The 70,638-nt window shown below is 43.5% G+C and overlaps 3 protein-coding genes and 1 long non-coding RNA gene across 4 annotated transcripts; 1 reads left to right on the plus strand and 3 right to left on the minus strand.

Annotated features, from left to right (window-relative positions):
* Positions 1-4,092: 4,092 nt before the first annotated feature.
* LOC127907923 (mucin-5AC-like) lies at positions 4,093-9,907 on the minus strand. The gene is made up of 4 exons (XM_052464565.1): positions 7,586-9,907; positions 7,387-7,451; positions 7,079-7,224; positions 4,093-4,707 (listed from the first exon to the last, which is right to left on the minus strand). Exons 1-4 carry the CDS (start codon positions 8,585-8,587, stop codon positions 4,508-4,510), a joined length of 1,413 nt encoding a protein of 470 aa, XP_052320525.1. The 5' UTR covers positions 8,588-9,907; the 3' UTR covers positions 4,093-4,507.
* Positions 9,908-13,358: 3,451 nt separating this feature from the next.
* On the plus strand, positions 13,359-15,496 carry LOC127907924 (uncharacterized). Its single transcript, XR_008065554.1, has 3 exons — positions 13,359-13,420; positions 14,364-14,426; positions 15,245-15,496. It is a non-coding gene; the product is annotated as an uncharacterized LOC127907924 (long non-coding RNA).
* A 46-nt stretch (positions 15,497-15,542) lies between these two features.
* LOC118395527 (mucin-5AC-like) lies at positions 15,543-25,943 on the minus strand. Its single transcript, XM_052464339.1, has 5 exons — positions 25,882-25,943; positions 20,362-20,426; positions 17,386-17,531; positions 15,789-17,208; positions 15,543-15,708 (listed from the first exon to the last, which is right to left on the minus strand). Exons 4-5 carry the CDS (start codon positions 17,165-17,167, stop codon positions 15,543-15,545), a joined length of 1,545 nt encoding a protein of 514 aa, XP_052320299.1. The 5' UTR covers positions 17,168-17,208; positions 17,386-17,531; positions 20,362-20,426; positions 25,882-25,943.
* Positions 25,944-26,729: 786 nt separating this feature from the next.
* On the minus strand, positions 26,730-32,642 carry LOC127907883 (mucin-5AC-like). Its single transcript, XM_052464341.1, has 4 exons — positions 31,204-32,642; positions 28,348-28,412; positions 28,031-28,176; positions 26,730-27,853 (listed from the first exon to the last, which is right to left on the minus strand). The coding sequence occupies exons 1-4, from the start codon at positions 32,620-32,622 to the stop codon at positions 26,730-26,732; spliced, it is 2,754 nt and encodes a 917-aa protein (XP_052320301.1). The 5' UTR covers positions 32,623-32,642.
* Positions 32,643-70,638: the final 37,996 nt, after the last annotated feature.

A 70,638-nucleotide genomic window follows, 5' to 3' on the forward strand; every position in this document is an offset into this window, starting at 1 on the left:
ATCAATGATATTACAGTAATACATAATAAAATTAACAGTGAAAATGACTTATATTACAGATATGAAAATAAACATTAACCTCTGAATGGAACCAGTTGCTCATCCACTGTTACTTCAGGCCCAGGGTTGTAGAGGTATGGCAGACGCTCCACCCACTTCTCCCAGACCTCTTTTAAGGCATCCAGTTTGTCTCTCACATGTCTTGTAGGTCGTTTATTTTTACTTTTTTAATTCACCTTTATTTAACCAGGTAGGCTAGTTGAGAACAAGTTCTCATTTACAATTGCGATCTGGCCAAGATAAATCAAAGCAGTGTGACACAAACAACAACACAGAGTTACACATAGAATAAAGAAACAGACAGTCAACAATTCAGTAGAAAAAGTATATATAAAGTGTGTGCAAATGAGGTTGGATAAGAGAGGTAAGGCAATAAATAGGCCATGGTGGCAAAGTAATTACAATATAGCAATTAAACACTGGAATGGTAGATGTGCAGAAGATGATTGTGCAAGTAGAGATACTGGGGTGCAAAGGAGCAAAATAAATAACAATATAGGGAGGAGGTAGTTGGGGTGGCTATTTACAAATGGGCTATGTACAGGTGCAGTCATCTGTGAGCTGCTCTGACAGCTGGTGCTTGAAGCTAGTGAGGGAGATATGAGTCTCCAGCTTCAGTGATTTTTGCAGTTCGTTCCAGTCATTGGCAGCAGAGAACTGGAAGGAAAGGCGGCCGAAAGAGGAATTGGTTATGGGGAGGACCAGTGAAATATACCTGCTGAAGTGCGTGCTACGGGTGGGTGCTGCTATGGTGACCAGTGAGCTGAGATAAGATGGGGCTTTACCTAGCAAAGACTTATAGATGAGCCAGTGGGTTTGGTGACGAATATGAAGCGAGGGCCAGCCAATGAGAGCATTTAGGTGGCAGTGGTGGGTAGTATATGGGGCTTTTGTGAAAAAATGGATGGCACTGTGATAGACTGCATCCAATTTGCTAAGTAGAATTTTGGATGCTATTTTGTAATGACATCGCCGAAGTCAAGGATCGGTAGGATAGTCAGTTTTATGAGGGTATGTTTGGCAGCATGAGTGAAGGATGCTTTGTTGCAAAATAGGAAGCCAATTCTAGATTTAATTTTGGATTGGAGATACTTAATGTGAGTCTGGAAGGAGAGTTTGCAGTCTCACCAGACACCTATGTATTTGTAGTTGTCCACATATTCTAAATCAGAATCATCCAGAGTAGTGATGTTGGACGGGCGGGCAGGTGTGGGCAGCGATCGGTTGAAGAGCATGCATTTAGGTTTCCTTGCATTTAGGAGCAGTTGTAGGCCACTGAAGGAGAGTTGTATGGCATTGAAGCTCGTCTGGAGGTTATTTAACACCGTTTCCAAAGAAGGGCCATAAGTATACAGAATGGTGTCGTCTGCGTAGAGCTGGATCAGAGAATTTCCAGCAGCAAGAGCGACATCATTGATGTATGCAGAGAAAAGAGTTGGCCCGATGATTTAACCCTGTGGCACCCCCCATAGAGACTGCAAGAGGTCCGGACAACAGGCGCTCCGATTTGACACACTGAACTCTGTCTGAGAAGTAGTTGGAGAACCTGGCGAGGCAGTCATTTGAGAAACCAAGGCTGTTGAGTCTGCCGTTGGGTCTTGACTCACTGTTATCATATCGTGGCATTCTTGAGAAAGTGTGAAAGACTTTCAGTGGAATCATAGCACAGAAAATCGCACTTCCACACTCTGCATCCCTGAGTCTACATGTAGCCTCGCTTCGGGACCTATACACACCCACTAAGTGTAGCAGCCCTATGTAGGCATGCAGGTCAATCTCATCCATCCTGTTCCAGTTGTTTCCATATTTACAGAAACCCTCCAAATTTGTCATCCCCAGGATTATTTTTTCAATGGCTTTTGTGATGAACATGTAGAATGTTGAGGCTATGTCCTCAGCATGGGCAAATGCATTTATTGTGGGCCCTTGGGTCATCCTTATGACATTTTGTGCTGCCATCCTGCCCTGGTTGTCATATGGCGACAAGGACCATGTTATTGTGCTGTTCTTTGACAAAAAGTGATCTCTTTCAGCTTGGAGGATTTCCTCTTCATCTGAAGATGATTCCTCGTGCTCTGGGATGTATTCTTCCCGATCTTCTTCTCCAGATACCCCCTCCTCTTCTAAATCATTGTTCTCTTTTTCCTCATGGACATCTGAAAACAATCAGGCACTGAGACGTGCATTCATGGCTTCAGGAAAGAGAGAACTCTGGGGACTGTCATCTGCAGCACCTTTATAGCCTCTGACTGCATTCCCCATTAATAAACAATGCTTTCAAGAAATGTTTATTTTGTCTGAATTATGTTTTTTCTGAAATTGTTTTTTGTTGTCTGTGGAGGGGAGGGGAGATGCTGCACACGCACAAGAACGTTTTTGTTTTGCCTGAGTTCAATCAGTAGCACACAATCTCAATTTCTCCATTTCCAGCACGGGTGGAGCGCAGGCATAAGACAAACAGCACCCTCCCAGCGCCCCGGAGACACAGTACGCAGAGCCGGCGCAGGATACCCTGGGCCGAAACGGCGCACCGGAGACCAAACATGCTGGGCTGGCACAATCCGCCCTGGCTGTATGCCTACTCTTGCATGGCACTTGCGGGGGGCTGGCCTATAGCACTCCGGGATATGAGCGCTCACATGCGCTTCACCGCATAACACGGTGCCTGACCAGTACTACGCTGCTTCCGGTAAGCACGGGGAGTTGGCTCAGGTCTATCGCCTGACTCCGTCAATCTCCCCGTGTGTCGCCCCCCCAAAAATGCCTCTAGTGCTGCGCTGCCTTACCTCATATCTCCGCTTCCATTTCAGCTTTCGGGAGGCTATATTCCCCAGCCTGACTCCAGGGTCCCGTACCGTCTAGTATCTCCTCCCAAGTCCAGGAGTCCCGAACCCTCTGCTCCTCCTTACCACGCTGCTTGGTCCGTTGGTGGTGGGTAGTTCTGTAATGGTCTTCGTCTTCATCGGATGAGGAATAGGACGGATCAGACCAAAACGCAGCGTGGTAAGTGTCCATGATCATTTATTAACACGGAACACGAAAATACAAAATAACAAAGTGAATGTAAGAAATGAAGATCGAAACAGTCCTGAAAGGTGAAAACACAAAACAGGAAACAACTACCCACAAACACCAGGTGGGAAAAGGCTACCTAAGTATGGTTCTCAATGAGAGACAACGATAGACAACTGCCTCTGATTGGGAACCATACCAGGCCAAACGCAGAGAAACGAAAACATAGAAAAACAACAGAATGCCCACCCCAACTCACGCCCCGACCAAACCAAAATAGAGACATAAATAAGGAACTATGGTCAGGGCGTGACAGTGCGTGTGTGTGTCTTTGTGGTTATTGTGGTGTGTAAATTATTTTATAACCTGGGGTCAAAAATGACCCTAAGACAATCTTTGTACCCTGGTGGTGTTCAGCTTTCATGGAAATATGAACAAAGGCGATGCTTCACTTTTTCTAATGTTGGGGTCACTCTAGGAAAAGTCATAAAATGTCAAGTTGAAAAAAGATCCCTAATTTCTCTTCTTTTAAAAATAGTGGCTTTAAAGGGAAATGTATGACCCTTAAGACATCACAAGGGTGAAGCAGATTTGTACTCTTGGACTTATTTAGGCTTGCCATAACAACGGGGTTAAATACTTATTAACTTAAGACATTTCAGATGTTCTTTTTCTATTAATTTATAAAATGTCTAAAAACGTAATTTGTCTTTGACATTATGGGGTATTGTGTGTAAACCACTGACACAAAATCTTAATTGAATACAATTTAAATAGGCTGTAACATTTTCTTTCTGAAAAAATCAGGGGGTGTGAATACTTCCTGAAGGTAGTGTATGATATCTGTTATGAGATCTCACTTGCTGATACTTCCTCCAGACAATATTTTGTTTGTCAGGCATTTCGGAAATGTACAATTTAGTGATTTACCGACTGTTGAACATTGTCAAGTTCAGGGCACTCAATATCTCAGATGAGTACGGTCTGTATAATGTAGTATGTAGACTGCAACAACATTGATAAGATTCATTTGAGTTTATTTCAGTGTTATTACAATACATCTACTATCTAAAGGGTATTTGTTAATACATGTTTATTGGTATACGGTTTTATATGGCAACATTTATTCAAGGGTTTTCAAAGCCATTTCCAAAGATTACAACGTATGGCTGGAGTTGGGTTACAATAAGGAAAAATATAGATGACAGAATAGACAATAAGGTTTACATGCTTATTTCATAATTTAATTGGTTAATTTCATTTAAATGATATTACATTATTCATAAGCTATTGCAATATACTAAAACAAAATGTAAATATTAAATAGCAGAACATCACACAATTTCACAATGATACATGTTCTGGTATTGTGGCAGAATTAGCTTCATTACATTATCAGCTTAATGGGTTTAATTGAGTACTAGAGTTATTTTGTTCAGAAGAAATAGATCAGTATTGAAGCAAGTAATATAGTGACCATTTCTTGAGGTCTGTTTCTTGCCATAGCGCTGCTGGAGGTATTTGAACCCTCTGTAGTGTTTGTGGTTGCTGCTGGCGTGACTGTCGTGGTGGTTGCAGTAGTCGTAGCTGTAGTCGTAGCTGTAGTCGTAGCATTAGTTGTCGAGTTCCGGAGTTCTGTTAAAGAAGAATCAGATTTTGACCATTTAAAAGCCTCTGCAAAGCCTTCCCAAAGTCTATATTCTTGCAAAAAAATTCAAGATAAGCTGTAGACCACCTGAACAAAATAATGATTTATCCAAATCAGGGATGATCAACTGGTGTCCAGCAGCATCTCTTTAGTATATTATACAGTAGATACGGAAAGTATTCAGACCCCTTGACTTTTTCCCCATTTTGTTACGTTACAGGCTTATTCTAAAATTGATTTAACAGTTTTTTCCCTCATCAATCTACTCACAAAACTGCATGATGACAAAGCAAAAACAGGTTTTTAGACATTTAATGTAAAAAAAAAAAACTGAAATACCTTATTTCCATAAGTATTCAAACCCTTTGCTATGAGACATGAAATTAAGCTCAGGTGCATCCTGTTTCCATTGATCATCCTTGAGATGTTTCTACAACTTTTAGTCCACCTGTGATGAATTCAATTGATTGGACATATATAAGGTCCCACAGTTGACACTGCATGTCAAAGCAAAAACCAAGCCATGAGGTCGAAGGAATTATCTGTATAGTTCTGAGACAGGGATGTGTCTAGGCACAACTCTGGGGAAGGGTACCAAAACATTTCTGCAGCATTGAAGATCCCTAAGAACACAGTGGCCTCCATCATTCTGAAATGGAAGAAGTTTGGAGCAACAAGACTCTTCCTGGAGCTGGCTGCCCGGCCAAACTAAGTAATCAGGGGAAAAAGGGCCTTGGTCAGGGAGGAGACCAAGAACATGATGGTCACTCTGACAGAGCTCTATAGTTCCTCTGTGGAGATGGGAGAACCTTCAAGAAGGACAACCATCTCTGCAGCTTTCCACCAATCAGGCCTTTATGGTAGTGTGGCCAGAAGGAAGCCACTTCTCAGTAAAACAGCCCGCTTGGAGTTAGTCAAAAAGCACTTAAAGATTCTCAAACCATGAGAAACAAGATTATCTGGTTTGGCCATAATGTCAAACGTCTTGTCTGGAGGAAACCTGACACCATCCCTATGGTGAAGTATGGTGGTGGCAGCATCATGCTATGGGGATGTTTTTCAGCAGCAGCGGAAACTCTCCAAATGCAGGTGTGACAAGCTTGTAGAGCCATACCCCAGAACACACGAGGCTATAATTGCTGCCAAAGGTGCGTCAACTAATTATTGATTAAAGGGTCTGAAAACGTATGTAAATGTGATATTCAGTGTTTTACTTCTAAAACATTTGCAAAACTTTCTTCACCCGTTTTTGCTTTGTCATTATGAGGTATTGTGTGAAGATTGATCAGGTGGAAAACGTGATATAACCTCTATGGGATCGGTGTCCCTAAATTGGGACAGTTTTCGGTCAATTTGCAATAATGTGACTAGAATGTCATTGTAAACAAAAGCCAAATCCGGGACATCGACATGTCTAATATGGGCAGAAATATTAAATTGTTGTTCATTGAACTGCAGTGTCCCATTTACAGCATCTATTACAGCAAAAAATAACATGCTATTATTTTGAGGATAGTGCACAACAACAAAACACTTATCACAGAACATGGTTCGATACATTCACCTCTGAAGGTAAAAAATGTACTTACATTCATTAATCTTGCTCTGATTTGTCATCCTGAGTGTCCCAGAAATAAAATGTAGCACAATTTTGTTTGATAAAATCCCTGTTTATAATCAAATGTAGGAACTGGGTTCTACAGTTTGACCCCACTGCTGCATTTTTAGAATAAGGCTGTAGCTTAACAAAGTGTGGAAAATGTCAAGGGGTCTGAATACTTTCTGAATGCACTGTAGATATATACACAGTATATATATTTAGGGACTCAGTCAGGGTCTCAACTTACTGTTGAGCGTTAGAATAATAGAATATACAAGGTGTAAAACTTTAAAAAAAAAAAAGATCTGTCCCATGGCAAAATGTGTACATTTGCAGCAAACTTGCAATTGTAACAATTTTGTTACACCCAATGGCAAATGTGGGATGTGGGTATGAAGACCCACCAGCCACTGCAACCTCTCACGTTTTTTTTGTTGCACCCAACTCCATCAAAGTTCTCCATTCCTGATTCAAATAATCAGTGATGCAAACCAGAGAACCAGAATCATTTTTGCTCACATCTACGGGTAAAGATAGTCTTATAAGAGACTACTATGATTGAAATGGTTATGAAATGAAAAGATAGACCTTTAAATGAGGTACAGTGTTTCAAGTATGATCTAATTTGGTCACAACTGATGAAACCAGAGCTGGTAAATAAGCTTTGGGCATAAAAAAACACAGACGGGAATATTGATTCAAACAATCATCTGTACTGTACGAATTTTCATAAATATTGTGTTAAGATTCATCCTTACCAGCTTTGATACTGCCAGGAATAACATCTAAGAAAACTGTGGACGTGTTGATGGATGTCTTGAGGGAGTCCTCTACATTTGTAACGTTAGGGACCACAGACTGGCGTGTGAAGATCAAGTTGGTTGTCACACCCACAGACCCAGACCTAAAAATCAAAGAAGTAGAATGTATGTGAAATGGGATAAAAGTTATTATTTTTGGTTGTAGTAGTATTAGTATGATTAAATAATGGTAAACGTAAATAACACACTTGTTCTAGCTGCAAGTAAGTTGTAGAAATATGGACCAAAATGAAAACTGAACATACCAAAAACTGATGATGATGCATCTGAGGAAGATCACAGGATATACATTTTTGTATCCTCGAGTCAACTGTAGAAAGATATCAGAGGGCCGAATGATGAGTATTTTAAGGACAACAAATGTGTAGTAGTTACTAATAACTCTCAAGCAATATATTTTTGTATATGTCCATTTCAATATTTATATTAATGATAAACTTTTACCTCAGTTGTGACATTTAACGCCAAAGTAATGTAATCCAAGGAATTTGAATCTTTGTAGGCTTCCATAAACGTACGGTTCAACCGGAACTTTAGAATAAGTACACCTTCATTTGACGTTGGAGGGTTTGTGGATGCGGTGGTTGGGGAAACAGTTGTTGTTGTCTTAGCAGCTGTAGTTGACGTTGGTGCAGCTGTAGCTGTGGTAGTTACAGCAGCTGTGGTTGTTGTGGCTGAAACTATGGTTGTTGTGTGGTGGGTGTTGGTGGTCTTTGCAGCAACTGTGGTTGTCGATGGTGAAGCTGTGAGTGTAGTGGGAGCTGCTGTGGTTGATGTTGGCACTGCTGTGGTTGTTGTGGGAGCAGTTGTAGTTGTTGTAGGGGTGGCTGTTGTTGTCATAGCAGCAGCTGGGGATGTTGTTAGTGCAAATGTTGTGGTTGTGGATGCAGCTGTGGTAGCTGTGGATGCAGCTGTGGTGGTCGTTGGAGCACCTGTGGTTGTTGTGAGGTTAGCTGTAATTGTGGTAGGGCTAGTAGTGATGGTTGTTACATAAGCTTTTGTTGTTGCTGTTGTTGTTATGGCAGCTGTTGTTGTAGAGGGAGAAACTGTGGTTGTTGTGGGAGCTCCTGTTGTTGTGGGAGCCACTGTTGTTTTAACAGGAGCTGTAGTTGTCATCTGTGTAAATGTGGTTGTTGTTTGATCAGCTGTGTTTGTTATGGGAGTAGCTGTGTTTGTTGTGGGGACAGCTGTGGTTATTGTGAGAGCAGCTGTGGTTGTTATGGGAGTAGCTGTGTTTGTTGTGGGGACAGCTGTGGTTATTGTGAGAGCAGCTGTGGTTGTTTTGGGTGCAGCTGTTGTTGTGGGGATAGCGGTAGTTGTTGTGGAAACAGCTGTGGTTGTAAGGGAAGCTGTTGTGGTTGTGGGAGAAGCTGTGATTGTTGTGGGAGAAGCTGTAGTTGTTGTGGGTGCAGCTGTATTTGTTGTAGCCCCAGATGTAGACATCATTGGTGCTACTGTGATCGTTGTGGGACCAGCTGTAGTTGTTGTAAGGGACGTTGTTGTGGTTGTGGGACTTGCTGTAGTTGTGGAAGCAGATGTGTTTGTTTTGGGTGAATCTGTGATTGTTGTTGGAGCAGCTGTGGTAGTTGTGGTCAGGGCTGTGGTTGTTGTTTATGCAGTTGTTGTAAGTGAAGTTGTTGTGGGATTTGCAGTGGTTGTGAGAGCACCTGTGGTTGTTGTGGGAGAAACTGTGGTTGTTGTTTGTGCAGCTGTAGATGGTGTTGCTTTGGTTGTGATTTGTGAAGATGTGGTTGTTGCGAGAGCAGCTAAGTTTGTTGTGGGAGCAGCAGTGGTTGTCGTGGGTAGAGTTTTGGGTGTTGATGCCACAAATGTTGTTGTAGCAGCAGCTGGGATTGTTGTTGGAGTTGCTGTGGTTGTTGTGGATACAGCTTTTGTTGTCATAGCAGCTGTGGTTGTGGGAAACACTTCAGTTGGTGGATCTGCTGCTGTTGTGGGAACAATTGTGCTTATTGTGGGTGAATCTGCTGTTGTAGTTGGAGCAGATGTGGTTGAGGTGGGCAGGATATTGGTTGTTGTTGCTGTAGCTTTTGTTGTTGTAGCAACAGCAGTTGTTTTTGTGGGAGCAGCTGTTGTTGTTGTGGAAGATGAAGTGGTTGTTGTTGGTGCAATTGTAGTTTTTGTGGCCTCAGCTGTACTTGTTGAAGCCTCTGCTATAGATGTTATTGAAGATGCTGTGGTTGTGGAAGATGAAGTGGTTGTTGTTGGTGCAATTTTAGTTTTTGTGGCCTCAGCTGTACTTGTTGAAGCCTCTGCTATAGATGTTATTGGAGATGCTGTGGTTGTGGTTGGTGCAGATGTGGTTGTTGTGGGAGCAGCTGTGTTTGTAGTGGGAGCAGCTGTGGTTGTTGTGGGTGAGGTTTTGGATGTTGTTGCTGTAGCTATTGTTGTTGTTGTTGTATCGTCAGCTGTGGTTGATGAAGGCGAGGTTTTGGGTGTTGTTGCTGTAGCTGTTGTTATTGTTGTTGCAGCAGCTGTGGTTGTGGTTGTTGTGGCTGCATCTGTCGTGGTTGTAGCTACAACTGTACTTGTCGTAGCTGCTGCTGTAGATGTCATTAATGTTGCTGTGTTTTTTGGGGGGGAAGCTGTGCTGGTAGTAATGGAAGCTATTATGGTTGTGGGAGCTGCTGTAGGGGTGGGAGCAGATGTGGTTGTTGTGGGCAGTGGTTCAGTTGTTGTGGGAAGTTCTTCGGATGTTGTAGCAGTAGCTGTGGTTGTTGTGGGCAGGGGTTCAGTTGTTGTGGGAAGGTTTTTGGATGTTGTAGTAGGAGCTGTGATTGTTGTGGGCAGGGGTTCAGTTGTTGTGGGAAGGACTTCAGATGTTGTAGCGGGAGCTGTGGTTGTTGTGGGCAGGGGTTCAGTTGTTGTGGGAAGGTTTTCGGATGTTGTATCAGGAGCTGTGGTTGTTGTGGACAGGGGTTCAGTTGTTGTGGGAAGGTCTTTGGATGTTGTAGCAGGAGCTGTGGTTGTTGTGGGCAGGGGTTCAGTTGTTGAGGGAAGGTCTTCGGATGTTGTAGCAGGAGCTGTGATTGTTGTGGGCAGGGGTTCAGTTGTTGAGGGAAGGTCTTTGATGTTGTAGCAGGAGCTGTGATTGTTGTGGGCAGGGTTCAGTTGTTGAGGGAAGGTCTTCGGATGTTGTAGCAGGAGCTGTGATTGTTTTGGGCAGGGGTTCAGTTGTTGTGGGAAGGTCTTCGGATGTTGTAGCAGGAGCTGTGATTGTTGTGGGCAGGGGTTCAGTTGTTGTGGGAAGGTCTTCGGATGTTGTAGACGGAGTTGTGGTTGTTGTGGGCAGGGGTTCAGTTGTTGTGGGAACGCCGGATGTTGTAGCAGGAGCTGTGATTGTTGTGGGCAGGGGTTCAGTTGTTGTGGGAAGGTCTTCGGATGTTGTAGCAGGAGCTGTGGTTGTTGTGGGCAGGGGTTCAGTTGTTGTGGGAAGGTTTTCGGATGTTGTAGCAGGAGCTGTGGTTGTGGTGGGCAGGGGTTCAGTTGTTGTGGGAAGGTCTTCGGATGTTGGAGCAGGAGCTGTGGTTGTTGTGGGCAGGGGTTCAGTTGTTGTGGGAAGGTCTTCGGATGTTGTAGCAGGAGCTGTGATTGTTGTGGGCAGGGGTTCAGTTGTTGTGGGAAGGTCTTCGGATGTTGTAGCAGGAGCTGTGATTGTTGTGGGCAGGGGTTCAGTTGTTGTGGGATGGTCTTCGGATGTTGTAGCAGGAGCTGTGGTTGTTGTGGGCAGGGGTTCAGTTGTTGTGGGAAGTTCTTCGGATGTTGTAGCAGTAGCTGTGGTTGTTGTGGGCAGGGGTTCAGTTGTTGTGGGAAGGTTTTTGGATGGTGTAGTAGGAGCTGTGATTGTTGTGGGCAGGGGTTCAGTTGTTGTGGGAAGGACTTCAGATGTTGTAGCGGGAGCTGTGGTTGTTGTGGGCAGGGGTTCAGTTGTTGTGGGAAGGTTTTCGGATGTTGTATCAGGAGCTGTGGTTGTTGTGGACAGGGGTTCAGTTGTTGTGGGAAGGTCTTTGGATGTTGTAGCAGGAGCTGTGGTTGTTGTGGGCAGGGGTTCAGTTGTTGAGGGAAGGTCTTCGGATGTTGTAGCAGGAGCTGTGATTGTTGTGGGCAGGGGTTCAGTTGTTGAGGGAAGGTCTTTGGATGTTGTAGCAGGAGCTGTGATTGTTGTGGGCAGGGGTTCAGTTGTTGAGGGAAGGTCTTCGGATGTTGTAGCAGGAGCTGTGATTGTTGTGGGCAGGGGTTCAGTTGTTGTGGGAAGGTCTTCGGATGTTGTAGACGGAGCTGTGGTTGTTGTGGGCAGGGGTTCAGTTGTTGTGGGAAGGTTTTCGGATGTTGTAGCAGGAGCTGTGATTGTTGTGGGCAGGGGTTCAGTTGTTGTGGGAAGGTCTTCGGATGTTGTAGCAGGAGCTGTGGTTGTTGTGGGCAGGGGTTCAGTTGTTGTGGGAAGGTTTTCGGATGTTGTAGCAGGAGCTGTGGTTGTGGTGGGCAGGGGTTCAGTTGTTGTGGAAGGTCTTCGGATGTTGGAGCAGGAGCTGTGGTTGTTGTGGGCAGGGGTTCAGTTGTTGTGGGAAGGTCTCGGATGTTGTAGCAGGAGCTGTGATTGTTGTGGGCAGGGTCCAGTGTTGTGGGAAGGTCTTCGGATGTTGTAGCAGGAGCTGTGATTGTTGTGGGCAGGGGTTCAGTTGTTGTGGGATGGTCTTCGGATGTTGTAGCAGGAGCTGTGGTTGTTGTGGGCAGGGGTTCAGTTGTTGTGGGAAGTTCTTCGGATGTTGTAGCAGTAGCTGTGGTTGTTGTGGGCAGGGGTCAGTTGTTGTGGGAAGGTTTTTGGATGTTGTAGTAGGAGCTGTGATTGTTGTGGGCAGGGTTCAGTTGTTGTGGGAAGGACTTCAGATATTGTAGCGGAGCTGTGGTTGTTGTGGTCAGGGGTTCAGTTGTTGTGGGAAGGTTTTCGGATGTTGTATCAGGAGCTGTGGTTGTTGTGACAGGGTTCAGTTGTTGTGGGAAGGTCTTTGGATGTTGTAGCAGGAGCTGTGGTTGTTGTGGGCAGGGGTTCAGTTGTTGAGGGAAGGTCTTCGGATGTTGTAGCAGGAGCTGTGATTGTTGTGGGCAGGGGTTCAGTTGTTGAGGGAAGGTCTTTGGATGTTGTAGCAGGAGCTGTGATTGTTGTGGGCAGGGGTTCAGTTGTTGAGGGAAGGTCTTCGGATGTTGTAGCAGGAGCTGTGATTGTTGTGGGCAGGGGTTCAGTTGTTGTGGGAAGGTCTTCGGATGTTGTAGCAGGAGCTGTGATTGTTGTGGGCAGGGGTTCAGTTGTTGTGGGAAGGTCTTCGGATGTTGTAGACGGAGCTGTGGTTGTTGTGGGCAGGGGTTCAGTTGTTGTGGGAAGGTTTTCGGATGTTGTAGCAGGAGCTGTGATTGTTGTGGGCAGGGGTTCAGTTGTTGTGGGAAGGTCTTCGGATGTTGTAGCAGGAGCTGTGGTTGTTGTGGGCAGGGTTCAGTTGTTGTGGGAAGGTTTTCGGATGTTGTAGCAGGAGCTGTGGTTGTGGTGAGCAGGGTTCAGTTGTTGTGGGAAGGTCTTCGGATGTCGTAGCAGGAGCTGTGGTTGTTGTGGGCAGGGGTTCAGTTGTTGTGGGAAGGTCTTCGGATGTTGTAGCAGGAGCTGTGGTTGTTGTGGGCAGGGGTTCAGTTGTTGTGGGAAGGTCTTCGGATGTTGTAGCAGGAGCTGTGGTTGTTGTGGGCAGGGGTTCAGTTGTTGTGGGAAGGTCTTCGGATGTTGTAGCAGGAGCTGTGGTTGTTGTGGGCAGGGGTTCAGTTGTTGTGGGAAGGACTTCGGATGTTGTAGCAGGAGCTGTGGTTGTTGTGGGCAGGGGTTCAGTTGTTGTGGGAAGGTTTTCGGATGTTGTATCAGGAGCTGTGGTTGTTGTGGGCAGGGGTTCAGTTGTTGTGGGAAGGTTTTCGGATGTTGTAGCAGGAGCTGTGGTTGTTGTGGGCAGGGGTTCAGTTGTTGTGGGAAGGTCTTCGGATGTTGTAGCAGGAGCTGTGGTTGTTGTGGGCAGGGGTTCAGTTGTTGTGGGAAGGTTTTCGGATGTTGTAGCAGGAGCTGTGGTTGTGGTGGGCAGGGGTTCAGTTGTTGTGGGAAGGTCTTCGGATGTTGTAGCAGGAGCTGTGGTTGTCGTGGTGCAGGGGTTCAGTTGTTGTGGGAAGGTCTTCGGATGTTGTAGCAGGAGCTGTGGTTGTCGTGGGCAGGGGTTCAGTTGTTGTGGGAAGGTCTTCGGATGTTGTAGCAGGAGCTGTGGTTGTCGGGGCAGGGGTTCAGTTGTTGTGGGAAGGACTTCGGATGTTGTAGCAGGAGCTGTGATTGTTGTGGGCAGGGGTTCAGTTGTTGTGGGAAGGTTTTCGGATGTTGTAGCAGGAGCTGTGGTTGTTGTGGGCAGGGGTTCAGTTGTTGTGGGAAGGTTTTTGGATGTTGTAGAAGGAGCTGTGGTTGTGGTGGGCAGGGGTTCAGTTGTTGTGGGTAGGTCTCGGATGTTGTAGCAGGAGCTGTGGTTGTTGTGGGCAGGGGTTCAGTTGTTCTGAGAAGGTCTTCGGATGTTGTAGCAGGAGCTGTGGTTGTTGTGGGCAGGGGTTCAGTTGTTGTGGGAAGGTCTTCGGATGTTGTAGCTGGAGCTGTGGTTGTTGTGGGCATGGGTTCAGTTGTTGTGGGAAGATCTTCGGATGTTTTAGCAGGAGCTGTGATTGTTGTGGGCAGGGGTTCAGTTGTTGTGGGAAGGTTTTCGGATGTTGTAGCAGGAGCTGTGGTTGTGGTGGGCAGAGGTTCAGTTGTTGTGGGAAGGTCTTCGGATGTTGTAGCAGGAGCTGTGGTTGTCGTGGGCAGGGGTTCAGTTGTTGTGAGAAGGTCTTCGGATGTTGTAGCAGGAGCTGTGGTTGTCGTGGGCAGGGGTTCAGTTGTTGTGGGAAGGTCTTCGGATGTTGTAGCAGGAGCTGTGGTTGTCGTGGGCAGGGGTTCAGTTGTTGTGGGAAGGTCTTCGGATGTTGTAGAAGGAGCTGTGGTTGTCGTGGGCAGGGGTTCAGTTGTTGTGGGAAATTCTTCGGATGGTGTAGCAGGAGCTGTGATTGTCGTGGGCAGGGGTTCAGTTGTTGTGGGAAGGTTTTCGGATGTTGTAGCAGGAGCTGTGATTGTCGTGGGCAGGGGTTCAATTGTTGTGGGAAGGTCTTCGGATGTTGTAGCAGGAGCTGTGGTTGTCGTGTGCAGGGGTTCAGTTGTTGTGAGAAGGTCTTCGGATGTTGTAGCAGGAGCTGTGGTTGTCGTGGGCAGGGGTTCAGTTGTTGTGGGAAGGTCTTCGGATGTTGTAGCAGGAGCTGTGGTTGTCGTGGGCAGGGGTTCAGTTGTTGTGGGAAGGACTTCGGATGTTGTAGCAGGAGCTGTGGTTGTTGTGGGCAGGGGTTCAGTTGTTGTGGGAAGGTCTTCGGATGTTGTAGCAGGAGCTGTGGTTGTTGTGGGCAGGGGTTCAGTTGTTGTGGGAAGGTTTTGGATGTTGTAGCAGGAGCTGTGGTTGTGGTGGGCAGGGGTTCAGTTGTTGTGGGAAGGTCTTCGGATGTTGTAGCTGGAGCTGTGGTTGTTGTGGGCATGGGTTCAGTTGTTGTGGGAAGTTCTTCGGATGTTTTAGCAGGAGCTGTGATTGTTGTGGGCAGGGGTTCAGTTGTTGTGGGAAGGTTTTCGGATGTTGTAGCAGGAGCTGTGGTTGTTGTGGGCAGGGGTTCAGTTGTTGTGGGAAGGTCTTCGGATGTTGTAGCAGGAGCTGTGGTTGTCGTGGGCAGGGGTTCAGTTGTTGTGGGAAGGTCTTCGGATGTTGTAGCAGGAGCTGTGGTTGTCGTGGGCAGGGGTTCAGTTGTTGTGGGAAGGTCTTCGGATGTTGTAGCAGGAGCTGTGGTTGTTGTGGGCAGGGGTTCAGTTGTTGTGGGAAGGTCTTCGGATGTTGTAGCAGGAGCTGTGGTTGTCGTGGGCAGGGGTTCAGTTGTTGTGGGAAATTCTTCGGATGTTGTAGCAGGAGCTGTGATTGTCGTGGGCAGGGGTTCAGTTGTTGTGGGAAGGTCTTCGGATGTTGTAGCAGGAGCTGTGATTGTCGTGGGCAGGGGTTCAGTTGTTGTGGGAAGGTCTTCGGATGTTGTAGCAGGAGCTGTGATTGTCGTGGGCAGGGGTTCAGTTGTTGTGGGAAGGTTTTCGGATGTTGTATCAGGAGCTGTGGTTGTCGTGGACAAGGGTTCAGTTGTTGTGGGAAGGTCTTCGGATGTTGTAGCAGGAGCTGAGGTTGTTGTGGGCAGGGGTTCAGTTGTTGTGGGAAGGTTTTCGGATGTTGTAGCAGGAGCTGTGGTTGTTGTGGGCAGGGTTTCAGTTGTTGTGGGAAGGTCTTCGGATGTTGTAGAAGGAGCTGTGGTTGTTGTGGGCAGGGGTGCAGTTGTTGTGGGAAGGTCTTCGGATGTTGTAGAAGGAGCTGTGGTTGTTGTGGGCAGGGGTGCAGTTGTTGTGGGAAGGTCTTCGGATGTTGTAGCAGGAGCTGTGATTGTTGTGGGCAGGGGTCCAGTTGTTGTGGGAAGGTCTTCGGATGTTGTAGCAGGAGCTGTGATTGTTGTGGGCAGGGGTCCAGTTGTTGTGGGAAGGTCTTCGGATGTCGTAGCAGGAGCTGTGGTTGTTGTGGGCAGGGGTTCAGTTGTTGTGGGAAGGTCTTTGGGTGTTGTAGCAGGAGCTGTGGTTGTTGTGGGCAGGGGTTCAGTTGTTGTGGGAAGGTCTTCGGATGTTGTTGTATTTGTGGCTGCATCTGTAGTCGTTGTAGCTGCTGCTGTATATGTCATTAATGTCGCTGTGGTTGTTTTGGAGCAAGCTGTGCTTGTAGTAATGGAAGCTATTATGGTTGTGGCAGATGTGGTTGTTGTGGAAGAAGCTGTGGTTGTTGGTGCAACTGTGGTTGTTGTTTCCTCAGCTGTAGTTGTTGAAGCCTCCACTGTAGATGTTATTGGAGATGTTGTGGTTGTGGTTGGTGCAGATGTGGTTGTTGTGGGAGAAGCTGTGTTTGTAGTAGGAGTATCTGTAGTTGATGTGGGCAAGGCTGTGGGTGTTGTTACTGTCGCTGTGGTTGTTGTTGTTGTTGTATCATCAGCTGTGGTTGATGTGGGCAAGGTTTTGGGTGTTGTTGCTGTAGCTATGGTTGTTGATGTTTTGGCAGCTGTGGTTGGTGTGGGTTCATCTGTGGTGGTTGTAGCTACAGCTGCACTTGTCGTAGTTGCTGCTGTAGATGTCATTAATGTTGCTGTGTTTGTTTTGGGGGAAGCTGTGCTTGTAGTAATGGAAGCTATTATGGTTGTGGGAGCTGCTGTAGTGGTGGGAGCAGATGTGTTTTTTGTTGGATTCACTGTGGTTGTTGTGGGCAGTGGTTCAGTTGTTGTGGGAAGGTCTTCAGATGTTGTAGCTGGAGCTGCGGTTGTTGTGGGCAGCGATGTGGTTGTTGTGGGCAGGGATTCGGTTGTTGTGTGAATCACTTTGGTTGTTCTTGCAGAAGGTGAGGTTTTTGATGGAGAAATGGTTGTTTTTGTATCCAAAGCTGTTGTTGAAGTAGCAGCAACTGTGGTTGTCGTGGGGAAAGCTGTGGTTGTTGTTGGGTCAGCTGTGGTTGTTGTGGTTGTTGGAAATGCTGTAGTTGTTGTTATTAAATATGAGGTTGTTGTGGGTGCATCTGTGGTTGTTGTGGGAGCAGCTGGGGTTGTTGTGGGGGCAACTGTGGTTGTTGGAGCTGTGGCTATGGTTTTTGGAGCTACGGCTGTGGTTGTCATTGATGCAGATGTGGTTGTTTCGATTGCAGCTGTGATTGTTGTAGCCACAGCTGTACTTTCCAGAGCCACAGCTGTAGATGTCATTGGTGTGGCTGTAGTTGTTGTTGTTGTTGCCATGGATGGGGTTGTTGTAGAAGCCGCTGTGGTTGTTGTGTAGTAAGCTGTGGCAATTGTGGGATTAGCTGTCATTGTGTTGGTAGGCGTAGTAGCAGTCGTGCTTTGCTGGAGTTCTGTATAAAACATTGTTTTATTACGACCATTAAAATGCTCTGCAATATCTGCTACATGTGCTGAATTAAATTTGTTTGGTAACCGAACACCACAGTCCCAGACAACTCTGACAACTACTCTTTCTCCCCATAATGTGTTTGAATTGTAATATGTGGTGTGTTTAGATGAATCCTTACCAGCTTTGATACTGCCAGGAATAATATCGAAGAAGACTGTGAACGTGTTGATGGACGTCTTGAGGGAGTCCTCTACATTATTAACGTTAGGGACCACAGACTGGCTTGTGAAGATCAAGTTAGTTGTCACACCCACAGAACCAGACCTAAATACCAAAGAACAGAATTGATGTGAAATCCAATAAAATGTATTACTGTTGTTAGTAGGAGTAATAGCAAAATTAGTATTTTTAAAGAATACATGTGACTAATACACTTTGTCTATCTGGAAATAAGTAAGTTGCATGAATGTGGACCAAAAAGAAAGTCAACATACCAGAAACTGATGATGATGCATCTGAGGAAGATTACAGGATATATTCTTTTGAATCCTTGATTCAACTGTAGAAAAATGTCAGTGCACACAATAAGCATTAAAAGGACAGGAAAAATAGTAAATATAAATCACAATCAAGTTTTGTTATAAATGTCCATTTAAAGATTTGTGCTTATTTCAATTATCAACATTTACCTCAGATGTCAGATATGAAGCCAAATTAAGGTACTCATTGGACTGTGGACTTTTGTAGGCTTCCAAAAATGTACTATTCAGCCGGAAATGCAGAAAAAGTACACCTTCATTTGCTGTTGGAGGGTCAGTGGAATCACTGGTTGGGGCAACAGTAGTTGTTGGAGCAACAGGAGTTGTTGTTGTAGCAGAAGCTGGAGTTATCGTTGTTACAGCTGTGGTTATCATTGGTGAAGCTGTGGTTGTTGTGGGGGAAGCTGTAGTTGTTGTGGGAACAGCTGTGGATGTTGGGGAGACTGCTGTTGTTGTCTTGGCAGCATCTGTGTTTGATATGGGGGAAGCTGTGGTTGATGTGGGGCTGGCTGTGGTTGTCGGAGCTGCGGCTGTGGTTGTCGTTGTAGACGTGGTTGTTCGGGAGCATCTGTGGTTGTGGTTGTGGGGATGGCTTTGGTTGTTGTAGCTGTTGTTGTCGTAGCAGCAGCTATGGCTGTTGTGGGGGAAGCTGTGGTTGTTGTGGGAACAGCTGTGGATGTTGGGGGCGGCTGTTGTTGTCGTAGCAGCATCTGTGTTTGATGTGGGGAAGCTGTGGTTGACGTGGGGCTGGCTGTGGTTGTTGGAGCTGCGGCTGTGGTTGTCGTTGTAGACATGGTTGTTCCGGGAGCATCTGTGGTTGTGGGGCTGGCTGTGGTTGTCGGAGCTGCGGCTGTGGTTGTCGTTATAGACATGGTTGTTCGGGAGCATCTGTGGTTGTGGGGCTGGCTGTGGTTGTCGGAGCTGCGGCTGTGGTTGATGTGGGGGAAGCTGTGGTTGATATGGGGCTGGCTGTGGTTGTCGGAGCTGCGGCTGTGGTTGTCATTGTAGATGTGGTTGTTCCGGGAGCATCTGTGGTTGTGGGGATGGCTTTTTTTGTTGTAGATGCAGCTGTTGTTGTTGTGGGGGAAGCTGTGGTTGTTGTGGGAACAGCTGTTGTTGTTGTTTGAACGGCTGTTGTTGTTGTAGCCACAGTTTTAGTTGTCGTAGAAGAAGCAGCTGTGGTTGTTGTTGGAGCAGCTGTGGTTTTGTGGGGACGACTGTGGTTGTTGGTTGTTCGCATGGTTTAGGGTGTTGTTGCCCCTTCTGATGTTGATGTTTCAGCTTATGATGATCTGGGTGCCGCTGTGGTTTTTGAGGGTACAGCTCTTCTTCTTGTGTCTGCAGTGTGGTTGTTGTGGGGCAGCTGTCGTCGGTGTTGGTGCTGCTGTGATTTTTGTTGGAGAAAGTGTTGTTTTTGTAGCCAAAGCTGTAGTTGTCGTAGCAGCAGTTACTGTAGTTTTTGTGGTAGATGCTGTGGTTGTTGTGAGTACAGCTGCTGTTGTTGTAGGGGAAGCTGTGGTGGTTCTGGGAGCTGCTGTAGTTGTTGTCAACTTTTTGGGGATTGTTGTGGGTGCATCTGTGGTTGTTGAATCCGCAGCTGTTGTTGTAGTAGCAGCAACTGTGGTTGTCGTGGGGAAAGCTGTGGTTGTTGTTGAGGTGGCTGTGGTTGTTGAAGAGGAAGCTGTTGTGGCTGTTGGAATTGCTGTAGTAGTTGTTAGAAAATATGTGGTTGTTGTGGGTGCTTCTGTGGTTGTTGTGGGAGCAGCTGTGGTTGTTGTGAGTACAACTGTGGTTGTTGTGGCTGTGGTGGTCGGAGCTGTGGCTGTGGTTGTCGGAGCTGTGGCTGTGGTTGTCGGAGCTGTGGCTGTGGTTTTCGGAGCTACGGTTGTGGTTGTCATTGATGCAGATGTGGTTGTTTCGATTGCAGCTGTGATTGTTGTAGCCACAGCTGTACTTTTCAGAGCCACAGCTGTAGATGTGATTGGTGTGGCTGTAGTTGTTGTTGCCATGGATGGGGTTGCTGTAGAAGCCGCTGTGGTTGTTGTGTGGTAAACTGTGGCAATTGTGGGATTAGCTGTCGTTGTGTTGGTAGGCGTAGTAGCAGTCGTGCTTTGCTGGAGTTCTGTATAAAACATTGTTTTATTACGACCATTAAAATGCTCTGCAATATCTGCTAAATGTGCTGAATTAAATTTGTTTGGTAACCGAACACCACAGTCCCAGACAACTCGGACAACTACTCTTTCTCCCCATAATGTGTTTGAATTGTAATATGTGGTGTGTTTAGATGAATCCTTACCAGCTTTGATACTGCCAGGAATAATATCGAAGAAGACTGTGAACGTGTTAATGGACGTCTTGAGGGAGTCCTCTACATTATTAACGTTAGGGACCACAGACTGGCTTGTGAAGATCAAGTTAGTTGTCACACCCACAGAACCAGACCTAAATACCAAAGAACAGAATTGATGTGAAATCCAATAAAATGTATTACTGTTGTTAGTAGGAGTAATAGCAAAATTAGTATTTTTAAAGAATACATGTGACTAATACACTTTATCTATCTGCAAATAAGTAAGTTGCATAAATGTGGACCAAAAAGAAAGTCAACATACCAGAAACTGATGATGATGCATCTGAGGAAGATTACAGGATATATTCTTTTGAATCCTTGATTCAACTGTAGAAAAATGTCAGTGCACACAATAAGCATTAAAAGGACAGGAAAAATAGTAAATATAAATCACAATCAAGTTTTGTTATAAATGTCCATTTAAAGATTTGTGCTTATTTCAATTATCAACATTTACCTCAGATGTCAGATATGAAGCCAAATTAAGGTACTCATTGGACTGTGGACTTTTGTAGGCTTCCAAAAATGTACTATTCAGCCGGAAATGCAGAAAAAGTACACCTTCATTTGCTGTTGGAGGGTCAGTGGAATCACTGGTTGGGGCAACAGTAGTTGTTGGAGCAACAGGAGTTGTTGTTGTAGCAGAAGCTGGAGTTATCGTTGTTACAGCTATGGTTATCATTGGTGAAGCTGTGGTTGTTGTGGGGAAGCTGTAGTTGTTGTGGGAACAGCTGTGGATGTTGGGGAGACTGCTGTTGTTGTCTTGGCAGCATCTGTGTTTGATATGGGGAAGCTGTGGTTGATGTGGGGCTGGCTGTGGTTGTCGGAGCTGCGGCTGTGGTTGTCGTTGTAGACGTGGTTGTTCCGGGAGCATCTGTGGTTGTGGTTGTGGGGATGGCTTTGGTTGTTGTAGCTGTTGTTGTCGTAGCAGCAGCTATGGCTGTTGTGGGGAAGCTGTGGTTGTTGTGGGAACAGCTGTGAATGTTGGGGGCGGCTGTTGTTGTCGTAGCAGCATCTGTGTTTGATGTGGGGGAAGCTGTGGTTGACGTGGGGCTGGCTGTGGTTGTTGGAGCTGCGGCTGTGGTTGTCGTTGTAGACATGGTTGTTCCGGGAGCATCTGTGGTTGTGGGGCTGGCTGTGGTTGTCGGAGCTGCGGCTGTGGTTGTCGTTATAGACATGGTTGTTCCGGGAGCATCTGTGGTTGTGGGGCTGGCTGTGGTTGTCGGAGCTGCGGCTGTGGTTGATGTGGGGGAAGCTGTGGTTGATATGGGGCTGGCTGTGGTTGTCGGAGCTGCGGCTGTGGTTGTCATTGTAGATGTGGTTGTTCCGGGAGCATCTGTGGTTGTGGGGATGGCTTTTTTTGTTGTAGATGCAGCTGTTGTTGTTGTGGGGGAAGCTGTGGTTGTTGTGGGAACAGCTGTTGTTGTTGTTTGAACGGCTGTTGTTGTTGTAGCCACAGTTTTAGTTGTCGTAGAAGAAGCAGCTGTGGTTGTTGTTGGAGCAGCTGTGGTTTTTGTGGGGACGACTGTGGTTGTTGGTTGTTCGCATGGTTTAGGGTGTTGTTGCCCCTTCTGATGTTGATGTTTCAGCTTATGATGATCTGGGTGCCGCTGTGGTTTTTGAGGGTACAGCTCTTCTTCTTGTGTCTGCAGTGTGGTTGTTGTGGGAGCAGCTGTCGTCGGTGTTGGTGCTGCTGTGATTTTTGTTGGAGAAAGTGTTGTTTTTGTAGCCAAAGCTGTAGTTGTCGTAGCAGCAGTTACTGTAGTTTTTGTGGTAGATGCTGTGGTTGTTGTGAGTACAGCTGCTGTTGTTGTAGGGGAAGCTGTGGTGGTTCTGGGAGCTGCTGTAGTTGTTGTCAACTTTTTGGGGATTGTTGTGGGTGCATCTGTGGTTGTTGAATCCGCAGCTGTTGTTGTAGTAGCAGCAACTGTGGTTGTCGTGGGGAAAGCTGTGGTTGTTGTTGAGGTGGCTGTGGTTGTTGAAGAGGAAGCTGTTGTGGCTGTTGGAATTGCTGTAGTAGTTGTTAGAAAATATGTGGTTGTTGTGGGTGCTTCTGTGGTTGTTGTGGGAGCAGCTGTGGTTGTTGTGAGTACAACTGTGGTTGTTGTGGCTGTGGTGGTCGGAGCTGTGGCTGTGGTTGTCGGAGCTGTGGCTGTGGTTGTCGGAGCTGTGGCTGTGGTTTTCGGAGCTACGGTTGTGGTTGTCATTGATGCAGATGTGGTTGTTTCGATTGCAGCTGTGATTGTTGTAGCCACAGCTGTACTTTTCAGAGCCACAGCTGTAGATGTGATTGGTGTGGCTGTAGTTGTTGTTGCCATGGATGGGGTTGCTGTAGAAGCCGCTGTGGTTGTTGTGTGGTAAACTGTGGCAATTGTGGGATTAGCTGTCGTTGTGTTGGTAGGCGTAGTAGCAGTCGTGCTTTGCTGGAGTTCTGTATAAAACATTGTTTTATTACGACCATTAAAATGCTCTGCAATATCTGCTAAATGTGCTGAATTAAATTTGTTTGGTAACCGAACACCACAGTCCCAGACAACTCGGACAACTACTCTTTCTCCCCATAATGTGTTTGAATTGTAATATGTGGTGTGTTTAGATGAATCCTTACCAGCTTTGATACTGCCAGGAATAATATCGAAGAAGACTGTGAACGTGTTGATGGACGTCTTGAGGGAGTCCTCTACATTATTAACGTTAGGGACCACAGACTGGCTTGTGAAGATCAAGTTAGTTGTCACACCCACAGAACCAGACCTAAATACCAAAGAACAGAATTGATGTGAAATCCAATAAAATGTATTACTGTTGTTAGTAGGAGTAATAGCAAAATTAGTATTTTTAAAGAATACATGTGACTAATACACTTTATCTATCTGCAAATAAGTAAGTTGCATAAATGTGGACCAAAAAGAAAGTCAACATACCAGAAACTGATGATGATGCATCTGAGGAAGATTACAGGATATATTCTTTTGAATCCTTGATTCAACTGTAGAAAAATGTCAGTGCACACAATAAGCATTAAAAGGACAGGAAAAATAGTAAATATAAATCACAATCAAGTTTTGTTATAAATGTCCATTTAAAGATTTGTGCTTATTTCAATTATCAACATTTACCTCAGATGTCAGATATGAAGCCAAATTAAGGTACTCATTGGACTGTGGACTTTTGTAGGCTTCCAAAAATGTACTATTCAGCCGGAAATGCAGAAAAAGTACACCTTCATTTGCTGTTGGAGGGTCAGTGGAATCACTGGTTGGGGCAACAGTAGTTGTTGGAGCAACAGGAGTTGTTGTTGTAGCAGAAGCTGGAGTTATCGTTGTTACAGCTATGGTTATCATTGGTGAAGCTGTGGTTGTTGTGGGGAAGCTGTAGTTGTTGTGGGAACAGCTGTGGATGTTGGGGAGACTGCTGTTGTTGTCTTGGCAGCATCTGTGTTTGATATGGGGGAAGCTGTGGTTGATGTGGGGCTGGCTGTGGTTGTCGGAGCTGCGGCTGTGGTTGTCGTTGTAGACGTGGTTGTTCCGGGAGCATCTGTGGTTGTGGTTGTGGGGATGGCTTTGGTTGTTGTAGCTGTTGTTGTCGTAGCAGCAGCTATGGCTGTTGTGGGGGAAGCTGTGGTTGTTGTGGGAACAGCTGTGGATGTTGGGGGGGCGGCTGTTGTTGTCGTAGCAGCATCTGTGTTTGATGTGGGGGAAGCTGTGGTTGACGTGGGGCTGGCTGTGGTTGTTGGAGCTGCGGCTGTGGTTGTCGTTGTAGACATGGTTGTTCCGGGAGCATCTGTGGTTGTGGGGCTGGCTGTGGTTGTCGGAGCTGCGGCTGTGGTTGTCGTTATAGACATGGTTGTTCCGGGAGCATCTGTGGTTGTGGGGCTGGCTGTGGTTGTCGGAGCTGCGGCTGTGGTTGATGTGGGGAAGCTGTGGTTGATATGGGGCTGGCTGTGGTTGTCGGAGCTGCGGCTGTGGTTGTCATTGTAGATGTGGTTGTTCCGGGAGCATCTGTGGTTGTGGGGATGGCTTTTTTTGTTGTAGATGCAGCTGTTGTTGTTGTGGGGGAAGCTGTGGTTGTTGTGGGAACAGCTGTTGTTGTTGTTTGAACGGCTGTTGTTGTTGTAGCCACAGTTTTAGTTGTCGTAGAAGAAGCAGCTGTGGTTGTTGTTGGAGCAGCTGTGGTTTTTGTGGGGACGACTGTGGTTGTTGGTTGTTCGCATGGTTTAGGGTGTTGTTGCCCCTTCTGATGTTGATGTTTCAGCTTATGATGATCTGGGTGCCGCTGTGGTTTTTGAGGGTACAGCTCTTCTTCTTGTGTCTGCAGTGTGGTTGTTGTGGGAGCAGCTGTCGTCGGTGTTGGTGCTGCTGTGATTTTTGTTGGAGAAAGTGTTGTTTTGTAGCCAAAGCTGTAGTTGTCGTAGCAGCAGTTACTGTAGTTTTTGTGGTAGATGCTGTGGTTGTTGTGAGTACAGCTGCTGTTGTTGTAGGGGAAGCTGTGGTGGTTCTGGGAGCTGCTGTAGTTGTTGTCAACTTTTTGGGGATTGTTGTGGGTGCATCTGTGGTTGTTGAATCCGCAGCTGTTGTTGTAGTAGCAGCAACTGTGGTTGTCGTGGGGAAAGCTGTGGTTGTTGTTGAGGTGGCTGTGGTTGTTGAAGAGGAAGCTGTTGTGGCTGTTGGAATTGCTGTAGTAGTTGTTAGAAAATATGTGGTTGTTGTGGGTGCTTCTGTGGTTGTTGTGGGAGCAGCTGTGGTTGTTGTGAGTACAACTGTGGTTGTTGTGGCTGTGGTGGTCGGAGCTGTGGCTGTGGTTGTCGGAGCTGTGGCTGTGGTTGTCGGAGCTGTGGCTGTGGTTTTCGGAGCTACGGTTGTGGTTGTCATTGATGCAGATGTGGTTGTTTCGATTGCAGCTGTGATTGTTGTAGCCACAGCTGTACTTTTCAGAGCCACAGCTGTAGATGTGATTGGTGTGGCTGTAGTTGTTGTTGCCATGGATGGGGTTGCTGTAGAAGCCGCTGTGGTTGTTGTGTGGTAAACTGTGGCAATTGTGGGATTAGCTGTCGTTGTGTTGGTAGGCGTAGTAGCAGTCGTGCTTTGCTGGAGTTCTGTATAAAACATTGTTTTATTACGACCATTAAAATGCTCTGCAATATCTGCTAAATGTGCTGAATTAAATTTGTTTGGTAACCGAACACCACAGTCCCAGACAACTCGGACAACTACTCTTTCTCCCCATAATGTGTTTGAATTGTAATATGTGGTGTGTTTAGATGAATCTTTACCAGCTTTGATACTGCCAGGAATAATATCGAAGAAGACTGTGAACGTGTTAATGGACGTCTTGAGGGAGTCCTCTACATTATTAACGTTAGGGACCACAGACTGGCTTGTGAAGATCAAGTTAGTTGTCACACCCACAGAACCAGACCTAAATACCAAAGAACAGAATTGATGTGAAATCCAATAAAATGTATTACTGTTGTTAGTAGGAGTAATAGCAAAATTAGTATTTTTAAAGAATACATGTGACTAATACACTTTATCTATCTGCAAATAAGTAAGTTGCATAAATGTGGACCAAAAGAAAGTCAACATACCAGAAACTGATGATGATGCATCTGAGGAAGATTACAGGATATATTCTTTTGAATCCTTGATTCAACTGTAGAAAAATGTCAGTGCACACAATAAGCATTAAAAGGACAGGAAAAATAGTAAATATAAATCACAATCAAGTTTTGTTATAAATGTCCATTTAAAGATTTGTGCTTATTTCAATTATCAACATTTACCTCAGATGTCAGATATGAAGCCAAATTAAGGTACTCATTGGACTGTGGACTTTTGTAGGCTTCCAAAATGTACTATTCAGCCGGAAATGCAGAAAAAGTACACCTTCATTTGCTGTTGGAGGGTCAGTGGAATCACTGGTTGGGGCAACAGTAGTTGTTGGAGCAACAGGAGTTGTTGTTGTAGCAGAAGCTGGAGTTATCGTTGTTACAGCTGTGGTTATCATTGGTGAAGCTGTGGTTGTTGTGGGGGAAGCTGTAGTTGTTGTGGGAACAGCTGTGGATGTTGGGGAGACTGCTGTTGTTGTCTTGGCAGCATCTGTGTTTGATATGGGGGAAGCTGTGGTTGATGTGGGGCTGGCTGTGGTTGTCGGAGCTGCGGCTGTGGTTGTCGTTGTAGACGTGGTTGTTCCGGGAGCATCTGTGGTTGTGGTTGTGGGGATGGCTTTGGTTGTTGTAGCTGTTGTTGTCGTAGCAGCAGCTATGGCTGTTGTGGGGGAAGCTGTGGTTGTTGTGGGAACAGCTGTGGATGTTGGGGGCGGCTGTTGTTGTCGTAGCAGCATCTGTGTTTGATGTGGGGAAGCTGTGGTTGACGTGGGGCTGGCTGTGGTTGTTGGAGCTGCGGCTGTGGTTGTCGTTGTAGACATGGTTGTTCCGGGAGCATCTGTGGTTGTGGGGCTGGCTGTGGTTGTCGGAGCTGCGGCTGTGGTTGTCGTTATAGACATGGTTGTTCGGGAGCATCTGTGGTTGTGGGGCTGGCTGTGGTTGTCGGAGCTGCGGCTGTGGTTGATGTGGGGAAGCTGTGGTTGATATGGGGCTGGCTGTGGTTGTCGGAGCTGCGGCTGTGGTTGTCATTGTAGAAGTGGTTGTTCCGGGAGCATCTGTGGTTGTGGGGATGGCTTTTTTGTTGTAGATGCAGCTGTTGTTGTTGTGGGGGAAGCTGTGGTTGTTGTGGGAACAGCTGTTGTTGTTGTTTGAACGGCTGTTGTTGTTGTAGCCACAGTTTTAGTTGTCGTAGAAGAAGCAGCTGTGGTTGTTGTTGGAGCAGCTGTGGTTTTTGTGGGGAAGACTGTGGTTGTTGGTTGTTCGCATGGTTTAGGGTGTTGTTGCCCCTTCTGATGTTGATGTTTCAGCTTATGATGATCTGGGTGCCGCTGTGGTTTTTGAGGGTACAGCTCTTCTTCTTGTGTCTGCAGTGTGGTTGTTGTGGGAGCAGCTGTCGTCGGTGTTGGTGCTGCTGTGATTTTTGTTGGAGAAAGTGTTGTTTTTGTAGCCAAAGCTGTAGTTGTCGTAGCAGCAGTTACTGTAGTTTTTGTGGTAGATGCTGTGGTTGTTGTGAGTACAGCTGCTGTTGTTGTAGGGGAAGCTGTGGTGGTTCTGGGAGCTGCTGTAGTTGTTGTCAACTTTTTGGGGATTGTTGTGGGTGCATCTGTGGTTGTTGAATCCGCAGCTGTTGTTGTAGTAGCAGCAACTGTGGTTGTCGTGGGGAAAGCTGTGGTTGTTGTTGAGGTGGCTGTGGTTGTTGAAGAGGAAGCTGTTGTGGTTGTTGGAATTGCTGTAGTAGTTGTTAGAAAATATGTGGTTGTTGTGGGTGCTTCTGTGGTTGTTGTGGGAGCAGCTGTGGTTGTTGTGAGTACAACTGTGGTTGTTGTGGCTGTGGTGGTCGGAGCTGTGGCTGTGGTTGTCGGAGCTGTGGCTGTGGTTGTCGGAGCTGTGGCTGTGGTTTTCGGAGCTACGGTTGTGGTTGTCATTGATGCAGATGTGGTTGTTTCGATTGCAGCTGTGATTGTTGTAGCCACAGCTGTACTTTTCAGAGCCACAGCTGTAGATGTCATTGGTGTGGCTGTAGTTGTTGTTGCCATGGATGGGGTTGCTGTAGAAGCCGCTGTGGTTGTTGTGTGGTAAACTGTGGCAATTGTGGGATTAGCTGTCGTTGTGTTGGTAGGCGTAGTAGCAGTCGTGCTTTGCTGGAGTTCTGTATAAAACATTGTTTTATTACGACCATTAAAATGCTCTGCAATATCTGCTAAATGTGCTGAATTAAATTTGTTTGGTAACCGAACACCACAGTCCCAGACAACTCGGACAACTACTCTTTCTCCCCATAATGTGTTTGAATTGTAATATGTGGTGTGTTTAGATGAATCCTTACCAGCTTTGATACTGCCAGGAATAATATCGAAGAAGACTGTGAACGTGTTAATGGACGTCTTGAGGGAGTCCTCTACATTATTAACGTTAGGGACCACAGACTGGCTTGTGAAGATCAAGTTAGTTGTCACACCCACAGAACCAGACCTAAATACCAAAGAACAGAATTGATGTGAAATCCAATAAAATGTATTACTGTTGTTAGTAGGAGTAATAGCAAAATTAGTATTTTTAAAGAATACATGTGACTAATACACTTTATCTATCTGCAAATAAGTAAGTTGCATAAATGTGGACCAAAAAAGAAAGTCAACATACCAGAAACTGATGATGATGCATCTGAGGAAGATTACAGGATATATTCTTTTGAATCCTTGATTCAACTGTAGAAAAATGTCAGTGCACACAATAAGCATTAAAAGGACAGGAAAAATAGTAAATATAAATCACAATCAAGTTTTGTTATAAATGTCCATTTAAAGATTTGTGCTTATTTCAATTATCAACATTTACCTCAGATGTCAGATATGAAGCCAAATTAAGGTACTCATTGGACTGTGGACTTTTGTAGGCTTCCAAAATGTACTATTCAGCCGGAAATGCAGAAAAAGTACACCTTCATTTGCTGTTGGAGGGTCAGTGGAATCACTGGTTGGGGCAACAGTAGTTGTTGGAGCAACAGGAGTTGTTGTTGTAGCAGAAGCTGGAGTTATCGTTGTTACAGCTATGGTTATCATTGGTGAAGCTGTGGTTGTTGTGGGGGAAGCTGTAGTTGTTGTGGGAACAGCTGTGGATGTTGGGGAGACTGCTGTTGTTGTCTTGGCAGCATCTGTGTTTGATATGGGGAAGCTGTGGTTGATGTGGGGCTGGCTGTGGTTGTCGGAGCTGCGGCTGTGGTTGTCGTTGTAGACGTGGTTGTTCGGGAGCATCTGTGGTTGTGGTTGTGGGGATGGCTTTGGTTGTTGTAGCTGTTGTTGTCGTAGCAGCAGCTATGGCTGTTGTGGGGGAAGCTGTGGTTGTTGTGGGAACAGCTGTGGATGTTGGGGGGGTCGGCTGTTGTTGTCGTAGCAGCATCTGTGTTTGATGTGGGGAAGCTGTGGTTGACGTGGGGCTGGCTGTGGTTGTTGGAGCTGCGGCTGTGGTTGTCGTTGTAGACATGGTTGTTCCGGGAGCATCTGTGGTTGTGGGGCTGGCTGTGGTTGTCGGAGCTGCGGCTGTGGTTGTCGTTATAGACATGGTTGTTCCGGGAGCATCTGTGGTTGTGGAGCTGGCTGTTGTTGTCGGAGCTGCGGCTGTGGTTGATGTGGGGAAGCTGTGGTTGATATGGGGCTGGCTGTGGTTGTCGGAGCTGCGGCTGTGGTTGTCATTGTAGAAGTGGTTGTTCCGGGAGCATCTGTGGTTGTGGGGATGGCTTTTTTGTTGTAGATGCAGCTGTTGTTGTTGTGGGGGAAGCTGTGGTTGTTGTGGGAACAGCTGTTGTTGTTGTTTGGACGGCTGTTGTTGTTGGAGCCACAGTTTTAGTTGTCGTAGAAGAAGCAGCTGTGGTTGTTGTTGGAGCAGCTGTGGTTTTTGTGCGGAAGACTGTGGTTGTTGGTTGTTCGCATGGTTTAGGGTGTTGTTGCCCCTTCTGATGTTGATGTTTCAGCTTATGATGATCTGGGTGCCGCTGTGGTTTTTGAGGGTACAGCTCTTCTTCTTGTGTCTGCAGTGTGGTTGTTGTGGGAGCAGCTGTCGTCGGTGTTGGTGCTGCTGTGATTTTTGTTGGAGAAAGTGTTGTTTTTGTAGCCAAAGCTGTAGTTGTCGTAGCAGCAGTTACTGTAGTTTTTGTGGTAGATGCTGTGGTTGTTGTGAGTACAGCTGCTGTTGTTGTAGGGGAAGCTGTGGTGGTTCTGGGAGCTGCTGTAGTTGTTGTCAACTTTTGGGGATTGTTGTGGGTGCATCTGTGGTTGTTGAATCCGCAGCTGTTGTTGTAGTAGCAGCAACTGTGGTTGTCGTGGGGAAAGCTGTGGTTGTTGTTGAGGTGGCTGTGGTTGTTGGAGAGGAAGCTGTTGTGGTTGTTGGAATTGCTGTAGTAGTTGTTAGAAAATATGTGGTTGTTGTGGGTGCTTCTGTGGTTGTTGTGGGAGCAGCTGTGGTTGTTGTGAGTACAACTGTGGTTGTTGTGGCTGTGGTGGTCGGAGCTGTGGCTGTGGTTGTCGGAGCTGTGGCTGTGGTTGTCGGAGCTGTGGCTGTGGTTGTCGGAGCTACGGCTGTGGTTGTCATTGATGCAGATGTGGTTGTTTCGATTGCAGCTGTGATTGTTGTAGCCACAGCTGTACTTTTCAGAGCCACAGCTGTAGATGTCATTGGTGTGGCTGTAGTTGTTGTTGCCATGGATGGGGTTGCTGTAGAAGCCGCTGTGGTTGTTGTGTGGTAAACTGTGGCAATTGTGGGATTAGCTGTCGTTGTGTTGGTAGGCGTAGTAGCAGTCGTGCTTTGCTGGAGTTCTGTATAAAACATTGTTTTATTACGACCATTAAAATGCTCTGCAATATCTGTTAAATGTGCTGAATTAAATTTGTTTGGTAACCGAACACCACAGTCCCAGACAACTCGGACAACTACTCTTTCTCCCCATAATGTGTTTGAATTGTAATATGTGGTGTGTTTAGATGAATCCTTACCAGCTTTGATACTGCCAGGAATAATATCTAAGAAGACTGTGAACGTGTTGATGGACGTCTTGAGGGAGTCCTCTACATTATTAACGTTAGGGACCACAGACTGGCTTGTGAAGATCAAGTTAGTTGTCACACCCACAGAACCAGACCTAAATACCAAAGAACAGAATTGATGTGAAATCCAATAAAATGTATTACTGTTGTTAGTAGGAGTAATAGCAAAATTAGTATTTTTAAAGAATACATGTGACTAATACACTTTATCTATCTGCAAATAAGTAAGTTGCATAAATGTGGACCAAAAAGAAAGTCAACATACCAGAAACTGATGATGATGCATCTGAGGAAGATTACAGGATATATTATTTTGAATCCTTGATTCAACTGTAGAAAAATGTCAGTGCACACAATAAGCATTAAAAGGACAGGAAAAATAGTAAATATAAATCACAATCAAGTTTTGTTATAAATGTCCATTTAAAGATTTGTGCTTATTTCAATTATCAACATTTACCTCAGATGTCAGATATGAAGCCAAATTAAGGTACTCATTGGACTGTGGACTTTTGTAGGCTTCCAGAAATGTACTATTCAGCCGGAAATGCAGAAAAAGTACACCTTCATTTGCTGTTGGAGGGTCAGTGGAATCACTGGTTGGGGCAACAGTAGTTGTTGGAGCAACAGGAGTTGTTGTTGTAGCAGAAGCTGGAGTTATCGTTGTTACAGCTATGGTTATCATTGGTGAAGCTGTGGTTGTTGTGGGGGAAGCTGTAGTTGTTGTGGGAACACCTGTGGATGTTGGGGAGACTGCTGTTGTTGTCTTGGCAGCATCTGTGTTTGATATGGGGGAAGCTGTGGTTGATGTGGGGTTGGCTGTGGTTGTCGGAGCTGCGGCTGTGGTTGTCGTTGTAGACGTGGTTGTTCCGGGAGCATCTGTGGTTGTGGGGATGGCTTTGGTTGTTGTAGCTGTTGTTGTCGTAGCAGCAGCTATGGTTGTTGTGGGGGAAGCTGTGGTTGTTGTGGGAACAGCTGTGGATGTTGGGGGGGCGGCTGTTGTTGTCGTAGCAGCATCTGTGTTTGATGTGGGGGAAGCTGTGGTTGACGTGGGGCTGGCTGTGGTTGTTGGAGCTGCGGCTGTGGTTGTCGTTGTAGACATGGTTGTTCCGGGAGCATCTGTGGTTATGGGGCTGGCTGTGGTTGTCGGAGCTGCGGCTGTGGTTGATGTGGGGGAAGCTGTGGTTGATATGGGGCTGGCTGTGGTTGTCGGAGCTGCGGCTGTGGTTGTCATTGTAGACGTGGTTGTTCCGGGAGCATCTGTGGTTGTGGGGATGGCTTTTTTTGTTGTAGATGCAGCTGTTGTTGTTGTGGGGGAAGCTGTGGTTGTTGTGGGAACAGCTGTTGTTGTTGTTTGGACGGCTGTTGTTGTTGTAGCCACAGTTTTAGTTGTCGTAGAAGAAGCAGCTGTGGTTGTTGTTGGAGCAGCTGTGGTTTTTGTGCGGACGACTGTGGTTGTTGGTTGTTCGCATGGTTTAGGGTGTTGTTGCCCCTTCTGATGTTGATGTTTCAGCTTATGATGATCTGGGTGCCGCTGTGGTTTTTGAGGGTACAGCTCTTCTTCTTGTGTCTGCAGTGTGGTTGTTGTGGGAGCAGCTGTCGTCGGTGTTGGTGCTGCTGCAATTTTTGTTGGAGAAAGTGTTGTTTTTGTAGCCAAAGCTGTAGTTGTCGTAGCAGCAGTTACTGTAGTTTTTGTGGTAGATGATGTGGTTGTTGTGAGTACAGCTGCTGTTGTTGTAGGGGAAGCTGTGGTGGTTCTGGGAGCTGCTGTGGTTGTTGTTGTAATGGCTGTGGTTATTGTATCAGCAGCCGTTGTTGTCATAGCAGCTGCAGTGGTTGTTGTGTGGGAATATGTGGGAATTGTGGGAGCAGCTGTCATTGTGTTGGTAGTCGTAGTAGCAGTGGTGTTATTCTGGAGTTCTGTATAAAAATAATGTTTTTATTAAAATGCTCTGCAATATCTGTGAAACGTGCTGAATTAAATTTGTTTGGTAACCCAACACCACAGTCCCGGACATCTCGGACAACTACTCTTTCTCCCCATAATGTGTTTGAATTGCATAATGTGTTGTGTTTAGATTCATCCTTACCAGCTTTGATACTGCCAGGAATAATATCTAAGAAGACTGTGAACGTGTTGATGGACGTCTTGAGGGAGTCCTCTACATTATTAACGTTAGGGACCACAGACTGGCTTGTGAAGATCAAGTTAGTTGTCACACCCACAGAACCAGACCTAAATACCAAAGAACAAAATTGATGTGAAATGCAATAAAAGTTATTACTGTTATTAGTAGGATTATTTGTACTATTAGTATTGTTAAAGAATGGTTTACATTTGACTAATACACGTTGTCTACCTGCAAATAAGTCAGTTGTAGAAATGTGGACCAAAAAGAAAGTGAACATACCAGAAACTGATGATGATGCATCTGAGGAAGATTACAGGATATATTCTTTTGAATCCTTGATTCAACTGTAGAAAAATATCAGTGCACACAATAAGCATTAAAAGGACAATTGAAATAGTAAATATAAATCACAAAAAAGTTTTGTTATAAATGTCCATTTAAAGATTTGTGCTGATGTCAATTATCAACATTTACCTCAGATGTCAGATTTGAAGCCAAATTAAGGTACTCATTGGACTGTGGACTTTTGTAGGCTTCCAAAAATGTACTATTCAGCCGGAAATGCAGAATAAGTACACCTTCATTTGCTGTTGGAGGGTCAGTGGAATCACTGGTTGGGGCAACAGTAGTTGTTGGAGCAACAGGTGTTGTTGTTGTAGCAGAAGCTGGAGTTATCGTTGTTACAGCTGTGGTTATCATTGGTGAAGCTGTGGTTGTTATGGGGGAAGCTGTGGTTGTTGTAGCGGCAGCTGTGGTTCTTGTGGGGGTAGCTACGGTTGTTGTACGAACAGCTGTGGATGTTGTGGGGCCGGCTGTTGTTGTTGTAGCAGCATCTGTGTTTGATGTGGGGGAAGCTGTGGTTGATGTGGGGCTGGCTGTGGTTGTCGCAGCTGCGGATGTGGTTGTTGTTGTAGATGTGTTTGTTCCGGGAGCATCTGTGGTTGTGGGGATGGCTTTGGTTGTTGTAGCTGTTGTTGTCGTAGCAGCAGCTATGGTTGTTGTGGGGGAAGCTGTAGTTGTTGTGGGAACAGCTGTGGATGTTGGGGGGACTGCTGTTGTTGTCGTAGCAGCATCTGTGTTTGATGTGGGGGAAGCTGTGGTTGATGTGGGGCTGGCTGTGGTTGTCGGAGCTGTGGCTGTGGTTGTCGTTGTAGACATGGTTGTTCCGGGAGCATCTGTGGTTGTGAGGCTGGCTGTGGTTGTTGTAGCTGCAGCTGTTGTTGTTGTTGCAGCAGCTATGGTTGTTGTGGGGGAAGCTGTGGTTGTTGTGGGAACAGCTGTGGATGTTGGGGGGACTGCTGTTGTTGTCATAGCAGCATCTGTGTTTGATGTGGGGGAAGCTGTGGTTGTAGTGGGGCTCGCTGTGGTTGTCGGAGCTGCAGCTGTGGTTGTCGTTGTGGATGTGGTTGTTGCGGGAGCGTCTGTGGTTGTGGGGTTGGCTTTGGCTGTTGTAGCCACATTTTTAGTTGTCGTAGCAGCCTCAGCTGTGCTTGTTGTGGGAGCATCTGTGGATTTTCTGGGGACGACTTTGGTTGTTTGTTGTTGGCAGGGTTCCGGGTGTTGTTGCCCCTGCTGTTGTTGTTGTTGTTGTTTCAGATTATGTTGTTGTTCATGCGGCTGTGGTTGTTGTAGCCACAACTCATTTTGTTGTGTCAGCTGCGTGGTTGTTGTGGGAACAGCTGTGGTTGTTGTTGGAGCATCTGTGGTTGTTTTGGGCTCAGGTGTGGTTGATTGTGCTGACTCAGTTGCCACGATTGCTGTTGCCGTAATTACTGTTGATGGAATGGAAATTATTATTGGTATTTATTTTGTTGTTTCACGTTTCATCATACCAAGCACATTTAAGGGGAAATTTGAAGTGTCATTCATATATCTGAGAGACATACGAATGATCAGTATGTAAATATTTTTTTACACATATTTAACCCCTATTTTTGTCACTAAACAATTTCCTTACATATTTTCATAATTTGCATTAACTGGTATCGGGCTGCCTTCAGGCAAGTCTTATGAGGCTTGTTGGCATCGTAGAACAAAACAACTGACACACGTGTTCGTGAGAGACTCACCTTTACATCGATGGGTCAATAAGTTTGTAGGCCAAACCATTTGGACACTACAGAGTTTTTTATTTTTATGTATCATTGTTTTTAGCTCTGCCACTTTCCACTGTAGATGCGGAAGGCAGATATGGGCGGAATGCGGTCGATTGAGACGCAGCCCATCCAAAAACACATCTCTAGCTTAAACAGTCTGATTTGAACAGGGATTTATTTTATTATGCGAGTTACATTTCCGGAAATTGACCCAAGAGGGTTTTAATATGTTTCTGAGCTATTGCCATTCAAGCAGGTATAAATACAGCTGGTATGACGAGTTTTTAATCATTCTGCCTGCTGTATTTTTCATTGCGTAAACATTTTTTGTGTGGTTATGGTATGCAGTAATGATTGGTCAAATTTGATTTTGCTAAACATTTTCCAATTTCAGGATCAGGAAATGAAAAATGATGTCTTCCATTTTGAAGAGGTGGTAACCTACTGCAGAGGCCTTTCACAGGCATTTGGGGCTCAGACCCAGGGGTAAACAAAGGTCCGGGTAAATTTGTGCAGTTCGCGGACGATTCTTTATTTTTTAATTCATCTTTCTACTGATTCAAGAGTCATGATTTTTTTCCCAAGTGATTCCTTCCTTGTATATATTTGTTTGACCTGCTGGCACAACAGGATTAATTTGCGCTCTTCCTGCTCACCGGCTGCTGAGATTTGCTCCGACTACCAACTGTCTATCATATCTTCATGAAAGAAAATACATAATGCTGCAAGCAGCATAGAGAAGACAAATACATGTTCAGAACTGATAAATGAAAGTATGCTGCAGGAATGAGTGCAATTAAGAGAGGATGCACAGAATAAAGGAAATGCAATTGAGATTCTCCCAAGTTTAAACATTTGGATGTGTTCGGGTATTGTTTCCCAGGCAATAACTTTGGCTCTGCCCGCAAAGGGTATAGAAAAGGGAATCTCTATCAATCCACTTATTGTAGTTCTGTGTTAAATGGCATAAATATAATATATAATATATATAATATTATAACCATGTTCTCCTAGGATAGAATAAGTAATCCTCCTCCCCCCTTTAAGATTTAGATGCACTATTGTAAAGTGACTATTCTACTGGATGTCATAAGGTGAATGCACCAATTTGTAAGTCGCTCTGGATAAGAGCGTCTGCTAAATGACTTAAATATAAATGTTAAATGTCTATATATAACCGATTTGATGCCTGATGTGATGAACCAGAAAGTCACATTTCTAAATAAATAGCTTTTACCACTTCTTCTCCACTGCAATGTATTTCTGGATTCTAGGACTGGAAATATTTAGTGCACACGTTAGCTGGTTCGACAGCCACCCATGCATTGTTGAAACGTTCGGCTAATTATTGGCTAATTATTGGCTAGTAGTAGCCAATTTCAAATAACTCTATATTGTTTACATGCTTTGAGACATTATCAGAATTGTTTTAATATCCTAATGTCCTAATTCCGGAAATCTTCCAACCGGGATATCTGTAAAATCTTGAAATTTGGTTTATATTCCCCAAATTTTCAATCCTAGGTTTGACCATGTGGAGTGGACACATTTTAGCTCAGTTTTTTATCTCGGTGCTGAAGCCGCAGTAGCCAGGTCTTGGACTCATCAACCCAAAATCAACCCATCCATTGTCAACTATCTCCTAAGCCCATTTTTTAAAGATTCAATGCAGCTGTTTTTATCTCATTACCAAAATCATGTCTGGGTAACAATTAAGTATCTTACTGTGATTGTTTTATATTAAAATGGTCAAAAAGAAAAATAGCTTTTTTAGCAAAGAGCAATTTCTCAAGCAACATGTTTGCCGGGACCGGCATGGATTGGTTTGAGTGGGGTGGGAAAACTGAAAATGAGCTGTTATTGGAGAGGTTTGGAAATATTCGTATTGTTCCATTATATCATTTACCATGGATGGATGGCCAAAACTACATCCCACTGGAACATTCTCAAATTTCAAGTGGCTTTCAAGCCGCTCTTACACCAAAAAGGCTTTGTCATAATTTTCACAGTAATTGTTCCAACCTCATAGCATGGAAATATATATAAAACACAGGAAAATCACGTTGTGGACTGCACTGGGATGTTAACATATTCTCATATGAACCTCAGGAACTAAGTAATGACACAGAAGTTTAATGTACCACTCTTGAAACTATGGAGCAAAACCCCAAGGTTTTTGAGCATGTTCTGCTCTCATTTCTTACCTGTTAGACATAGCAGTGTAGTGCTCATCTTGATTTTGGCCATATTTCCACCACCTAAGAGAGAAGGATGATATCAGGTTTTCTACTGTTTGAACTATATTTTGATATTCTGCCTATATATATTCTGCCCAATATATGTACATTTTGGCATGTAGATTTGTTACAAACTTACCCAAATGGTTTTCGATAATCTGAGTCACAAATTTGACCAATCACATTATGTCACATACAGTCATGACTGCAATCATTTGCACCTTTGATAAAGACTACATGTTTTTAAAGATTATATAATAATAATACAAATATAATTGCTTAGAGAAACATTTTTTTGTTTAATTTTTTTTTTTTTTCTCTCAAAAAGAAATGATTGGCACACCGGTTTTCAATAGTCCGACACCCTCCCCTTGGGAGGATAATGGCACTGAGACTTTATCAAAATTGTTTTTTAACATTGGAGAACACATTGGGAGGAATCTTAGACCATTCCTCCATAGAGAATATTTCCAGATCATTGATGTCCTTCGTCTGCGCTTTGACTTGCCTTAAAATAATAAAATAATCATTTTATCACTTTTTGCAAATCCAATCAGTTTTGCATGTTGATTCAACGTCATCACATACATTTTGGGGGTTGAAATGGCATGGAAACAACGTTGATTCAACTATATTTTTCTCCAGTGGGTAGTTTTATGTTACTTTACATGTTGTCATATGTTATCACATGATCTTCACTTAAGATCACGTGAGCACATGAAAATGTGTTTTTGGAACCGTGGTTGGTGGGTTTGGTGTCAAAAGAAAAGACCTACTGTACAATAGAGTGGCAGATCTTTGATGCTCTGAGGCTATTTTGCTTCCGCTGGTCCAGGGGTCCTTGTTAAGGTCAATGGAAACATGAACTTTACCCAGTACCAGGACATTTTAGCCAAAAACATGGTGTCCTCTGCCAGGAAGTTGATCTTCCAAGACAATTACCCAAAGTACACATCAAAATCCTCAAAGAAATGGTTAATTGACCACAAAATTACAACATTTGCAATGGCCATCTCAGTCTCCAGATTGGAACCCCATTTAAAACCTGTGGTTTGAATCAAAGAGGGTAGTCCATAATCTCAGGCGAAGGATATCAAGGATCTGGAATGATTTTTAAATTTTTTTAACCTTTATTTCACTAGGCAAGTCAGTTAAGAACAAAATCTTATTTTCAATGACAGCCTTGGAACAGTGGGTTAACTGCCTGTTCAGGGGCAGAATGACAGATTTGTACCTTGTGAGCTCAGGGATTTGAACTTGCAACCTTCTGGTTACTAGTCCAACACTCTCACCACTAGGCTACCCTGCATCGAGGAATGGTAAAAGATCCCTCCCATTGCGATTTCCAAACTCATAAAACATTTTAGAAAATGACTCAATGCTGTTATTCTCGCAAGGGGAGGGTGATAACGTATTGAAAACAGGGCCAATAATTGTTATTAATTCATTTTTAGAAGAAAAACAATTACTTGTTATATAAAATCTCTTTCTCTGAGCAATTGTATTAGTCTGAAATAATATAATGTTTTGGTTATACAATATAGCTCAGTATTTTTACTATTTATTTCATACAGTATTTTTGCTAATCTTTATCATAGGTGCCAATAATTGTTTGTGACATTATTTAGAAACTACGCTGGCATATTGTGTTATGATTTGTGTGTGTATGTGGTATTTTCATATAACGGAGATTTAAAAGGGCATTCAGTTGTTATAAATTAATGATATGTTAACTTAATGATATGTTAACTTAAATTAACTAATGAATGCCTCATGAGTTTAGTTCAACTGTCTAACTCAATTGCCGGAGAGGAAGGAAACTGCTCACAGATTTCACCATAAGGCCAACTTTAAAACAGTTACAAAGTTTTAATGGCTGTGATTGGTGAAAACTGACAACATTGTAGTTCTCCACAATACTAACCTAAATGACTTGAGTGCAAAAAAGGCACTTTTCAGCAGGAAAATTACCAAAAACACAAGGCGAAATATACACTGGCGTTGCTTACCAAAACTACATTGAATGTTTCGGATTGGCCTAGTTACAGTTTTGACTTAAATCAGCTTGAAACTCTATGGTAAGACTTATGTAAATACATAAATATTGTACATTCCATTTGTACAGATTTTCCCAGAAAGGCTCACAGCTGTAGTTGATGCCAAATATGATTCTAACATGTATTTACTCAGGGGTGTGGATACTTATGTCAACGAGATATTTTTGTATTTCCTTTTTAGTAAATCAGCAAACATGTTTTCATTTTGTCCTTATGGGATATTGCGTGTAGATAGATGGGTGTAACACAACAAAATGTGGAATAAGTCAAGGGGTATGATTACTTTCTGGAAGGCACTGTATAATAAAATAATCCTATTATGTCTCATGTCCTTTCTTGAACTGACTTGATATCCTTCTTGATTGATTTGGCAGATATACATTATGATGTTTGGGGCCACAGGTCTACTTGGTGGCAATATCATTTCATGTGATATTATTGGATTGGTAAAATATCACTCACTGATTTTGAAAGGCATTTCAATGTATTAGTCTTCATTACTAGTGTGTAATTTCAAATACATTTCTGTCAAATACCTATTTTGATGACATAATACCTATTTTGATGACTCATTTGTTTTTATGGATTTTAAATGTGGAACTGCTATTTTTGATGTTCAGATATATGTGTGTATAAAGTTTGCACATAAATAAACAATTGATTAAAATGATGAAATACACAAATACTGTCATGACAATTAAATTAGTTGGATAATGATCGATAACTTTATAAAGTAATGCTATAAAACTAATGCTATGGCACGTTATTTAAGTGTCAGCCATTGTTGCCAGAATGACACAATTTACCACAAACTGCCACCATCTACCACAAACAGTCATGGCATAAGCTCAAAACATTTAAAGGAAGAACAACTGTAGCATTCTAACACTAAATTCAGTATCTTGCATGCCAGATTCCACTCACCTGTACAGTGTCTTCTCTCTCTATCACCTCACAATCAGTAATGCCAGTATGACAGGAGGATGCAGGTATGCTCAATCTGAATCTCAGACCGTATTTAAAGCCTTACTGTGGCAATTGCTGATCAACGGGTTGGGTGGCATCTTGTGTTGTTAGGCCCTCTTTATAGGTGACAACATTCCTAAACATTCCTCCACCCTGGCAAATCCATCTACCCTACCACACTGTGGAAAGAGATCATCAATGCCATCCGCCTATCTGTTGTTATTGTTCATTGTCTGATTGCAAAAGAGGTATCAAAATCATTTTCCATACCGGTTATACCACAAGTCACAGATAATTGCACATAGGACTGGCAATACAGAGATGTATCTGTTCCTCATAGATATCTTGGAGGAAAAAAAAGGTAAAGGCGTGGATCAGAAAGCCAGTCAGTGTCTGGTTTTACCTCCGTTTTGTTGATGCAGAGCATTTCGATCAGGCTCAATGGGTGACATGTCTGGTAAGTATGCACGGTAGAACACTGGGACATTTTCAGCATCCAAGAATTGTGTACAGATCCTTGTGACATGGGGCCGTGCATCATCATGCTGAAACATGAGGTGATGTAGGCGAATAAATGGTACAACAATGGGCCTCAAGATTTTGTTTGCGGTATCACTCTGCATTCAATTTGCCATTGATAAAATGCAAATGTGTTCGTTATCCGTAGCTTATGCCTGCTGTACCATAACTCACTCCCACCATGGGGCACTCTGTTCACAATGTTGACATTAGCAAACCACTATCCCCATGATGTCAGAAACGTGGTTTACAGTTTTAAGGCCGGTTAGACGTATTGCCAAAATCTCTAAAATGACCTTGTATGCGGCTTATGGTAGAGTTATGGTAGAGAAATTAACATTAAATTATCAGGGAACAGCTCCAGTTGATATTCCTACAGTCAACATGCCAATTGAACTCTCCCTCAAAACTTGAGACATCTGTGGCATTGGGTTGTTTACCAAAACCGCATATTATAGAGTGGCCTTTTTTTCCCACCACAAGGTGCACCTGTGTAATGATCATGCTGTTTAATCTGTTTCTTGATATGCCACACTTGTCAGGTGAATGGATTATACTTGCAAAGGATACATGCTCAATAACAGGGATGTAAACAAATTTGAGCACAAAATAAGATAAATAAGCTTTTTGTTTTGTATGGAACATTTCTCGGCTCTTTTCTTTCAGCTCATGAAACATGGGACTATCACTTTTTTTCAGTGTAGTTAATTACCACCAACCCTGTTAAAACCTGTGGCAAATTATGCGTTTTAGATGGGGTATGCAAAAATTGAAAGACGGTGACAGCAAAAGCAAGCCAGCACGACGGTGTGCATCACTATGGGGTTTTCAGAAAAATGATCTGTGCAAATCAACATCCTCTTCAAATCAACCCTATGGCAGACGGCAAAACCATTTTAACTCTGCTGCTGCAGCAGCTACACTTTGACTTTCTGTCTGTTCTGTCCTCTCCACCTGATTCACTGCTACCTGTTCATGCTCTTACCTGTCTCTTTTGGATGAAGTTCCAAAATCCACAGTTGCTATGTGTTATGGTCCAGGCTCTGACTGGGAGACAAGCATTTGCTGAGTGATGACTTTGATCACTAATCACAAAGGTATGGTGATCTGGGTAAAGTCACTTGGATAGATTAGTACATTGAACGTAGGCTGACAATGGAGAAGCAAAGGATAGAGTCGGGGAAGTGCTATCTCGTAATATTAGGTTTTATTTACAAGTGATGCAATTTAGTACAGCAAGAGTAGCGCCTTCTTCACCACACTGTCTGTGTGGGTGGACCATTTCAGTTTATACGTTATGTGTACGCCAAGGAACGTAAAACTTTACACCTTCTTCACTGCTATCCCGTCGATGAGGATAGGGGGTGCTCCCTCTGCTTTTCCTGAAGTCCACAATCATCTCTTTTGTTTTGATAACATTGAGTGAGAGGTTATTTTGTTGACAGCCCACTCAGAGTGCCCTCACCACCTCCCTGCAGGCTGTCTCGTAGTTGTTGTGTCGTCTGCAAACTTGATGATTGAGTTGGAGGCGTGCATGGCCAAGCAGTCATGGGCGAACAGGGAGTACAGGAGGGGGCTGAGAACACACCCTTGTCCTATCTTCACAACCTATGGGCGGCCCATCAGGAAGTCCAGGACCCAAATGCCCAGGGTGTGGTTGAGTCTCAGGGCCTCTAGCTTAATGATGAGCTTGGAGGGTACAATGGTGGTCAGTGCTGAGCTATAGTCAATGAACAGCATTCTTACATAGGTATTCCTCTTGTCCAGATGGGATAGGGCAGTGTGCAGTGTTATGGAGATTGCATCGTCTGTGGAACTATTGGGGTGGTAAGCAAATTGAAGTGGATCTAGGGTGTCAGGTAAGGTGGAGGTGATAGGATACTTGAGTAGCCTCTCAAAGCACTTCATACAGTCATACAATATTGGACCTGACTGCATGTCATACTGTATGTAACTGACATATTTCAAATACATCCGATATTTGACATGTAACTGACACATTCACTGATGTGATGTACAACTCTAGAGAAATCCCATTACTTGAAATAGAACTATAGACCAATATGCCAGTTTATAGGTTACAAAAAGGTCAAATGCCTTGATGTCATTATTTTGGTGTTTTCCAATAATAACATGTTGGAAAGTACTTTGACCGAACTGACAGTCAAACAGGAAACAGAAACATCATTTCTTAAAACCCACATTCAAATGTTCAGTATAAAGGTACAATAAAACTGTATAGTCAAAGCTGAATGTTTTAAGAAGTCCTGAATAATTAAACAGCCATCTGTTTATGTCTATCCACATTCCTCTCAAGGTAAACTGGGCGGTAGGTACCTAGTTGTGGTTTCACTAATTGTTGGCTGAGAGTGTCTCTGTTCTACATTTGTGTTTCTCACGAAAGCATCTAATTAATAATCTGCCCCATCCTGATTTTACTTCCTCGATCCTATCAGTCCCTTACACTTGGCACTTTAATACAACATCAAGCAGTTTCGAATAGTACCACATTATCTATCTGCAACTTTCTAAGCATTGCACTTAAAGGACAAGACCACTGGGGCATTTTCAGATGAGGACAAATGTTACAAGACATTCAGAAAGAAGTACAGGAGGCTCTTCATGTCTGTCTTGAGCAGGCATTCTAAGTAGGCAGTTATAGATCTTGGAACACAGCCATTTCCTATCTACACATCATCGCACAGTTCTGGCTTGATTTGATTTCTCTCTAGAGAAACTACACATTGAGTTCAGAGAAGAAAAAACTAATTAGGTGGAATTCAAAAAGTTGAACCAACGTTGGTCAAGTCATTGTTTTAAACCAACATTTTGATTAATCGCTCAGCACTGAGGTGAACAAAACATTTAAATCACATCGTCCCTTTAAGGTATGTGTCCTCAAGTGTTATGTCATCTAAAAATCTCACATTAGTTTGTAGGACTGACTCATTTAAATGAATCAATCATATAACTTATTCCATTCTACGGGTGTTTGTATTAGTTCATGTAGACTAGGGGTTATATAGCTTCTTGTGTGTCATTTTTGGAGTTGTGTTGTGCAGACACTTATTTTTTTACAGCTGAGTTGCCCTGGTCACAGTAATTTTAAACCAACTATTGACATGTTGCAACTCTACCTTGTTACATTGCAGAGGAGCCAAAGAGGAGGTCAGATGAGAACAGCAGGCCAGTGGAGCACTTAGAAAAGCAGCCAGGGGCAACTGATAGGGAAGAGGATGATTCGGTGGCCCAGACACTGGCTCAAAACAAGTTAAGCTACCCCAGTATCCCCTTGACAATTTTGATTGCTAAACAAAAGAGAAACACTAGAAAAGACACAGAAACAGCGACTGAAGAGTAGATGATGGAGAAATACGCCAGCCAAGACAGAGACAGCTATAGAAGAATAGGTGATGGATAGAGACACGCCAGACAAGACACAGAAACAGCAACAGAATAACAGGATATGAGGGAGACACCAGAAGAACGGAGAGTCTGAGGAGGGGTGAGCACTCAGACTGTATCACTTAAAGCTGCTCTATGGATTCTAATTACTGCACAGTGTGTGTTTTAGAGAGAGAGAGGGAGAGAGAGAGAGAGAGAGAGACTGTAAGTCTGTAAGTGTTTGGGGACTGTGGGATTCTTTAAATAGGTTAGCTCATTGGGGTGGTCAGAGCTTGACGTTGTTGATTGGTATGGTGGTTTTTGGCAATACTCTGTAGATGTACGTGTTCTAGAATAGAGAATGTTCCAGAGTAGAGAGACCCACAGTACCTTCTGTAATTGAGTACTGGCAGTGTTGGCTGTGGCAGGTGGGAATTATCACATCACAGTTGAAAAATATATGGGCAATAGAAATCAAAACTGTATGGTCTTCAGCAATAGATGGGAGGGGTTGAGGGTAGCTGAAGGATGGGATTAAAAACAAACAAAAGATACATTTTATACAGTGTACAATCGTTATGTAGTGTGTATAAGATGGAAGTAGAAGCCGAAACGCTGTTGTATGGAGTAGAAGGTGAGGACCAAAACGCAGCGTGGTTAGTATACATTCTTCTTTATTGAAGAAAGAACATGAAGTAAACTGAACCAAAACAATAAACGAATAACGACCGTGAAGCTATAATAAGAAAACTGTGCTGACACAAGCAACTAACATAGACATAGATAATCACCTGGTGCTGCCTAAAGATGGTTCCCAATCGGAGACAACGATAGACAGCTGCCTCTAATTGAGAACCAATCTAGGCAACCATAGACATACAATTTACCTAGAAAGAAAACAACCCCATAAACATACAAAACACCTAGACAAGATAAAAACACATACCTCACCCATGTCACACCCTGACCTAACCAAAATAACAAGGAAAACAAAGAAAACTAAGGTCAGGGTGTGACAGTACCCCCCCCCAAAGGTGCGGACTCCCGGCTTACACCTAAACCAATAGGGGAGAGTCTGGGAGGGCATCTGTCCATGGTGGCGGCTCTGGCGCTGGACGTGGGCCCCACTCCGCCATAGTCTTAGTCTGCTTTTGTTGCCTCCTGGGAACGGTGCCAACCTAGGACTAGCAACCCTACTACCGGGCCCTACTGGACTGAGGGGCAGCTCCGGACTGAGGGGCAGCTCCGGACTGAGGGGCACCTCCGGACTGAGGGGCACCTCCGGACTGAGGGGCAACTCCGGACTGAAGGGCAGCTCCGGACTGGCTGACAACTCTGGCAGATCCTGGCTGACTGGCGGCTCTGGCGGATCCTGCCTGACTGGCGGCTCTGGCGGATCCTGCCTGACTGGCGGCTCTGGAGGCTCCTTGCAGACTGGCGGCTCTGGCGGCTCCTTGCAGACTGGCGGCTTCTTGCAGACTGGCGTCTCTGGCGGCTCCTTGCAGACTGGCGGCTCTGGCGGCTCCTTGCAGACTGGTGGCTCTGGCGGCTCCTTGCAGACTTGCGGCTCTGGCGGCTCCTTGCAGACTGCCGGCTCTGGCGGCTCCTTGCAGACTGGCGGCTCTGGCGGCTCCTTGCAGACTGGCGGCTCTGGCGGCTCCTTGCAGACAGCCGGCTCTGGCGGCTCCTTGCAGACTGGCGGCTCTGGCGGCTCCTTGCAGACTGGCGGCTCTGGCGGCTCCTTGCAGACTGGTGGCTCTGGCAGCTCCTTGCAGACTTGCGGCTCTGGCGGCTCGTTGCAGACTGCCGGCTCTGGCGGCTCCTTGCAGACTGGTGGCTCTTGCGGCTCCTTGCAGACTTGCGGCTCTGGCGGCTCGTTGCAGACTGCCGGCTCTGGCGGCTCCTTGCAGACTGGCGGCTCTGGCGGCTCCCAGCAGACTGGCGGCTCTGGCGGCTCCTTGCAGACAGGACCCTGGCTCTGGCGGCTCAGGACAGGAGGAAGGCTCTGGCGGCGCTGAACAGATGAGGCGCACTGTAGGCCTGGTGCTTGGTGCCGGCACTGGTGGCACTGGGCCGAGGACACGCACCTCAGGGCGTGTGCGGGGAGGAGGAACAGGGAGTACTGGGCTCTGGACACATACAGGAAGCCTGGTGCGGGGGCTGCCACTGGAGGGCTGGTGTGTGGAGATGGCTCCGGATAGACCGGCCCGAGAAGGTGTACTGGAGATCTGGAGCATCAAGCCTGCCCAACCTTACCTGTTTGAATGCTCCCTGTAGCCCGCCCAGTGTGGCAAGGTGGAATAGCCCACACTGGGCTGTGCAGGCGAACCAGGGACACCATGCGTAAGGCTGGTATGCCTTGGGCCATGTATGCCGGCCCAAGGAGACTCACTGGAAACCAGATGCGTAGAGCCAGCTTCATGGCACCTGGCTCGATGCTCAACCTAGCCCGGCCGATACGAGGAGCTGGAATGTACCACCCCGGGCTAAGCACGTGTACTGGGGACACCATGCGCTCCACCGGTAAGCACGGGAAGCTGGCGCAGGACTCCTACGTGCCTTGGCCACACCCCCGAAAATGTTTTGGGGCTACCTCTCGGGCTTCCTTACAAGCCGTGTTCCCTCGTATGCCGGCTCCTCTCTCCGGCTGCCTCTGCCCTCCTAGCTGCCTCCACCTGTTCCCATGGGAGGCGATCCTTTCCCGCCAGGATCTCCTCCCATGTGTAGCAACCCTTGCCGTCCAAAACGTCCTCCCATGTCCATTCCTTCCTATTTCGCTGCTCCTGCTGCCACTGCCTGTTATCACTCTGCTTGGTCCGTTGGTGGTGGGTGATTCTGTCATGATCGTCATATGGAGTAGAAGGTGAGGACCAAGACGCACTTGGCACTTTAATACAACATCAAGCAGTTTCGAATAGTACCACATTATCTATCTGCAACTTTCTAAGCATTGCACTTAAAGGACAAGACCACTGGGGCATTTTCAGATGAGGACAAATGTTACAAGACATTCAGAAAGAAGTACAGGAGGCTCTTCATGTCTGTCTTGAGCAGGCATTCTAAGTAGGCAGTTATAGATCTTGGAACACAGCCATTTCCTATCTACACATCATCGCACAGTTCTGGCTTGATTTGATTTCTCTCTAGAGAAACTACACATTGAGTTCAGAGAAGAAAAAACTAATTAGGTGGAATTCAAAAAGTTGAACCAACGTTGGTCAAGTCATTGTTTTAAACCAACATTTTGATTAATCGCTCAGCACTGAGGTGAACAAAACATTTAAAACACATCGTCCCTTAAGGTATGTGTCCTCAAGTGTTATGTCATCTAAAAATCTCACATTAGTTTGTAGGACTGACTCATTTAAATGAATCAATCATATAACTTATTCCATTCTACGGGTGTTTTTATTAGTTCATGTAGACTAGGGTTATATAGCTTCTTGTGTGTCATTTTGGAGTTGTGTTGTGCAGACACTTGTTTTTTTACAGCTGAGTTGCCCTGGTCACAGTAATTTTAAACCAACTATTGACATGTTGCAACTCTACCTTGTTACATTGCAGAGGAGCCAGAGAGGAGGTCAGATGAGAACAGCAGGCCAGTGGAGCACTTAGAACAGCAGCCAGGGGCAACTGATAGGGAAGAGGATGATTCGGTGGCCCAGACACTGGCTCAAAACAAGTTAAGCTACCCCAGTATCCCCTTGACAATTTTGATTGCTAAACAAAAGAGAAACACTAGAAAAGACACAGAAACAGCGACTGAAGAGTAGATGATGGAGAAATACGCCAGCCAAGACAGAGACAGCTATAGAAGAATAGGTGATGGATAGAGACACGCCAGACAAGACACAGAAACAGCAACAGAATAACAGGATATGAGGGAGACACCAGAAGAACGGAGAGTCTGAGGAGGGGTGAGCACTCAGACTGTATCACTTAAAGCTGCTCTATGGATTCTAATTACTGCACAATGTGTGTTTGAGAGAGAGAGAGAGAGAGAGAGAGAGAGAGAGAGAGAGAGAGAGAGAGAGAGAGAGAGACTGTAAGTCTGTAAGTGTTTGGGTACTGTGGGATTCTTTAAATAGGTTAGCTCATTGGGGTGGTCAGAGCTTGACGTTGTTGATTGGTATGGTGGCTTTTGGCAATACTCTGTAGATGTACGTGTTCTAGAATAGAGAATGTTCCAGAGTAGAGAGACCCACAGTACCTTCTGTAATTGAGTACTGGCAGTGTTGGCTGTGGCAGGTGGGAATTATCACATCACAGTTGAAAAATATATGGGCAATAGAAATCAAAACTGTATGGTCTTCAGCAATAGATGGGAGGGTTGAGGGTAGCTGGCGGCTCCTTGCAGACTGGCGGCTCTGGCGGCTCCTTGCAGACTGGTGGCTCTGGCAGCTCCTTGCAGACTTGCGGCTCTGGCGGCTCGTTGCAGACTGCCGGCTCTGGCGGCTCCTTGCAGACTGGTGGCTCTTGCGGCTCCTTGCAGACTTGCGGCTCTGGCGGCTCGTTGCAGACTGCCTGCTCTGGCGGCTCCTTGCAGACTGGCGGCTCTGGCGGCTCCCAGCAGACTGGCGGCTCTGGCGGCTCCTTGCAGACAGGAGACTCTGGCGGCTCAGGACAGGAGGAAGGCTCTGGCGGCGCTGAACAGATGAGGCGCACTGTAGGCCTGGTGCTTGGTGCCGGCACTGGTGGCACTGGGCCGAGGACACGCACCTCAGGGCGTGTGCGGGGAGGAGGAACAGGGAGTACTGGGCTCTGGACACATACAGGAAGCCTGGTGCGGGGGCTGCCACTGGAGGGCTGGTGTGTGGAGATGGCTCCGGATAGACCGGCCCGAGAAGGTGTACTGGAGATCTGGAGCATCAAGCCTGCCCAACCTTACCTGTTTGAATGCTCCCTGTAGCCCGCCCAGTGTGGCAAGGTGGAATAGCCCACACTGGGCTGTGCAGGCGAACCAGGGACACCATGCGTAAGGCTGGTATGCCTTGGGCCATGTATGCCGGCCCAAGGAGACTCACTGGAAACCAGATGCGTAGAGCCAGCTTCATGGCACCTGGCTCGATGCTCAACCTAGCCCGGCCGATACGAGGAGCTGGAATGTACCACCCCGGGCTAAGCACGTGTACTGGGGACACCATGCGCTCCACCGGTAAGCACGGAAGCTGGCGCAGGACTCCTACGTGCCTTGGCCACACCCCGAAAATGTTTTGGGGCTACCTCTCGGGCTTCCTTACAAGCCGTGTTCCCTCGTATCGCCGGCTCCTCTCTCCGGCTGCCTCTGCCCTCCTAGCTGCCTCCACCTGTTCCCATGGGAGGCGATCCTTTCCCGCCAGGATCTCCTCCCATGTGTAGCAACCCTTGCCGTCCAAAACGTCCTCCCATGTCCATTCCTTCCTATTTCGCTGCTCCTGCTGCCACTGCCTGTTATCACTCTGCGTGGTCCGTTGGTGGTGGGTGATTCTGTCATGATCGTCATATGGAGTAGAAGGTGAGGACCAAGACGCAGCGTGGTTAGTATCCATTCTTCTTTAAAACCCCTAGACAAGACGAAAACACATACATCACCCATGTCACACCCTGACCTAACCACAATAACAAGGAAAACAAAGAATACTAAGGTCAGGGTGTGACAGTCCATTAGTTTACTTCAATTAGAGGAGGGGTGGTAAGGTTAGGGAAAATAATAAAGGAAAATATATACATTTTTAAACATATTACCCTAAAACGAATGAACTGATTATGTAAATGATTAAAGTGGCTGTTCCACTGTATGTCATGAGGTGAATGCACCAATTTGTAAGTCGCTCTGGATAAGAGCGTCTGCTAAATGACTTAAATGTAAATGTAATTATTATTATTTTTTTTTTTTTAAATGAATGTTTTATACTTATTGACTCTTGAAGAATACAAAGAACCATGTGACTGAGCTGCTGTTTTGTTGTTGTTCGAATTAAGAACTAGGAACTTGGCCTTTAAATCATGGATTGATGGATAATTAATTTGATAATTTACATTTACATTTAAGTCATTTAGCAGACGCTCTTATCCAGAGCGACTTACAAATTGGTGCATTCACCTTATGACATACAGTGGAACAGCCACTTTACAATCGTGCATCTAAATCTTTTAAGGGGGGTGAGAAGGATTACTTTATCCTATCCTAGGTATTCCTTAAAGAGGTGGGGTTTCAGGTGTCTCCGGAAGGTGGTGATTGACTCCGCTGTCCTGGCGTCGTGAGGGAGTTTGTTCCACCATTGGGGGCCAGAGCAGCGAACAGTTTTGACTGGGCTGAGCGGGAACTGTACTTCCTCAGTGGTAGGGAGGCGAGCAGGCCAGAGGTGGATGAACGCAGTGCCCTTGTTTGGGTGTAGGGCCTGATCAGAGCCTGGAGGTACTGAGGTGCCGTTCCCCTCACAGCTCCGTAGGCAAGCACCATGGTCTTGTAGCGGATGCGAGCTTCAACTGGAAGCCAGTGGAGAGAGCGGAGGAGCGGGGTGACGTGAGAGAACTTGGGAAGGTTGAACACCAGACGGTCTGCGGCGTTCTGGATGAGTTGTAGGGGTTTAATGGCACAGGCAGGGAGCCCAGCCAACAGCGAGTTGCAGTAATCCAGACGGAATTTGATAGATATTGACAGGATGTTATGATGGATGTCTGTGTAAGGCTCAGATACAGGGAATTCATTGGTGATATTGAGTTGGTGAGATGGAAAATACATTTTGTAACCTCCTTGGTGGATATATTTATGGATAGACTGACATGCTGATTGATGCATTGGTAGATAGCTGTTGTTATATGGAGAGATGAATAGAGAGGGTGCAGTCAGAGATCTAAGGGTTTTTGAGTCATTAAATGCTTCTCTATTATGGCAGCAGAATGTGTCACCTGATCTACTCTCTCACCTGACTCACCAAGCGTGGTTATTTTAGGATGGACTGAGCACTGGCACCTGTAGTTGTAGATTTTGGATGGGTGTTAGAAAGGCAGGTACAATTACAATGTAATGTCATTGTTAGATTACAACTGTGAAACTGACAGTATAATACAATTTGGGTAGTTATACATTTTAAAGCACACAAATGCATTATATTATATAGGAAATGATATCACCAACATATGATATAAACTGTGGTAAACAATTAGCAATTACATGGTGTTCTGTGATATTCTGGTCATAAATTCAACCTCCTGTGAAGGTATCTATCATCTTGGTATAATTCCATGTTTCCATGTTTCGTCTTCATAACTACTCAGTCACGTAACCTATTATGGGGTAACCTAGCCCAGTTTCTAGACGGCGATACAGCTGGTAAAATACAGGAAACTTTAATAAACGAGTATGTAAATTATGTAAATTGTGTTGAGATCTGGTGACTGAGATGGCAATGGCATATGGTTTACTTTGCTTCAATATTCATAAAACCATACAGTGACCACTTGACCTGACAACAGGGGCATTTTCATCCTGGAAGAGACCCCTCCCATCGGGATAGAAATGATTCAGCATAGGTTGAAGTTGATCACTCAGAATGGATGTGAAGTTATTGGCATATACCTGGCCTTCAAAGGGGTTGAGTGGACCTAAACTATGCAGGGAAATGCACCGCACACCATAACAGAGACACCTGAATCCCCTGCTTTCAATTTAGTTTGTATCCCTTATTTACGTTTACGTTTTATGTTGTCAGATACCTGTATCTGTCTATAAACGGGGCTAGACTACCCCATAATAGGCTACGTGAGTGAACGTTTATGAATACAAAAGCCAAATCTGTCTGATAAAGTCCGCAAAGCAAATGTTGCATGTGACTGATACATAGACAGCATGATGCAATTAAAGTTCATGTTAGTTTGCCAAAGGTTTGCTCAACTTGTCCTCACCCAAAACAATTCTGAAGCAGCAAGATTACAATGATGTGAAATATTGGCCACAATGTACATCAACTATGACATGTTGAAGGCTAACTATAGGGAGAAGCCTCGTAATACTGATGTTAACTTGTGGTAACGCCACGAGGCACATGATGTTTCTGGACCACGGACAGTTACTGAGTCAGAGCAAAGAACAGCAGCACTGTCTCCGCTATTTCAGTACCATCAGTTGGACACTGTGCCTAGCATCTCAATGAGCACATTGACACTAATCAAATACGCAATATATTTGTAAAATAAATGATAGAAGCTTTGGTCCTCTTAAATGGTTTTATGTAAAGGTTGCACCTCAAACTATTTAAAGGCCTATCCAATGGTATGCTGTGCCCATAACCAGGGTTATTGTCTAATAAAATGCAAGGACCCACATTGAAATAGTGTAGCACCCCGATTACATGTGATGTATAGGCTATAATTCAATCACAATTTGAATTTTGACCACTAACATTCTGCAGAAATGGGAGGGAAAAGTGAGATCCGAATCCAATTTAGACGCAATACGGCAAAAGTGCCTGCTATTAAAATAACATCTGTAAGTAAGCAATAAGGCCCCAGGGGGTGTGTTTTATGGCCAATATACCACGGCTAAGGGCTGTTCTTATGCACGATGAGAGAGATCCTCAGAACGGCCGTCTGTGTGACCAGAGCAACAGGTGAAATCATTTCGAAGGACAGTGTCCCTCCCATAAATCAGAGGGGCTCCATTCTTTCATCAAGGTCCTGAAGAACATCTGATGATGCGAGAGCAAGGATAGAAGAAAATCATGCAGACACACAGTCGGTCTCCAGAAGGAGTTTTGCCATCCTTCAAACCCCTCTCTCAATCAATCGTTGTTGTGTTTGTACCTTTTCTTAATGTATTTTTTATTTCACCTTTTATTTAACCAGGGAAGGCAAGTTGAGAACAAGTTCTCGTTTACAATTGCGACCTGGCCAAGATAAAGCAAAGCAGTTCGACACACACAACGACACAGAGTTACACATGGAGGAAAACAAACAGTCAACAATACAGTATAAACAAGTCTATATACGATGTGAGCAAATGAGGTGAGATAAGGGAGGTAAAGGCAAAAAAAGGCCACGGTGGCAAAGTAAATACAATATAGCAAGTAAAACACTGGATTGGTAGATTTGCAGTGGAACAATGTGCAAAGTAGAAATAAAAATAATGGGGTGCAAAGGAGCAAAAAATACATAAATAAATACAGTAGGGAAAGAGGTAGTTGTTTGGGCTAAATTATAGGTGGGCTATGTACAGGTGCAGTAATCTGTGAGCTGCTCTGACAGTTGGTGCTTAAAGCTAGTGAGGGAGATAAGTGTTTCTAGTTTCAGAGATTTTTGTAGTTCGTTCCAGTCATTGGCAGCAGAGAACTGGAAGGAGAGACGGCCAGAGAGAGAATTGGTTTTGGGGGTGACCAGAGAGATATACCTGCTGGAGCGCGTGCTACAGGTGGGTGATGCTCTGGTGACCAGCGAGCTGAGATAGGGGGGGACTTTACCTAGCAGGGTCTTGTAGATGACATGGAGCCAGTGGGTTTGGCGACGAGTATGAAGCGAGGGCCAGCCAACGAGAGCGTACAGGTCGCAATGGTGGGTAGTATATGGGGCTTTGGTGACAAAACGGAGGCACTGTGATAGACTGCATCCAATTTGTTCAGTAGGGTATTGGATGCTATTTTGTAATGACATCGCCGAAGTCGAGGATCGGTAGGATAGTCAGTTTTACGAGGGTATGTTTGGCAGCATGAGTGAAGGATGCTTTGTTGTGAAATAGGAAACCAATTCTAGATTCAACTTTGGATTGGAGATGTTTGATGTGGGTCTGGAAGGAGAGTTTACAGTCTAACCAGACACCTAGGTATTTGTAGTTGTCCACGTATTCTAAGTCAGAGCCGTCCAGAGTAGTGACGTTGGACAGGCGGGCAGGCGCAGGCAGCAATCGGTTGAAGAACATGCATTTAGTTTGACTTGTATTTAAGAGCAATTGGAGGCCACGGAAGGAGAGTTGTATGGCACTGAGGCTTGCCTGGAGGGTTGTTAACACAGTGTCCAAAGAAGGGCCAGAAGTATACAGAATGGTGTCGTCTGCATAGAGCTGGATCAGAGAACGGTCTAAGATTCCACCCAATGTGTTCTCCAAATATCATAAACATTTTAGAAAAAGGCTCCTCAGACTCTTTATACTTTCAAGGGTAGTGTGCTAGATTGTTGAAAACAGAGGTACCAATAAATGTGACATTTATCATTTTTTTTCGATTTCATGGTATTAATTGTTAAATTCAGTATTGGGCTATGTAAAATACTATTTTTTCCATTCTTTTTGAGCATGCAATATAGTTCAGTAGTTGGAGTATTTATTCTCAAATCAAGTGTTATTGTTCACGTACACATTTTTAGCAGATGTTATTGTGAGTGTAGCAAAATAATTGTGCTTCTAGTTCTGACAGTGCAGCAACACCTAACATGTAATCTAACAGTTCCACAACAACTACCAAATGCACACAAATCCATGTAAAGGAATGGAATAAGATTATATACATACAAATATATGGATAAGAAATGACAGAGTGGCATAGACAAGATGCAATAGATGCTATAAAATACAGTATAGACATGAGATGACTAATGCAAGATATGTAAACATTATGAAAGTGACATTATTAACTAGTGATTAGTGATTCATTTATTAAATTGGCCAATGATTTCAAGTCTGTATGTAGGCAGCAGCCTCTCTGTGTTAGTGACAGCTGTTTAACAGTCTGATGGCCTTGAGCTAGAAGCTGTCTCTCAGGCTCAGCTTTGATGCACCTGTACGGACCTCGCCTCTGGGTGGTAGCATGTGAACAAGCAGTTGCTTAGGTGGTTGTTGCCCTTGATGATATTTTTGGCCTTCTTGTGACATCAGGGGCTGTCCTGGAGCGCAGGTGGTTGCGTTGTCCAGACTGCACCACCCTCTGGAGAGCCTTGAGGTTGGGCGCAGTGCAGTTGCTGTACCAGGCAGTGATACAGACCGACAGGATGCTCTCATTTGGGCATCTGTAAACGTTTGTGAGGGTTTTTAGGTGACAAGCTACATTTGTTCAGCCTCCTGAGGTTGAAGAGGCGCTTTAGCGCCTTCTTCACCACACTGTCTGTGTGGGTGGACCATTTCAGTTTGTACGTTATGTGTACGCCAAGGAACTTAAAACTTTACACCTTCTTCACTGCTATCCCGTCGATGTGGATAGGGGGTGCTCCCTCTGCTGTTTCCTGAAGTCCACGATCATCTCTTTTGTTTTGGTAACGTTGAGTGAGAGGTTATTTTGTTGCCAGCCCACTGAGAGTGCCCTCAACACCTTCCTATAGGCTGTCTCATAGTTGTTGGTAATCAAGCATACTACTGTTGTGTCGTCTGCAAACTTGATGATTGAGTTGGAGGCGTGCATGGCCAAGCAGTCATGGGTGAATAGCGAGTACAGGAGGGGGCTGAGAACACACCCTTGTGGGGCCCCAGAGTTGAGGATCAGCGAAGTGGAAATGTTGTTTCCTATCTGCACAACCTATATACAGTCTGCACAACCTATAGGAAGTCCAGGACCCAAATGTCCAGGGTGTGGTTGAGTCTCAGGGCCTCTAGCTTCATGATGAGCTTGGAGGGTACAATGGTGTTCAATGCTGAGCTATAGTCAATGAACAGAATTCTTACATAGGTAATGCGCTTGTCCAGATGGAATAGGGCAGTGGGCAGTGTTATGGCGATTGCATCGTCTGTGGAACTATTGGGGTGGTAAGCAAATTGAAGTGGATCTAGGGTGTCAGGTAAGGTGGAGGTGATAGGATACTTGAGTAGCCTCTCAAAGCACTTCATACAGTCATTTTTTCTGATCTTTATCAAGGGTGCCAATAATATTGGACCTGACTGCATGTCATACTGTATGTAACTTACATATTTCAAATATATACGATATTTGACATGTAACTGACACATTCACTGATGTGATGTACAACTCTAGAGAAAACCCATTACTTGAAATAGAACTATAGACCAATATGCCAGTTTATAGGTAACAAAAAGGTAAAATGCAGAGATGTCAGCATTTTGATGTTTTCCAATAATAACATGTTGGAAAGTACGTTGACCTAACTGACAGTTAAACAGGAAACAGAAACATAATTTCTTAAAACCCACATTCAGATGTTCAGTTTAAAGGTATAATAAAACGTTATAGTCAAAGCTGAATGTTTTAAGAAGTCCTGAATAATTAAACAGCCATCTGTTTATGTCTATCCACATTCCTCTCAAGGTAAACTGGGCGGTAGGAACCTAGTTGTGGTTTCACTAATTGTTGGCTGAGAGTGTCTCTGTTCTACATTTGTGTTTCTCATGAATGCATCTAATTAATAATCTGCCCCATCCTGATTTTACTTCCTCGATCCTATCAGATCCTTACACTTGGCACTTCAATACAACATCAAGCAGTTTCGAATAGTACCGCATAATTTTAGGCATTTGCCAAAATCAACACTACACAATTCAACTGTATGATACATTTATATCTGATCACAATATTATTTAATGGATTAAACCCTCTGTGGCTGTCCTTGTATGCAACAACTGATATTACCTTATTTTTTGAGCATGCAGTATAGTTCAGTATGTGTATTATATGTTTTAAACAATGATTTTTTTGCTCATCCTTATCAATGGTGCCAGTAATTATGGACCTGACTGCATGTCATACTGTATGCAACTGACATATTTCAAATACGTCTGATGTTTGACATGTAACTTGCACTGATGTGATGTACAACTCTAGAGAAAACCGAATTCTAGACCAATATGCCAGTTTATAGGTAACAAAAAGGTAAAATGACCAGATGTCATTATTTTGGTGTTTTCTAATAATAACATGCTGGAAAGTACGTTGAGCTAACTGACAGTTAAGCGGGAAACAGAAGCATAATTTCTTAAAACCCACATTCAAATGTTCCGTTTAAATGGTATAATACATTTTTATAGTCAAACCTGAATGTTTTAAGAAGTCCTGAATAATTTAACAGCCATCTGTTTATGTCTATCCTCATTCCTCTCAAGGTAAACTGGGCGGTAGGAACCTAGTTGTGGTTTCACTAATTGTTGGCTGACAGTGTCTCTGTTCCACATTTGTGTTTCTCACGAAAGCATCTAATTGATAATCTGCCAGATCCTGATTTTACTTCCTCAATCCTATCAGATCATTACACTTGGCGCTTAAATACAACATCATAGTACCGCAAAGTAGAAGCACAGTTAAACATGTCTTCCAATATGCTGTGTCTACAAACATGATTATCTTGGTTTGACTAGGAAATAAAGTCAATCATATGCATCTGCAACTTTCAAAGCATTGCAACTAAAGGAAAAGACCACTGGGGTATTTTCAGATGAGGACAAATGTTGCAAACAATTCAGAAAGTAGAACAGGAGGCTCTGTATGTCTGTCTTTGGCATGCATTCTAAGAATGCAGTTGCAGATATTGGAACACAGCCATTTCCGATCTACAACATACAGTTGAAGTCGGAAGTTTGCGTACACCTTAGCCAACTACATTTAAACTCAGTTTTTCACAATTCCTAAAATTTAATCGTAGGAAAATACCCTGTCTTAGATCAGTAAAGATCACTACTTTATTTTAAGAATGTGAAATGTTAAGATAATAGTAGAGAGAATAATTCATTTCAGCTTGTATTTCTTTCGTCACATTCCCAGTGGATCAGAAGTTTACATACACTCAATTAGTATTTGGTAGCATTGCCTTTAAATTGTTTAATTAACTTGTGTCAAACGTTTTAGGTAGCCTTCCACAAGATTCCCACAATAAGTTGGGTGAATTTTAGCCCATTCCTCCTGACAGAGCTGGTGTAACTGAGTCAAGTTCGTAGGCCTCTTGGCTCGCACACGCTTTTTCAGTTCTGTCCACATATTTTCTATAGGATTGAGATTTGTGATGGCCACTCCAATACCTTGACTTTGTTCTCCTTAAACCATTTTGCCACAACTTTGGAAGTATGCATGGAGTCATTGTCCATTTGGAAAACCCATTTACGACCAAGCTTTAACTTCCTGACCGATGTCTTGAGATGTTGCTTCAATATATCCACATAATTTTCCTGTCTCGTGATGCCATCTATTTTGTGAAGTGCACCAGTTCCTCCTGCAGCAAAGATGCTACCACCCTCATGCGTCACGGTTGGGATGGTATTCTTCGGGTTTCAAGCCTCCCCCTTCAATCCTACAAACATAACGATGGTCATTATGGTCAAACAGTTCTATTTTTGTTTCATCAGACCAGAGGACATTTCTCCAGAAAGTACCATCTTTGTCCCCATGTGCAGTTGCAAACCGTGGTCTGGCTTTTTTATGGAGTCTGGCTTTTTTATCACTGTTTTGGAACAGTGGCCTTTCAGGTTATGTCGATATTGGACTCGTTTTCCTGTGGATATTGATTTGATCTTTTCGCACCAAAGTAAGTTCATCTCTGAGACAGAAGGCTTCTCCTTCTTGAGCGGTATGATGACTGCTTGGACCCATGGTGTTTATACTTGTTTGCTATTGTTTGGCCAGATAAACGTGGTAACTTCAGTTGTTTGTAAATTGCTCCCAAGAATGAACCAGACACAGATTACAATAAGAAAACCAGCCCCGTCGCGGACCAGGATGTCTTGCTCCGAGACAGACTAAACAACTTCTTTGCTCGCTTTGAGGACAATAGTGCCACTGACACTGCCCTCTACCAAAACCTGCGGACTCTCCTTCACTGCAGCCGATGAGAGTAAAGCATTTAAACGTGTTAACCCTCGCAAGGCTGCAGGCCCAGACGGCATCCCCAGCCGCGTCCTCAGAGCCTGCGCAGGCCAGCTGTCTGTTGTGTTTACGGACATATTTAATCAATCTTTATCCCAGTCTGCTGTTCCCACATGCTTCAAGAGGGCCACCATTGTTCCTGTTCCCAAGAAAGCTAAGGTAACTGAGTTAAACGACTACCTCCCCGTAGCACTCACTTCTGTCATCATGAAGTGCTTTGAGAGACTTGTCAAGGACCATATCACCTCCACCCTACCTGACACCCTAGACCCACTCCAATTTGCTTATCACCCCAATAGGTCCACAGACGACGCAATTGCAACCATACTGCACACTGCCCTAACCCATCTGGACAAGAGGAATACCTATGTGAGAATGCTGTTCATTCACTACAGCTCAGCATTGAACACCATGGTACCCTCCAAACTTGTCATTAAACTCGAGGCCCTGGGTCTCGACCCCGCCCTGTGCAACTAGGTACTAGACTTCCTGACGGGCCACCCCCAGGTGGTGAGGGTAGGTAACAACATCTCCATCCCGCTGATCCTCAACACTGGGGCCTCATAAGGGTACGTTCTGAGCCCTCTCCTGTACTCCCTGTTCACCAACGACTGCGTGGCCATGTACGCCTCCAACTCAATCATCAAGTTTGCAGACGACACAAAAGTGGTAGGCTTGATTACCAACAACAATGAGACGGCCTACAGGGAGGAGGTGAGGGCCCTCGGAGTGTGGTGTCAGGAAAATAACCTCACACTCAACGTCAACAAAAGAAAGGAGATGATCGTGGACTTCAGGAAACAGCAGAGGGAGCACCTCCCCTATCCACATCGACGGGACAGTATTGGAGAGGGTAGTACGTTTTAAGTTCCTCGGCATACACATCACGGACAAACTGAATTGGTCCACCCACACAGACAGCGTTGTGAAGAAGGTGCAGCAGTGCCTCTTCAACCTCAGGAGGCTGAAGAAATTTGTCTTGTCACCAAATGCACTCAAACTTTGACAGATGCACAATCGAGAGGATCCTTTTGGGCTGGATCACAGCATGATACGGCAACTGCTCTGCCCACAACTCTAAGACTCTCAAGATCGTAGTGAGGTCTGCACAACGCATCACTGGGGGCAATCTACCTGCCCTCCAGGACAACTACACCACCCGATGTCACAGGAAGGCCATAAAGATCATCAAGGACAACAACCACCTGAGCCACTGCCTGTTCACCCCGCTATCATCCAGAAGGCGAGGTCAGTACAGGTGCATCAAAGCAGGGACAGAGAGACTGAAAAACAGCTTCTATCTCAAGGGCATCAGACTGTTAAACAACATTGAGTGGCTGCTGCCAACATACTGACTCAACTCCAGCCACTTTAATAATGTAACAATTGATTTAAAAAATGTATCACCAGCCACTTTAAACAATGCCACTTCATATAAAGTTTACATACCCTACATTACTTATCTCATATTTATATACTGTACTCAATATCATCTACTGCATCTTGATTATGCCATTCTGTACCATCACTCATTCATACATTTTCATGTACATATTATTTCATTCCTTTACACTGTGTATAAGGGGGTTGTTGTGGGAATTGTTAGGTTTAAATTACTCGTTGGTTATTACTGCATTGTCGTAACTAGAAGCTTAATCATTTCACTACACTCGTATTAACATCTGCTAACCATGTCTATGTGACAAATACAATTTGATTTGATTTGACTTGACTTGTGGAGGTCTACACTTTTATTTGTGATGTCTTGGTTGATTTATTTTGGTTTTCCCATGATGTCAAGCAAAGAGGCATGGAGTTTGAAGGTAGGCCTTGAAATACAGGTACACCTCCAATTGACTCAAATTACGTTAATTTGCCTTTCCGAAGCTGTTAAAACCATGACATAATTTTCTGGAATTTTCCAAACTGTTTAAAGGCACAGTCAACTTAGTGTATGTAAACTTCTGACCCACTGGAATTGTGATACAATGAATTATAAGTTAAATAATCTGTCTGTAAACAATTTTTGGAAAATGTCCAAACCGACATGCCTAACCCATAGTTTGTTAACAGGAAATGTTTGGAATGGTTGAAAAATGAGTTTTAATGACTCCAACCTAAGTGTATGTAAACCTCATACTTCAACTGTACGTATTCTCCTTAAATTGTATTCATCAGAATAAATCCACTAATCCACTAATCTGTAATGTTTTCATCCTCAATATTAGATCATATTGTTTGCTAAAAGACTATAGACATTCTGAGCATTTAATCACATGACGCAAACAAAGGTTATATGCAAATTCCAAACTTTAGAAAACTGGGGCTGGGAAAGACGTTATATATATATATATATATATATATATATATATATATATATATATATATATAGTAGGCCTGCTTGACTCGAGAGAATTCTTCGTGCTTTTAAATTTCAACTGTTGGTTGTGCAGCATCATGTGTGGCTGCGAAGGACAATCCTTGAGCTGCAGTCTTTCCTACAGCTTTTGCAGGTGCAATTATAGGCAGGTGCCAAAATCAACAGTTCACAATTCCACTGTATCATACTTTCACATCTGTTCACAATGTTATTTAATAGATGAACTCCTCTGTGGCAATAAAGAAGGACCTGACTGCATGTCATATATGTAACAGATGTATTTCAAATACGTCCGATATTTGACATTGAACTGACACGTCCACTGACACGTCCACTGATTCCTATATGTGGCATATCTGAAAGACTATACACATTGTGTACATTTAATCACATGATTTATACAAAGGTTATGTGTCAACTGTAATGGCAGTCTTTTACACAGCTTCTGCAGGTAAAAATGTTGTCTTATTCAAAGAAATCAAGACAGTAGTAACTTCCTGGCACGAAGTGGTGGTTATTCTGGTTACTGTGGTTATATTGCTCAACTGGTAATGTTAGTTCTGTCACTTTACAGAAAATGAGAGACAAACAACTATTGAGTGTTTTTTTACATCTCTATGTGCTATTTAATCCATATATTATAAGTAATAGACAACATACAGTACCAGTCATAAGTTTGGACACACCTACTCATTCAAGGGGTTTTCTTTATTTTTACTATTTTCTACAATGTAAATGAATAGTGAAGACATCAAAACTATGAAATAACATATTTGGAATCATGTAGTAACAAAAGAAAGTGTTATAAAAACAAGTCAAAATATATTTTAGATTCTTTGAAGTATCCATTTGCCTTGACAGCTTGACCCACTTTTGTCACACTGGTACTGTGTATATACAGTATATATATATATATATATATATATATATATCAGATGTTTTTCCATTTTTTTTCCCATATAATAAATGCCATTTAGCAGACGCTTTTAGCCAAAGCGACTTACAGTCATGTGTGCATACATTCTACGTATGGGTGGTCCCGGGAATCGAACCCACTATCCTGGCGTTACAAGCGCCATGCTCTACCAACTGTGCTACAGAAGGACCGTATTATATATAGAATTATATATAGAATTTATTTGGTATTAAATGCACTATTCTTACTGTTGTCACTGTTGTTTTCATAATGTTTATGTGTGTCACTTTGCTTTGGCAACGTTGACCTTGTCATTAATGCGATTAAAGGATATTGAATTACAGAGAGAGAGAAAGAGAGAGAGAGCACAAGAGAGAGTGTGAGAGAGAGAGAGATGGAGGGTGTGGTCACTCTGAGGCACAAGTGTGTTTAACGCATCTTGGTTGTTGAGAAACCAGCCCTCCCATGTGTACTTCCTGATATCAGAATGTACACTGCAAAACAATGTGCAACCAGTGGCGGTCGGTGACATTTAAGATGAGGTGCTTATTTCTATTACAACATATTGGTTGACTGTCATTCATATTCCATTCACCTAGCTCAATGTAACATTGTTAGGTTTAGGCTACTACATGATACTCAAATTTTCCCTATACCCATTATGAGGTTGTTACAACCTAGACATTAAATAAAAGTTTACAACGTAGCTGCACAGGTCAAGAGAAAAATGATAGAAATCAAGGTGACAGACAGTGACACATTCAATACCGCCTTGCACACTCTTGCCTGCATATATAGCTGATCTAGGGTACAATCATTAGTCCAACCGTTGCAAACGAGAGTTTCTATTGGACAGATTCAGGAATGTTTATCCCCATTTCGTTCCGTTTGCTTCCATTCAAGAAACGTTTTCCCACATAATCGGCGGAATGAAAACACACCTGATCACAAAGAAACACAGTTCACTTTCATAGCAGCCACATAAAAACATAATGATGATTTTGTATAAGTCTCTCATCTACTTGCTCTCCTCCTCTCAGCTTTTCCCTTGTGGACTTCAGAGGACAACATATCAGCTGTCTGTGACCAGACCAAAAATCATTGTTGTCACCATATTAGCTAACGTCATAGTCAACATCAGACCCGAGACTCATGTGTCTCATGGTCTGAGAGTCCTTTAGGTGCCTTTTGGCAAACTCCAACTGGGTTGTCATGTGCGTTTAACTGAGGAGTGGCTTCCGTCTGGCCCATCTACCATAAAGGCCTGATTGGTGTAGTGCTGCAGAGATGGTTGTCCTTCTGGAAGGTTCTCCCATCTGCACAGAGGAACACTAGAGCTCTGTCAGAGTGACCATTGGTTTCTTGGTCACCTCTCTGACCAAGGCCCTCTCCCCCAATTGCTCAGTTTGGCCGGGTGGCCAGCTTTAGGAAATCTCGTGGGTCCAAACTTCTTCCATTTAAGAAAGATGGAGGCCACTGTGTTTTTGCGGACCTTCAATGCTGCAGAAATGTTTTCGTACCCTTCCCCAGATCTGTGCTTTGACACAATCGTGTCTCGGAGCTCTAAGGACAATTCCTGTGACCTCATGGCTTGGTTCTTGCTCTGACATGGACTGTCAACTTATATAGACAGGTGTGTGCCTTTCCAAATCATGTCCAATCAATTTAATTGTCTACAGGTGGACTCCAAGTTGTAGAAACATCTCAAGGATGATCAATGGAAACAGGATGCATCTGAACTCAAGTTCACATCTCATAGCAAAGGGTCTGAATACTTTTGTAAATAAGGCATTTCTGTTTTTTATATTTAATACATTTGCAAAAATGTCTAAAAACTTGTTTTTGCTTCGTCATGATGTGGTATTGTGTGTAGATTGCTGAGGATTATATATTTTTGAATCAATTTTAGAACTTTTCAGCGTAACAAAATGTGGAAAAGGTCAAGGGATCTGAATACCTTCGGATGTCACTGCGTGTGTTTATCATGTAGTCTTAACTTCACCACAGCTGTTTTGACTGGGATGTTCCTGTGGTACTTTTTGGTGAACTACTTGTTCTGTGGTAACTGTAATAAAATAAATAAGTTACATTTAAACCAATAAAAGCAATTGAAATACTGTATTTTACAAATACGATGTAAAAAACAAGATTGTAAAGAATTAATTAGAACAAAGTCTAAGGAATTATCTCTTAATATTTTTGATCAAATAAACTTAAGTAAAAAATCATTTAAAAAAATACAATAAAATAACAATGACAAGGCTATATACAGGGGGTGCCGGTGCCGAGTCAATGTGCGGGGGCACAGGTTAGTTGAGGTCATTTGTACATGTAGGTAGGGGTGAAGTGATTATGCGTAGATAACAAACAGCGAGTTCTTATATCTTTAGATATTAAGCTTTAAAAGAATGATTCAGCATTCAAGTGTCTACAATTCCACCTCCAAGTGCACATTAGGCCTCTGCAAAGAACTACGAGCAACTACAAGGGGTGTACTGTTGGGTGTACTGTTGAGTTGAGTTGTGTGCACACACTTAAGGTCTGACATTACTGACCTGTAAGTATGTCAACAAATAATGTAGACTGATCTTTTCTTTACTCAGTTAGACAAAGAGTTGTATAGAGTATAAAATATCACTTTTATTGCCAGTTATTGATAGCACAGTATGATATTAGTTTATGCTCTTTCGTTGAATGGGGGTAAGAGGGGTGTAGTTGTGAAAATACTTCTTAGATTGCTTACAGGGCTCGACAATTGCTAATGACAATAGAGCATGCAACTCATAATTTAATTGAAAAGGATTAATGAATATAGAGTCAAATAAACATAGTTTCTTCCATTATTGAGAATACTGTCATGGGGACTTCTAAATTATTGTCATGGAACTTCTAAATTATTGTCATGGGACTTCTAAATTATTGTCATGGGACTTCTAAATTATTGTCATGGGACTTCTAAATTATTGTCATGGGACTTCTAAATTATTATCATGGACCTTCTGAGTTTGTCTGATCACACCAGCATTGTCAATAAGCATTTATATTATAATCAATATACTCAATAATCGAAAATATATATATTATTATCAATATACATCTATATATATATTCAATATCTAAAATGAAATGTAAGTTGATGTAACCAGGGATTAACTGAATACTTGAGCAAGTATTCATCAAAGTTGTGTTAGGGTTTTCTCATGACTTAGCTTTATCGTCTTGGATCATTTGGAACACACATGTTGTGTTATCTGACAACTTAATCATTTCTCATAAGTCATATGACTTCTCAGAAACTTCCAGAACTATCCCTCTTGGAGATAGGGCTGAATTACTGCCCCCTTTGGAGGAAGTGCGTGCCCATAGTAAACTGAAAATATTTTTTCCCAAAATTGCTAATATATGCATATAATAATTATTATTGAATAGAAAACACTCTAAAGTTTCTAAAACCGTTTAAATTATGTCTGTATGTAAAGCAGAACTCTCAGGGCAGCCTTTCTCCCAAACTCTCTCTTGTCAAGAGAAAAGTTGGGTCAACTTTGACGTCATCGCCCCCACCCTTCCCAGGCAGCTACCGATCTGGGAACAGTATGTATTTGTTCAGCGCGATGCCTGCTTTCAAATGGCACGTTCATTGTGAGAATCTCGCGAGCCCTCGTCGTTTGGCGGTCGGGTCACTCTCAAATACATGCACTCTATTGCGCGCGGCCAATTTGGGGCACATTCTTTTCCAAGAAACACCAATTGAAGGCGGTTTGTCTGTCCGCGCTGATCATTGTTTTACATGTTAAAAACATCATAAAGCTCGATTCTGCACATAGTTTGACCAGTTTAGTCGACATATAATATGTAATTTTGAAGTTTTGATGCGCAAGAGTGCGGGACCAGAAGTCATTTTGGGTGCATTTCAGCTGAAGCTGTTAGCATATGCTAATACAGAGACACACAACGTGAAACCAAACGATGTATTGGGTAAGTATGACTCCTTCTACGTCTTCTGATTGAGGAACATCAAAGGTAAGGGAATATTTATGTGGTTATTTTGGGTTTCTGTGGACTCCAAACGTAGAGGAGACATACTGCTAATATCTGAGCGCCGACTCATAGTATAGCCTAGTGAACGAATTCTGTAACGTTAAAAATAAATGTAATACAGCGGTTGCATTAAGAAGAAGTGTATCTTTGTAACTATATGTAGAACATGTATATTTAGTCATGTTTATTGCTTGTTATCTGACGTTATCTGTCGGAGCTATCATCATTTCTCCGGACATTTGAGTAGCATTTTTTGAAAATGTTGTCATTGTAAACAGAGATTTATGGATATAAATGGCATATTATTGAAAAAAAAATAATATTGTGTAACATGTACTATTACTGTCATCTGATGAAGATTTTTAAAAGGTTAGTGAATTATTTATTTTTTAATCCTGCTTTTATAATTTTATATTTTCTGGGACAAAATGGCTGCCTCTCGTCTTTTGTTTCGGTGGAGGTCTAATATAAATATGTGCTATGTTTTCGCCGTAAAACATTTTAGAAATCTGACTCGCTGGGTAGATGAACAAGGTGTTTATCTTTCATTTGAGCTATTGGACTTGTTAATGTGTGGAGGTTAAATATTTCTAAGAATATTTTTTTGCATTTTGCGTTATGGTAATGAGCTTGAGCCGTAGTCACGATCCCGGATCCGGGATGGGTCGCCGCAAGAGGTTTTAAAAATGCACTCAATGAACCGAGATCGATAAATCCTGTTTTACACATGTCCATGTCATCACTTTTCACTTTGATCGTATGCATCTTTCCTTTAAAGTGATTTGCCAATCGATTTTGTATTTATCTATATAGTATCAGAGTATTTTATTAATATAGTCATCGAGTTCTGATGGATATAACTTATAAATGCCTCATGAGGGCAGTTCAACTGTCTTACCCCAACAAAGCCAAAAATAGGCTTGTTTTAGTTTGAAAACAAACAGTGTATAGCTTTATAGCATAAGTTTGATCTCATGGATGGTCGGTCCTTGTCTTCATAGTTCTGTCTGAATTAGACAGTGATTTCATGTCTTTATCCCCATCGCTCAGCTGTTAACAAAAGTGGTGGGGATGCCGTTTTTGTGTTGGTTAAATTACAGATTGTAGCCTTTAAATTACAATATTATATGAATAGAGACTGTACATGATAGTATTGTCATGACGTTGGCCTGGAGGTAGGTTTATGACAGTCATAAATACCTCTTCCCCCCTTTTTCCTCTCTCTACCCTACTGATGTTACATTTGCAACCACCTTAGTTAACATAGAGATTCTGGGAACATCAGAAGACATAAATGCACAGTGCAGGTGCATTTATACGGAGACTTGATTACACACAGGTGGATTGTATTTATCATCATTAGTCATTTAGGTCAACATTGGATCATTCTGAGATCCTCACTGAACTTCTGGAGAGAGTTTGCTGCACTGAAAGTAAAGGGGCTGAATAATTTTGCACGCCCAATTTTTCAGTTTTTGATTTGTAAAAATTTTGAAATATCCAATAAATGTCGTTCCACTTCATGATTGTGTCCCACTTGTTGTTGATTCTTCACAAAAAAATACAGTTTTATATCTTTATGTTTGAAGCCTGAAATGTGGCAAAAGGTCGCAAAGTTCAAGAGGGCCGAATACTTTCGCAAGGCACTGTATATATATATATATATATATCTGTCTCTCTCACGAGTAGACCACGGTGCATTTCATTGTTTGCCGTGTGTTCCGGTTAAAACATCGTCAAAAAACGGCAAAAAGTGTTTGAACATAATACGTTATAAGTAAAACCCTTCCCTTGCCAAGGGAATCCTATGTGCTACGTTGAAATTCCTCCCCCTTCTGGAACAGAAGTCCCGCCCCGGGTTGTTCCATTTTATTTCAGCGTGTGAAACCATTGACTGCTGTAGTGTGCCCAGTATATTCGTTCATGAAGAATTATTCAGGTCACACTCAAGTCATTACTTATGATATCCAGACGGATATCAATGTCTTATCCAATTGAACTAATAAGTGTAAATCTGGCCATTTACATTCTGAAATAGATATTTTAAATAATATCCAAATTGTTTTCTAAATAAGACATTGTAAACTTTTTCCAAACTAACCGAGATGAAGCAATGTCTCAGGTTAATTAAAGTTTAATTCCCAAATAGCCAATACAGGTCTGATTTATCATTCAATTGATCAATCGGTAAAATTGGGTTTTTGCAAAACCATTCAGTAATCCAGTACTGACAGAAGCCCCGCCCCAGCGGGAATCCCATGTGGCTTCAGCCTTTGGGAGAAGTGTACCATAGTGGTGGTGAATGTTCCAAACATTTGATCTACTGTTTACACTTATGATATTCAATCAATGGAGATTGTATGGATTATCGTCTCATTCAATTTAATAAGTTAACTTAATGTTCTTCCAATCAAATGCCGTCTTCACATAAATGCCCTCTTCACATAACTTAATTTTCTTCCAATCTCATGCCCTCTTCACAACTGTGTTGATAAGTTTGGACCATGAAAGGTGGACTTCGAGGAACTTGAAGCTATCGACCCGCTCCACTACAGGATGCCACAATTGCCTAGTTAGAAGTTGAACACATGGGCCTGATGTGACAGCTCAGAGCTTCTGCTCCTAACTGTTCATATACTTTTCTTGGCTTGGAGGAGGAGGCAAGGATCAAGGGGTTTACTGATGGTGAGAATTGGTGGTTTCATCATTGAACGTTAATTTGCCCAACAGTTTGGATATATGTTCATCATAATCCATTACACCCCATATTATGCTACTTAGTAATAATTTATAAATATACTTTCCATACTACAAAAACAAGCATACAACGTTGTAGGAGATTTCTAAACTAAACTTTATTTTCAATTGAAGAAACTTCTTTTGTGGAGTGATTGATACTACTAAAGGACAGAATGAAACTTAAAAAGAGACAATTTCATGCCATTAATTAAGGAGCTTGATGGAGGTTTGCAAAATATATATATATGTATTGCGTTTTTGGTTTTGAATAAGAGAGATCTATATCTTTAGTGTTCAGAAGCTATATAGTGCTCATGCAGTGTGTGAGCGGTGTATGATGCTATGTGCTTCTCATTTCTTCCTTTGCATTTTCCCATCTTGGACATATGGATCTATCTACACACTTTCCCCTGCTGTCGTTGATATCCCCATATAGTTTTGTACTCCATATGTTGCATTCGGTATTGTATAATTTGAATGACCATATTGCAAAAACACCTCACACATTTTTTAAACTAACTTGAGGTATTATTCGTATTGATGGTATCGCTCAGAATATGAACTGGTGTTTTTCAATGTTGAGTGCAAGTCACCATTTTCTACTGCGTTAAAAAATTGGAACACTACTTTTCACAAAGAAAAAAAAATGTACTGTTTCATTCAAAAAGTTTATTTATTGACAGATAGAAAGATAAATAGATAGATAGACAGGAATACTGAACAAACATATACATGCAACATGTAAAGTGTTCATATGCCAAAACTGTTATGGTGGGTGGATTATCTTGGCAAATGATATATTCTCACTAACAGAGATGAAAACAAATTTGTGCACAACATTTGAGAAAAATTAGCTATTTTTGCTTATGGCACATTTCTGGGACCTTAAAAAACACTTTACATGTTGTGTTTATATTTTTGTTCAGTATAAATATAAGATTTCTGTTTATAAATATAATTTGGGGTGCAGGTTTGTAAATTGTTACTCACATGGTAACTCATACTGTAAATGTTTTATGAATAAATTATTCAACCCAATTACATGACCCAAAATAGAATTATATTAAACCAGTAATGAAGAAAATGTACTTCTACGTGTTTTACATATTGGATTGAATATTAACACGATAAGAAGTTACAATGTTTTTAAAACAGTGCAGTGCTCAGCATTACTTCATCGGCCCCTTTGACACACTTCAGTGATTTGCCCAAAATTAAAAAATATATATAAAGTAGTTACAATCAGTTAATAATTAAAAAATGCAACTATGATCAAATAACACAATAAAAAAATATATACAATAGGATTTTGATGTCACACGGTTTTCTAATCTTTCAGTTATTTTCCATATTAATCTAACAGATAAAACAAGTGCAAGCTGCTGTGTGCAAGATGCAAATAAATAAGTAATGTCTATATGGCTAAGTATAAATACAGTCACTTGAAAGAAAATGTATATGCATTTAATATTCATGACCAGAAAAAAACTATATGATTTCTTAAGGAATGTCACAAATATCATACTTGACATCAAAAGGTACAATTAGGTGTGTTTTTGTTTGTGTATGTACTTGGGGGAATGTACATGAAATACATATATATTTTGCCAATTAACACAGGCACAAACCATTGTGCATTCTTCTGCCAAAGCAGGTCCTTAATCTTAAG

The sequence above is a fragment of the Oncorhynchus keta genome, chromosome 16 (genome assembly GCF_023373465.1).
Source record: "Oncorhynchus keta strain PuntledgeMale-10-30-2019 chromosome 16, Oket_V2, whole genome shotgun sequence".
In the NCBI taxonomy this organism is placed as follows: domain Eukaryota; kingdom Metazoa; phylum Chordata; class Actinopteri; order Salmoniformes; family Salmonidae; genus Oncorhynchus; species Oncorhynchus keta.

Coding starts and splice junctions, on each gene's coding strand:
- LOC127907923 (XM_052464565.1), bottom strand. CDS start 8,587: ATGATGTCTACATCTGGGGCTACAACAAATACAGCTGCACCCACAACA. Junction 7,225..7,386: donor TGCATCATCATCAGTTTTTG/GTATGTTCAGTT, acceptor TTTGATTTTTAG/GTCTGGGTCTGTGGGTGTGA. Junction 4,708..7,078: donor TCCTGGCAGTATCAAAGCTG/GTAAGGATGAAT, acceptor CTTCTTTAACAG/AACTCCGGAACTCGACAACT.
- LOC118395527 (XM_052464339.1), bottom strand. CDS start 17,167: ATGACAGCTAATCCCACAATTGCCACAGCTTACTACACAACAACCACA. Junction 15,709..15,788: donor CCCACAACAACTGGACCCCT/GCCCACAACAAT, acceptor CAACAATCACAG/CTCCTGCTACAACATCCGAA.
- LOC127907883 (XM_052464341.1), bottom strand. CDS start 32,622: ATGACAGCTGCTCCCACAATTCCCACATATTCCCACACAACAACCACT. Junction 28,413..31,203: donor CTTCATATCTGACATCTGAG/GTAAATGTTGAT, acceptor ATTTTTCTACAG/TTGAATCAAGGATTCAAAAG. Junction 27,854..28,030: donor TCCTGGCAGTATCAAAGCTG/GTAAGGATTCAT, acceptor TGTTTTATACAG/AACTCCAGCAAAGCACGACT.